At 38.6% G+C, this 71,474-nt stretch overlaps 4 protein-coding genes across 4 annotated transcripts; 1 reads left to right on the top strand and 3 right to left on the bottom strand.

Moving 5' to 3' along the window:
- Positions 1-8,388: 8,388 nt before the first annotated feature.
- Positions 8,389-21,787, bottom strand: OTOP1 (otopetrin 1). The gene is made up of 6 exons (XM_038136385.1): positions 21,502-21,787; positions 15,997-16,133; positions 13,032-13,090; positions 10,970-11,100; positions 9,054-10,000; positions 8,389-8,678 (listed from the first exon to the last, which is right to left on the bottom strand). The coding sequence occupies exons 1-6, from the start codon at positions 21,785-21,787 to the stop codon at positions 8,508-8,510; spliced, it is 1,731 nt and encodes a 576-aa protein (XP_037992313.1). The 3' UTR covers positions 8,389-8,507.
- A 2,197-nt stretch (positions 21,788-23,984) lies between these two features.
- On the bottom strand, positions 23,985-31,668 carry TMEM128 (transmembrane protein 128). Its single transcript, XM_038136474.1, has 5 exons — positions 31,514-31,668; positions 30,292-30,433; positions 28,211-28,372; positions 27,058-27,166; positions 23,985-25,721 (listed from the first exon to the last, which is right to left on the bottom strand). Exons 1-4 carry the CDS (start codon positions 31,629-31,631, stop codon positions 27,067-27,069), a joined length of 522 nt encoding a protein of 173 aa, XP_037992402.1. The 5' UTR covers positions 31,632-31,668; the 3' UTR covers positions 23,985-25,721; positions 27,058-27,066.
- A 9,010-nt stretch (positions 31,669-40,678) lies between these two features.
- On the bottom strand, positions 40,679-50,630 carry LYAR (Ly1 antibody reactive). The gene is made up of 9 exons (XM_038136090.1): positions 50,525-50,630; positions 49,574-49,747; positions 49,151-49,265; positions 47,105-47,212; positions 45,637-45,720; positions 43,204-43,540; positions 42,831-42,935; positions 41,873-41,958; positions 40,679-41,556 (listed from the first exon to the last, which is right to left on the bottom strand). Exons 2-9 carry the CDS (start codon positions 49,693-49,695, stop codon positions 41,422-41,424), a joined length of 1,092 nt encoding a protein of 363 aa, XP_037992018.1. The 5' UTR covers positions 49,696-49,747; positions 50,525-50,630; the 3' UTR covers positions 40,679-41,421.
- An 8-nt stretch (positions 50,631-50,638) lies between these two features.
- On the top strand, positions 50,639-69,303 carry ZBTB49 (zinc finger and BTB domain containing 49). Its single transcript, XM_038136089.1, has 8 exons — positions 50,639-50,723; positions 52,105-52,278; positions 54,309-55,405; positions 60,869-60,915; positions 64,692-64,765; positions 65,384-65,466; positions 65,556-65,717; positions 67,593-69,303. Exons 2-8 carry the CDS (start codon positions 52,127-52,129, stop codon positions 68,267-68,269), a joined length of 2,292 nt encoding a protein of 763 aa, XP_037992017.1. The 5' UTR covers positions 50,639-50,723; positions 52,105-52,126; the 3' UTR covers positions 68,270-69,303.
- Positions 69,304-71,474: the final 2,171 nt, after the last annotated feature.

Raw genomic sequence — 71,474 nt, 5'->3', positions numbered from 1 at the left:
GGCAGATTGGAAGTAATGGAATTTAACTGCTATTGCGATGGCTCTGACCAAAAAAAAAATCTTTTCAGTTCCTGGTTTTAGAAATATATGTTTTACTAGCTCTTTCCCTTCATTACCACATTTTCTATTTCCACTTCAAAATACAAATGACTATTGTTCTGCCTAATAATATTTATTTAAAAATCATCAACATGCATAAGTTCACACATTCCCTCATCTGAGACATACTTGGTGTAAAGAGATAGGAAAATAATTAATGCTGAAAGGAAATTAAAATACAAAGAGACAGGTGTACCACTGAGGTTTAGACTGTAAAAGCATCCCATCAAAAACCTCCCATTACTGTTAGGCTCTAAAACAGAGAAGAAGAGGTAGTGGTAGAGGCTTAAGTGTAACAAGGATGCTCACTTTTATTCACTGACACTGATGCTTTTTATGCTCAGGTGCAGGTGTATACATAGCCATGTGAGAGTACTAAGGAAGGAGGAAGATAACTGGTATCACCACTTTATGGAGTACAGAAAAATCCATGCAGACTGCATTGGGTTCTGCTGTTCATGTTTCAAACAAAAATAAATATGAGCAATTGGAAAATGATCGGAAATGCATTACAGGAATTATGTCTGGGAAACTTCCTCAGCTGAGCAGAGGGCAACAGGAGGGTTAGAACCAGCTGGTGATATCTGACAAGGGAAAAGTTTTCTACAACAGATGACTTTCAATATTTTAGGTAAAGTTAGAAAAATTTCAGATGTTAAAAACTGAATCCATGAGAAATGAGGGTAGAGGTGGAGTACTCATTTTTAGCAGTAAGGACAATAAATGGCTGAAACAATTGGTTTTGGATTGTAATAGATTTGCCATCATTCGCAATCTGAAAGCCAAGGCTGAATGCATTTCTCAGAGGCTGTGCCTCAGCTCATCCCTCAGCTCTGTTTTGATTCCAAGGGTACCACACAGTACTCTGTAGTCCATGTTGTGGGAAAAGTAATTTTGGATGACTACAGTTACCCCCACTGGCCTTAAATCCTGTTTAGGTTTTTGTTGTTGTGATTAGCAGTATGTAACAGGATCTGTAATGAGTGTGGCATGGTTCCTACATCAGCTATGGATCACTCAGGGAAATAATGAAATAACTGTTTTTAGCAGAAGACATTTCCACATAATTTTATTTTTTTTAATTCCTACCAAGCTAGACTTCATTTACACCTGTGATAACAGATAAAATATGGATGCTAGCCAAGGCCAAGATCAAAGGGAACAGCATTTTTGTAAATATAATTCCTAATGTATTGACTTTGTTCATTTTGAGGCTTTTGTCTTATATTATCTTTTATTTTTAGATATTTATAATCATGTATTAAAAATAGTATCATTTTTTTCCTAATAAAGCAAGAGTTCACATGATTAAAACCACTAAAGATCAGTCACATTTAAAACAAGATAAATAAAAAGAGGTAACCCCCTATTTTTTACAATTCAGGAATTTTATTTGTATTCTCTGTGTGTGCATGGCCATATCCCAGGGGAAGAACTGTCCTGAGAAAATAATCAAGATGAAAAAGATGATTTTAATTTTCTGATGATGAACACTTCAAGATTTTTATTTTGTCTTTTCTTTTGTCAACTATACTATCAAACTGCAAATAAAAAGCAGGTGGTCTTAGTTCACCAAGGAGCTGCTGTAATTCTGTATTTAGCTTCAATAGTGTAACAATTTGCCCTGTGGAGTAATTTGAAAACAAATTTCTTTTCAGCATTCTGATTTCTCTGTTTCTCTAACCTACCATACATTAGGAGGATCTATGAATTTTATATTGAACATATAAACTACAGGCTTTTTTAGTTAAATAATTTTTATTGGAACTTTTACCAACAGCATCGTTTATCTTAGGATTTTACCCTGTCCGTTAACATAGTATGAGATTATCTTCCACAAAATGAGTAGGAAAACCAAATCACTCATGGAACCAAACAGTAATTTCAGCAATGAAATCAGACACTATTGTGAAGACTGTTAAGTCTGATAGAAAAGATGGGGCTCAGAAAACAGAAGTCAGCAGCTGGGTGTCTGCCTCCCAAGGAACACAGATGATGTCTCACAGGGTCAGACAGTGACTCATCCTTGGACTCCCCTCCTCCCAGAAGGCGGCTGCTGCATGGAAGGGAGTGGGGTTGGGAAGCAGGACACGCAAACCTCATCTGTTTCACTGGCACTGTGGGACAGCTGTATCCCTGCAGAAGAGCCTGTTGCAAATGCTACGCAGAAAACTGCAGAGACAGGTAATTTTACAAGTGTGCCAACAGTTAGAGCTGATAAGGTTTTTAATCTGTACTTTCTAGAGTTGTGTAAGAAGAGCATTAGGTTTTGTAGTTCAGAATTTATTTGGTGAAAGAATTCCAGCTTCAAATTTTTAAACATTAGTGGTAAGATGAGCAACTATGTTACTTTGAGATAAACAGCAATAAACTGCAACTTTTACTTATTTCTGCCTTTTCCCCCCCTTAAGCAGTACTTGAAATAACATGCTCATTTAGAATCCTTCTGGTTTCTTCTCCAACACGTGTAATGAGGGTAAAAGGAATTTCAAGTGCCGAGAGTGTCAAGCATCCCTGTAATGCCTTTAGGACCTCCTTGTTCTTCTGGCTGATGCACTGCAAATCAAAATACATTTTGAAAAGCATATGCTCAAATAAGTCAAGGCAAATACCCTAAATTCAGCACAAGGTCAATGTGTTGCTGCAGTGGAACAAAGTTTGCAAGTGCGGGCACAGCCAGCTCTTCTTGATATGGTGAAGTTTGGGTTCTTGACTCTTACTGGATTGGAAAGGTTTTCCAAAATGGAAAACAAAGAAAATAAAATTAAAGGTTTAGAGAGAAGAAAGACATTCTGATGCTTGGAAAGGACTCATGGACACCTTCAAAACTCTGTTTGGGTAGTGATACATCTTTTAAATTTATTTCTTGGTAATTAAACTATTAGATTCAAGCAGGCAGTGGTGGAAAACCCCACCTGGGGAGCACTGCAGGCATGCTTCTCGTACCTGGGAGAGGAGCAGCAGGAGGGACAAGGAAGGGAGTTCATGGAATCAGCTACCATTAAGATGTTACAAAGCTATTGCTTACTGCATTGTTGCTGTTGGTTGCTACCTTCCTACAAAAGTCATTGCCTGCTAGAAGTGAAATTACTAAATTCAGAAAATTATGGACTCAAGCTGGAACCAGACACAAAGTGTGGACTTAGCCTAAGGTATATTAATTGTATCCGTTCATTCTTAAAAGCATTCTAATCTTCAGTTAAGCCTGGTAAATATTTGATAGCACAATAAATTAGAATAAAGAAGTTACGGTATAATTTAAAATTCTGGCCAACCACTCACTCCCTCCCCCAGAGTGGGATGGAGGAGAGAATCAGAACAGTAAAGGTATGAAAATCTGTGGGTTGAGAAAAAGACAATTTAACAGGTAATAATGCAAAAGGCATGTGAGCAAGCAAAGTGAAACCAGGAATTAATTCACCCCTTCCCGTGGGCAGGCAGGTGCTCAGCCATTCCCAGGAACGTAGGGATCCATCACGTAACAGAGATTTGGGAAGATAAATGCAATCACTCAAAATGTGTGTCCCCTCCCCCACTGCTTCCTCCTTCTTCCATCAGGTTTATGCTCAGCACGAAGCCATAGGGTGTGGCATATGGTGTGCAATGTCCTTGGGTCAGTTGGGGTCAGCTGTCCTGGCTGCATCCCTTCCCAGCTCCTTGTGCACCCCCAGCCTCCTCACTGGCGGGGTGGGATGATGGACAGGAAAGGCCTTGGCTCTGTGGAAGTGCTGCTCAGCAATAGCTAAAATATCCCTGAGCTACCAGCTCTGTTTTCAGTGCAAGTCCAAAATTTGCACTGAAATCCCAATCCCAAACACAGCCCCACACTAGCTGCTCTGAAGGAAATTAACTCCATACCAGCCAAAATCAGCACATGTGGAGCTGTTCTTCACTCAAATTAAAATGCTGATGTAGTTCACCAGAATTAATGATTCCATGTGTGGTTTTCACAATATGGCTTTTAACTCCAGGTGTATTGTAGTGACATTCAAGCAAAGATTTATTGGAAACTAAACATAAAACACCCACTGCTTTGTTACAATTGAAGTAGAGAGATAGCAGCTGGTTCTCCTGCAACCCCTGTTCTTTCAAAACTTTCCACTTACTGCATCCATATTTATTTGTACTTAGGCATAAATCGTGGTCCTTTTGCTTCTGGCAAGAAAATGAAAAATGTGTTGGTAAAGATTTTACCAAAGGTCATATTTTAAAGATGAAATTCAGTTCTCTTTTAGGTGAAGAACAGTAGTAGAGGAAGGCAGGAGGCATGCCATATAGAACTATAAGCTTTGCTTTAAACGCGAGCCAAATTAACATTATGGGACATGACACACCTCCTAATTAAAGAAACAAAACCAAAAAACAACCAACTAAAAACCAACAAATAATAATAAAAAATACTCTAACCATTGACTACTGACATTCAAGTATCATCAACTTCAAGATGAAATTGATCCTTTAGAAGCTAATAGAGCCAAACCTCTTATTTAAAGTTCTCCTTAACAATTGCAGCTGCTTCAATTCTCTTTAAATCCAGATCTCATTTTATTCATGCATGCATAGAATGAGGCCAAATGCTTGGGGACAAGGGTTCCCAGGGAATAAGTGATCCAATGAGCCATCTGCACACACATCATGTCTAATCAGAGTGAGGTGGGGAAAATAAAAATTATTAAATTGTTAAAATCTTGAAGTATGGAAATCTTTTTTATTTAATGGATTTTTGGTAAAGATTAATGAATTATTTAAGCTAGTCATAAGAAACATGTGCTTACATTACTTGGGTAATTTCCCTCTCTGCTGTTCTCTGGAGCCATCTATTTCTCTGCACTTTTATAGTCCACTCAAAGTCTATGGAACACAAATGGACAATACAACACACAAATATTTCCAAAATTATCCAAATGGATACAAATTTACATGATTAAAAGATAAAATTAAAATTATTGAGAAATACGAGTAAAAGGAATTAACTTCTTTTAGAAGGCCTTGACCATGAGTCTTCCATTTTCTTCTATCTCGGTGTCATTGACACAAAAAAACACTTGAAAAAATCTGTGGTGATGCAAGTTTGACTCTTCAGGTAAATTGAGAATTGTAGTGCTCTTTCTGCACCTTAGCAGCCTTTCGTTCTGTACACATATGAGTCTAAATGTAGCCCAAGCATGAATTATTGAATAGATAAAATTATTCAATGAAGAAAGGGAAGGAGTGCAAGAGCCTAACAGAAGGATGAACATCAGAAAATAACTTTCTGGTTAAGATTATGCAGCAAAAATTCAGAATCCTTTGCATATCAAGTGCATTTCACTAAAGAAATTCCCTTTTTAAAAAGTCTCTTTTAAAGCAATATTAAATTGGAGCACCTCAGGAGAATATCAATGAGCAGCTGTTAGACCTCTCTCCTGGGTAAGCAGGCTCTAGTGCCTCCTGTCACATGCTCAAGCAGATAGGTAGGCAGAAATAGGGTCATTTTGTGCTATTTATTACCTTTTCAAATTGGTGATATATCAGTATTGTTGATATATACTAGAGAAAAAACATTAGAAAACAGTTTTTTGAGAAAGCCCAGGTTTAACATTAAGCAGAGAGCTAGAGGTCACACTATATTAACAATATTAATTAATCTAAGTATTTTTCCTTGTCCAAAAATCTATGCTTCTTAAAAATGCATGCTTCTATTTTTCCTGGTTCAAAAATCAATATTTTTTTTAAAAATGTATGTTCTCAAATATTCAGAACTTCATGGCTCACTGTCGCTTCAAGAGTAGTTAAGCTAAGAGCTGCTTCCATAAAATAGTCTGTATTTGGATGAAACAATATTTTTTTGAGAGAAGTCCTGTTGTGAAAACCTCTTAAGCATGTCAGGTCAAAATCAAGTCTCCAGCCCTGAAACAGAACCATTTCAGTCAGCAGGACTTCATCAGTGCAGCTTGGAATAGAATTTGCCCATTAGCATGTTTAAATCATTTGCTCACTGCCAGCGTGCTACTTTAATTCACTTTTCTGAATAAACTTCAATTTCAGCACTCAAAAGCAATTTCATGTTGTGGGCAAATGAAATTATTTCAGTCATAATGTGAAGAAGCAGAAAGGGCTAAGTAATTGCAAATGAAATATAACAAAATAAGGATGTTATTTATTTTTGAAACTTCCAAATGTGTGCTACGTGTTTGTAATAGAGCATATGGCCCCTTCTTGGCCTTAGGGATTTAGAGCTAGCTCTGCTTTGGCTGAACACAACTCCTGGAAATCAGTTAAAGAACACCAGTTCTAGCTAAAGAATGACATGGGACCCATCCCACAAGAGTAGAGGAAGAAGAAACAGGTTTCCTCTAGCCATTTTTATAAGCACTTGAAGGTTGAAATGGAATTTTTGCCCCTACCTAGTGAAACGAATTTTTTTATGATACTGGAATTAGCTGTAGAGTTTGTCCAGGATGAAAGATTAAAAATTGCTTTGAAAGGAAGATTAAAGCTTCATTTCATTATCTGGATGGCCCTATTTACTCAAATTGTAGAGAGACAACTGAGTGGTAAGAGCTGGTATTTACATGGAACTAGGTGAGATCAAGCTACTGAGTTCAAGCAGAAAGGTAAAAAAATGTTATCTAAGAATGAATATAAGAGCCAATAAAGATGTTATAAAAGAGCATGAAAAGCAGCCATAGGGACAAGGCAGAGATTACAGCGATGTATGATAGTGTCTCTTCTAAAAACCACTTAAAATCAAACTACTGAAATTGCTTTGCAGAAGACTGCTTTGCTCAGTCTCCTGATGCTTCATCTAATTCAGACTTCACCTGAGATGTCAGATGGATCCTTCTTTACCTGATCTGGGCTCTGCAGCAGGTAAAGAAGGTAGTAAAAATTCCTAAGCGGGTTATGGCTATGCGTACCACTAAACAGAACTGAAGATTAATTATGATGTGAAGCAAGCAATTCCTGAAGCAACCTAAAGCAATCAGGTAATTTATCGAATGGTCTGTGTTTGCCATCTAGTGGTACAAAGCCAATTTTTTTTTTCCTGCTGCATGAGGGCAGACACAGCTGCTGAAATCTTCTCCTACCTCAGAAGCAAACCTCTCCCACAAAGAATTGTTCCTGCTCTCGGGACGATGGTGGTGATAAGTGTACAGCTGTCCTTTCAGGAACCAGGAGCAGAAATTTTTCAGCCCTTGATCCCCCAGACATAGGACTAGGTCATCAACAAATTAGCAGTAGTTATTATTATCCAGTAGTTAATTGATCTGTAGCTCCAGTATCCTGGTTACTGCTCCAGTCTTTTTTTCTTGCCGGTGAAGACTCTAAGAATATTCAGGCACCCAATCTTTCACTGCTTTCTGTGAGAATTCAAGCAACTAAATACCACAGGTTTTGAGAATATATTCTAACATCTTTTAAATCACACTTATAAAACTCTCAGCCAAAGGCCCTCCAGATTTCTAGGAGCTTCAGCTTTGCTTTACAGCACCTCTGTATGAAAACCTATGATTATTTTCCAACCAGGAGACTGATCTACAATGAAATTAGCTCATTGAAAAATTGTGCAGGGAATACATACCATTCTGGCACTGGAACACGTATACCTAAATATGAGCTATAGGACTAGTTTTTGCTCTTAAAACATTTCAAGAATATTTGAATAAAGAATTAAGTAAAAGGATTAATTTTATTTCTCGGTTATGTCATACAGTAAATACAAGAAAATTATTAGAAATATATTTTATCAGAAAAAATTATATACAGCATTGTATCTAATCATACATTTTACTCACCTGGATTGCTATCTATCTACAAAATAATAATTATATATTGATTGTCATATGTAATAAGGAACATTAAACTAATTCCCATACCCCAGTTTTCTAGCAAATATTTTAGTATATTATTATTAATTATTAATATTTGAAAATTATTTTAATTTTACTACACAAAAAACCAAAGCTAATAATTAAGACTTAGAGTTTTCCTAATATCTCTGTGATTCAGGAGAAGCTCTTCCTGGGATTTTCTGTTCTAAGCCATACAGAATTTTTTGTAAACCCCTTTCACAAGTCACAATGAATAAAAACAAAGCCATACAAATTGTATTTAGAACAAATCCCAGTTGACTAAAACAAAGATTAATGAGATTGAATTAACTTTACTGTGTAGAGTTAATCATATTAACACTAATATGATTTTGAAAAGTGTATTTATACAATAACACCACATATATAACAAAACACATGGAAAGAAAAAAAAAATACATGCTATTAGCTATTGTCCCTTCTTTAAAAAAAAATTATTGAATCTTCTATTTATTGAGCAGCTGCTGCATTCACTCATCCATTCACCCATTCCTTTAACTGTTATTTATGTAATTAATTATTCAATCAATTGTTCACTGAGGCACCGTATATGAGCTATGTTTTACAATTGACCTCAAAGAGTGAGGCAGCTGAATGCATCCGATAGAAAATAGAAAAAGGCATCGCAAGGTTCACAACAATTATCCAGGGTTCAAAGCCAAAAACTATTTCTTCCAGTCCATTGTCGTACTCCGGGCGGCACCCGAACGCCGGTGGTATCCACAGCTGCAGGGAAAGAACGCCAGGCCAATATTAATCACCAGCCATACAAGTCAATAGCCCTTAATGACTGTGACCACCGTGCTGCAAACTGGTTTCAGGAGTCCCTAAGAAATCCCTCCCTGTTGCTACGGGGATACACTGGTGGAAGAGGATTTCAGCTTCTGCTCTTGCTACAGTTTTTGGATCATTACTGAAAGGAGCCACCCATATTCCTCACTTAAAAATAACTTTGTTCCCCAAAAGCATATTCACTTCTTCCAGAAGTATAAGTTTCTGCCTACAAACTATAGAACCATGCAATTTTAATATACTTATCAGACTTGAAAGGATGGGAAGCTTTTGGGTATTAACTTGTGAACTACATTCAAAATGTCTTACCGAAAGGTTGCAGAGGAATAAAAATGCAGCGATGTTCTTCAAAATTCTTCTCTTGTTGTTAGTAACTGAGTTTCTGCTATAAAATGAGAAATCTGAGGCTGAGTGCATGACCAAACTATTGTCCTGACTCGTTTCTTCTCTGGCAACACCAGCACCAACGTTTTCTCTCCCACAGATGCTGCCTTTAAACAGACAGGGTATGTCACCATTGTCACGAGCAGCTCTGCCATTGTAGATCTCTTTGTACAAGGGAGTGAGGGACAAAGTGCTCCCCCGAGATATGGTCACTATTCGAAGAGTTTTAATGTCATCGTTCACCTTTTCCTGCTCCCGGTGGATGGATTCAATGATAAAGAGGTTCTGAATATATTTCTCAATAATAACCAGAACAGAATAGGGCAGGTTATACCATGTGTATTTGGGATGACCTTGGGCACAGATAATGGCAAGGATTGAGCCCCAGGAGAGCAGCCAGGACCCTGCAGCTGTGCCCACCAGCAGTTCTGCATCCAGTTTTCGAGCGGGGTTCTTGGAATTATCCAGTGATCTATCCTCCAGTCTGTAGATGAGAAGGGCAACAACTCCAGCTGTGCACATGAGAGTCAACACGAAGATAGCGTGCAAGTAAAACATAGTGAGTGCCAACTCACTTTTGATTTTTGAACCTCCAATCTGAATTAAATACACAACAACTATGGCTATTGTGCTAGTTAACACGATTAGTCCAAAAATCATCCCAACAGTTATGCCGTGGAATTTGAATGGAGTTTTGTTTTGCTGGTGGTGCTCAACTTTACGACCAATGTTCTTCCACAGGACATAGAGCATCGTGGATGCTAGGATGTGGTACTCTATATTAAAGGGATATAGGTAATATATTCCCTGAGAAAATATCGAGCAGAGAGTTGTTGTTGTGCAATTGCATTGAGGTGCATGGTCATCTAGAACTAGAGGAGAAGGAGAGATCAGTTATGTGCATTATCAAGGTTCCTTGTTTCAAGTGAATAAATAAAACATAAATAAAGTAATGAAACAGAAAAGGTAAGATTTCAGTCAAACAACACCCAGGTGCCCACCTAAGAAAAGGCTTCCCCATGCTTCACTGGTGTTTGAAAGCAGAAGGCATCCTCAGCAGTTGTCATGGAATGGCCTGGGTTGGAAGGGACCTTAAAGATTGTCTGTTTCAAAACCTCCCTCCTGCTGTGGACAGGGAACCTTCCACTAGACCAGGTTGCTCAAAGCCCCATCTAACCTGGCCTTGAACATGTCCAGGGATGGAGCATCCACAGCTTCTCTGAGCAACCTGTTCCAATGTCTTAACACTCTCAGTGAAGAACTTTTTTCTTTATTTCCTCCTTACTCTAAAAGTTTGCTGACTACAACTTGCACCATCTTGCCAATGGAGAAAATGATTCATTAGTGAAAAAAACATCCACAACAAAGTCCTTGTCTTGTAAAACAGCACTAATGGACAGCTTCTATTCCTTTGAGCCACCCCACTGAATCCTGTAGGAGCACAGGCTACATGCAATCGCTCTCCTGGGAAAGACTTGCAAGATTATCTATACTTGTTTTTTTACTAATAACTTAGTAAGTAGTAAACTCTTTTTAACACTGCTATGTTAATTTATTACTGTGATTTAGTAATAAAGTGGTTCCTTAGTGATGTTCCTCAGTGATGTAATTCCTGAAATATTCTAAAAAAATCTGTTTGTTTGGAACTTAGAAGAAAATTACTGTCTTGTTAACATATATGATAATGATCATACAACATCTCAGTATCAGCTAATTACCATGTGCCCCAGAATAACTATGCTGACATAATCATGAAGGACTCAGCTAAATCCTACAGTGATAGTGTTTTGTATGAGTGTGCTAGAGCAGGAATTTCCCAATGCAACAAGTCTTTTTCTTACCTATAGTTATGTTCCCAAAACCAAGAGTGATTAGTCTTTCCTTATGTTCATTCAATTGATGTTTTGACTCCGTTAACACACCATTTGTCCACAGGAGCAAATTTGTGAAAACTGAATGGATAACACCAAACCTACAAAACAAAGTAATTATTCCAGGAATCCTCACAGACTGTACCTCATGAAATATGTGAAATGAAATTAAATAGATTAACTTTCTGTGTATAAGCTATATGGCACTATTTATTTGTCAGTGCAGGGGGAGAGTTGAAAAATCATCACCAATCTCTAAAGATGTTCTGCAGTCACTGAAATCAGTCTTCCAAAATCTTACAGAAATGCAATATATTAAATGGGCTAACGCTTTAAACTATTAATAGAATGCTTTTATTGTTTCTTATGCTCTCTTATGTGATGGGTTTTATTCTTTGGGCTGGACAAGCTTCATATTAGTGATTGAGCAATCTGAACAGGAGTATTTGTTTGCAAACCATATTTCACAGCCTTCTGCAGTGCTTTAACTTGTTCATATTCTCTGTCTGATCTTTCTTCACAGATACCACCACCTTCTCCAACTTCTAGCCCATGCATTTTGTCTTCTGGAGAGAGCTGAAGCTAACAGAGGCCTCTATTCCATTCAAAGTACTAGTACAAATGAAGGTAGGTCTCCATGCATTTTTGAGGCTCCTGGTCTCTGACAAGCTGTTTCAGCTTGGTGAAACAGAATGCATTGGAGAAAGAAGTGTATTAATGGTTCTGAACTTCCTAATAAATCCAGAAAAAATTGTCCTCCGTTGCCAAGCAGTCCTTTTTTGTAGGAGGTCATGTATCTCTTTCCTAGGCACAATGCTTTCACCTACCAATACCAGGTGATTTCCTGCACCTGAGCTGTTCATGTTTCTTCACCAAGAAACAGTTCTTTATCACAACACTGTTCTCAGTAATAAATTTGCAGTTAGAATTTTTTTAATCTCCTTATAAACAGAGCTGATAGCACCAGCTGACATTGCACAGCCTTTTGTAATCACTCTCTTCCTGAGCACTGGGTTTCAACACTTACCCAGGAGAGCAGAACAAATGGAGAACCTTCACCACAGATGATGTTTCTGAGCAAATTTATTTTACCTCCAATAGAAACTGGTCAGATCATTGATAACTTTAAATAAGTATTTTGAAAATTACCATGTTTGCTTACTTATGTTCTATGCACAGACAGATTAATATACATTAATCCACCTTGTCACAAAAGTAGAAAACACATTGGATCTGATTTGGTACCAGGACAGCACCAGGGAGGTTGTGTTTCCAAGTGCACGTGCACAGCTGCATCTAGCACAGCTGTGAGGTGTGGTTGACATGCCTGAGGGATGGGATGCCAGAAGGACCTGGATGAGCTCAAGAAGTGGCCCTTTGGGAACCTTGTGAGGCTCAAAAAGGTCAAGTGCAAGGTCCTGCAGCTGGGTCAGGGCAAGCCCCAGCATCAACACAGGCTGCAAACATTCAAGGTCAGATTGGATGGATCTCTGAGCAACCAGATCTAGTTAAAGGTGTCCCTGCTTATTGCTGAGGGGTTGGACTAAATGACTTTTAAAGGTTTCTTCTAACCCAAACTATTCTACGTGTCTAAGACCTAGTTCTAAAAAGGTACTTTCCATAAAATCAATATAAAGTACCTCAGTTACATTGCATTGATTGCAGGTTGGTGATACAGGTTCCCTTTCAGTAAATAAATTAAGCATAATATAGTGCATAGTCTTAAAACACATATATGATGCTTCCTTCTTAAGTGACTCTGTGGTATCATATATTGCCATTTTCCTCTCTCATGAGAAAAATATATGTATTCTGTCACTATTTTTTATTACAAAATATCAGTGCAGGTTAAATAAAGGTAAATTGAGTTACTTTCTCTTTAACTGTTCTACTTCTTTCTACTTAATGCAATCAAGAGGAGAATCAATCTCTGTATGTTTTCACTGTCTTTGATACAATAAAACTTTGGTGTTAAAGCACTGTACAGACCTACACCTATTAACATGCCAGATGAGGATCAGATCCACTTTACCTTTCAAGTGTTTTGAAAGACTGGATAACATCCTTTGCATGACACCACAGAAAGTACACCTAAATGGATGAAATACAGAGAAATATCATTACACTAATGCACATGTGTAGCATTCCTCAGAAAGGAAAGTGCATCTGTAGATAGACATTCCAATGGTTGAAACTTCTGACAATTTAAACTGAGGCAGCTTTATCTCCACACATGTGAAAGAGCTCACGATTTCATGTGATATTTACACAGAACTTGAGATTTCTTACATGAAAAATAAGTGCTTTAACAGTAGAAAGTCTAAAATAAGTGGTTTAACAGTAGAAAGTCTAAGTATCACTCACCAAAATATATTTTCCTTCTGTATCTGAAGAGACTTTTATATAAATGACAAAAAAAATAAAGCCACTGGCTGTGGATAGAGGTATGATTGCTGCAGGGCACGGTGATGCTAAGTTTGAATAATTTATGAAATATATTAAATTCTATGGAGGGAAAGAGATTGATGAAAGGATGCCATACTTGACTAATAAAACAACAAATTCCCAGGAAACATGAGAAAAGTTTGTACTAACTGCATGAGAGACAACCCCATTAAGAAAACAGCAGTTGCACTCAAAGATAGTGCAGAAAACTCAAACAAGGAACACAAGAGAGAGATAACAATGAATTAGCAAGTCAAGGCAAAGAGGAATAAAATTAGAACTCTCTGTGACAGCATAATGGAGACCTCAGAAAGAGATTGCTGCTGAAACAACACCAGGTGTGGGAAGGTTCAAGAACTATACCAATGTTCCTCAGGGATGTTAGGGTGACACTAACTGTCTGTTTACTCCCAATAGTTCCTAGGATACTGAACTCATCAGTGGGTGAACTATCAGGAGAGAAAGAGTCCTAAGATTTCTCTTAGAAACCTGCCTGGTTTGGTATTCCAGAAATGGTCTGAAAAGCGATAAAAATTTTGGGTTCTTCTTCAGCAACCAGAGTAACTGGAAGCCCATCTTTCCACAGCATCCATTACTCTGGGATGCCTTCACTGCCACTGTTTCTGAGGCAATCAGTGCTAGGCCAATGCAAATCTTTATGGCTCAACTATGCTACCCAGCAGTAACAATTCCCCTAATGAAGCATTCATCAGTGAGAGGAGTGGCCACTGTAAAATCCTAGATGTAAAGACTAAAATATTTCATGTAGGCTTCAAGTGAAATCAAATTGAAATTACCTTAGTCTCTAATGCTATATTCAATTTCCCATCCGGGGATAAATGCAGTAAATCTGACAGCAGATCTGAAAACATTCTTTAAAACTTACAAAAACGTAAGTTTTAAAGATCTGTTCAGACACAAGATAGTGGGAAGAAATAGGAAAACTCAGTACAGAAACAGCACAAAATCCAGTTTTGGCTCACAGAATACTCATTGCCTCAAGGGGAAGGCTGCCTGCAGAAGAACATAATGCACAGCCTGCCCTGGGAAGGCAGGTACATGTTAGCTTATATATGAGTGCAGAATGTATATATTAATTTCATGGCATGTATCAGGATGCCTCATTTTGAGTAAATGACAACAGAATCAATACATATCTGGTAGAAAACAAATTCTTTGGTTTTTTGTTGACACATATTAGAGATGTTCTCTGCTGTGATTTCACTCATTGTTTCAAAGACACAAGAAGATTTGTCCTAGGTAAAAGGTACGTGATTCATTACTTTTTAAATTTAACTTTTTCTTTGATTTCTTAGACTAACATTCAAGTGTTCATTATTTTAAGCTCTGTAAATGATAAATCCAGTGACACTGGCTGATGTAAAATTTAAATTAGAATTCTTATTGCCTTCGTTCAGCACTTTTATTCACCATTCTTCCACACTCCAGTTCATGGTAGCTGGAAACCTTGCCAGCTCTGGGTCACTGGCTGTAATGAAGAAGGCTGCATTCAGATGAGCAGGACAGAAGAGCTTAATTTCATTGGTTTGTTTTGCAGAGATGAAGGAATGAAGATGCAGGACATGGAGAGTGGATATTATGAGAATGTAAAACTAAGTTTAATTCAACCAACTCAGAATTTCAGAGAAAAACATAGATGGGGTGAGAATTACTGTTTAAATTTCAGTGCACTTTTTTTTTTTACTGTTGAAGAAAGCAGAAAAATAAAGGCTGTTCAAAAGCTCATTCACATGCAACCACAACTGCTCCGAAAACATTTCTTTCTGAATGACATAAACCCCTTGGAAAATCCATAAAAGTGCTTGGCTATGATTATCTCAGTAGAGTGGCTTTTTCTTTCCTTCTTCCCTACAAACCTGCTGACAGGGGTTCAGAGGAGTTAATGTGAGAGACAATCAGCTATGGAGTGTCACCACACACTGCAGACCCAAAGCCTTATAACAAACAGGCAGCTGGAATACATCACAGGAGTCACTGACTATGTTTGCTACTGCACAGCCACTGATAAGAGCAACCAAATGCTTCTAGAAGGAGCATCCGTGTCCGTTGGTTCCAGGAAAGTTGTGCAAGTGTTTTAGAACCAGCTAGGAAGGGATTTGTCCCCTTTAACTTACCAGGCCTACACCTCCAACCACAAAGGAACATCAGGTTAGACAGATTGAATTGAACTTGTGTGGCAAGTCCTACATACATAAACAAGGGAATTGTCTTTAGCCAAAATACTCATTTCAGCCTGGAGATTCTGTATGTAACTTCAACTAAACAAAAAGGCCACGTAACTTCAACTACATTGAGGAGAACATTTTTTTATTATCCTTATTTTCAACCCCATGTTTGAAATTCAATAATTTTATGGCTAAGCAACTTCAGGTTGCAAAGCTTGAATTTACTATACATGCAAAAGAATTTAGTCATCAAAAGTATTCTGTGACATGCTTAGAAATCAAATTAGTGTTAAGTCCACTGACAAGATACAATATATTTTGGTAAGAAACAAAGATGAACATAAAATTGCAACAAGTGAGTTTTACCTGTAAGATGGTGTGGACAGCATGCGTTACAGGAAAAATGCCTTCAGTTGGTGATAAACAGTTTGAAAAATCAATATAATATCCAATTTTAAAGGAGTCCAGAATTAAAGTAATCACTGCAAATAATGTAATCCCACCTATGAATGAAAAAGATATTAGAAAATTTTAATGCATAGTTATAGTGTCTAGAGACTATTTGTAAACCATACATAAGCCTATTTAGGGGAATGAAAGCTGATCAATATCTGTGTTCTTATTTAGGGAAATAAGATTAGATCAATGCTTAAGAAGATAATTGATTCTATGAAATAGGTGCCTCTAATTTGTGACAGCCTCTGCCCAGTACATTAAGCAAGGTTGTCGCAATATGACACAAAAAGACGACACGGACACTGCTGCTCTCCAGGTGAACAAAAAAAAAGGAACCTTTATTTTCTGACTCCAACATTTATAGTTTTCCAAAAGTGACAGTGGATTGGAGGGTGACACCTCTCCAATGACACTGGACAGACCAAGAGTCCATCAATTCTCTCCTCCTCCATGAAAGAATGCAAAACATAAGTTGTTTACAGAATTGTGTGTGAGAAAGTTCGTTACAAGAATGCAAACATCAGAAGGCTTAGCAAAGTCTTAGAAAATCAGGGTGACACAAGGTCACCCTGGACAGCCCCTGCATGGTCAGGGAGGAGTCACAGCCCTGCACTGCCCAGGACATTCAGCCCCTGGCAGAGTGCCTAGCTCTGGGCAGGATCAGCCTCCCAAGTGACAGTGGCACTGAAGCAGCCATAGAGAGCAGGAATTACTGCCCTCAGCAGCCCCACAGCAAACTGGGCACTTCTGGGGAGCTGAACAATCACCTTACATCCCCCAGCCCAACACCTGCACAGTGGGAAGTAACACAATCACTTGGTGTGCCCTCCCCATGGCTAGGGGGGGGTCACACTGTAACTCAGAGACCACAACCACAATGAGCTGTATGGTTTGTTCTCCTAGAAAGGAACCAAAGATTTAATTTCAGTGTCTGCATTTCACACACACACACACATATCCTAACATATTACTCTAAATACCCTAAGGAACTTTGAAATACATTTCCCTTGGTTCATTTTTTTTTGTTGCTGTTATTATTGGGTTTGTACCCATACAACAAAGTACAATTGGCTACAAGATTACTGAACCAAACCTTGGTTTTGGTTTGTTTTGAGGGATTTTTTTTTTTTGATGATTGGTGGGATTTTTTTTTCCTTTTTTAAAGCTTTTTATCAAGCAAGTTTTCACTGGATTTAATTTGGACTTAATTTGAATGAAGACTAGATAAAAATTATCCATGGACCTTAACCAGACCTCATGATATAAATCAGCATCAGTAACTTAATCTTTCTTTACAATTCCTCACAGAGTAAATAACATCACTAGTGCTGACTTGGATTCATATTTATTTTTTATATGGGGCCACAACCTAACTTCCATATAAGTACCATGTGTTCCACTTGACATGTGGTAGTAAAAAAGTAATACTAAATAAAAAATTTATTTAATTAATACCTTTATTGTCAAAGTTGCACTGATAAAAATTAAGTAGAAATTATATAAACACACTGTAATTTTATTTATTATTTCACTGACCCTTTAAAATTAAACAATTAAACAAAAATAGACTTCAGAAACCTTTTCAATCATAAGGGTATGAATTCCAGTGGTATTTTATGCTTGTTTTACAATCTCTCTATAATAAAAACACTGTAAAATTACTGATTAAGTGTAATTTCTACCAGGAGCTAAAAACTTTTGCTTTTATATTACAAAATCTAAAACCTCAGCTCTGCACTTCATGCATTTGTATAATCCCATACAGTTTTGGTTTTTTAATTTATGCTTCTTAGGTCAGCTAATTTGTATTCTAACACATGTAACAGGACTGGAGCCCACGTTTCTAAATAGAGGCGCCGTTTTATTATGTATGAAACTAAATGGTATCATAAAATACAAAATTAAAGGCTACTCTTGAGATCAAATGATATGTTTCTTTCCTTATCTAAAGAATGTTAATAATTATGAAATCAACTAGAATTTCTAGTTCTGATTATATAATTATAAATATAACTGATTATAAATCACTCTGCCTGAGATAACTAGACATGCTCTGAGCAAGGTGTCAGACTAGATGAACTTCAGATGTCCCTTCCTACCTGAATTATTCTAAGATTGATTTTGTGATTGATGGTTTATTTACAAAGTAGGCAGGAAACAGCCTATTTGTCTGAAATGAGTCCGTTTCATATGTGTTATGATTGTTTCAATAAGAAGGCAAAGGCTCTCTTCTGAAGCAAAAAGATTATAGACCACTGACCTCCATGGATTAGAAGACTTTTTATGACTCTTAATTTTAAATTTTCTCATTTATTCAAATGATATTTAGATATTTCTGCAATCACCCAGGTGGCCACACTACAAGTGTATACAAAGTGTCCAACATGCTTATTTATGGGCTTCAAAAGAGAATGATTGTACCAATTTTATTAGTCAAAAATCAAAGCACAACCATAATGACCATGCATAGGGTTTGTTAATAGTTATTCTGACAACTTTTTGTGATAGAAACTTCAGTAGTATGTACTAATACTAAATGGACAGCAGTAATTTCAAGGAAGATAATTCCACCACTTAAATATTTTCATTTAAAATTGTAAGAAATGTGAAATTATTGCTATTGAGCACTGTTTCATTATTTTTTCCTTTCAAACATTCAGTGAAACCTATGTGTCTTAAGGAATCAATAATAGGATTTTCAATATTGCTAAGTGGTGGCTCATTTCTTGCTAGTAACCATCAAGAAGATCAGAAAAACATGATACAGTTGCAAAAATTCCAGTCTCACTTTAAAATATTGTTCAAATAATTGGCAATTCAATGCAGGCAGTAAAAAGATACAAGTTGAAGTCTGTCAAGAGCTTTTAAGTTGACCAGTTGTCAAGGCTTTAAACAGAAACCATGCTGCTAAAGAATGTGATAAGATAAAATTGTGAAGCCAACTGATTTTCATTTTGAATTCTCTGGCTCACTTCACTTTCCCAAAAAATGGTCAGAGAGCTTTTCCTAGCAGGAGAGCATACTTAGGAGAATAACATTTGGAATAAGTCAAGAAAAGACTTCCTAAGGTTCCCCATGGTTATTTGGGTCAGGATAACTGTGTTGTATTAAAGACACAGCTCTGCCACAAACTTTTCCCACATTCAGACTCCAGGAGTGGCTCTTGGTCAACCACACAGGTGGGAAGAGAACCAAGCTCAAGAGTTCACACAATTGACACCTTGGTGCAGAAAGGCTCAAGGAAACCTTCCTGGGAGCAGCTCTTGCAAACTGATTATCTGTCCTTCTAATGTTGCTAAACATGTACAAGGAGTCAGTTATAGGAGGTATTTGTTAAATCATTCCATTTCAACATTTGTCAGAGCAAAATGGCCTAAGCAGGCAACTGCCACCACTTTTACTAAAAGGATATTCACAGTTTGAAAGGATTCATGAAAATACACTCTTTTTATACCGTTTAATACAAGGATACTTGCTCTCACAATTACAGCAAAGAGATGTTCTTCAAAAGTAGCTGATAGAGCTAGTAAAAAAATTGCAGAAAGCTTTCAGTGGAAAAACCCAAACAAAATATGTCTGTCCCACTCCATCCTCCCCTTTCCCTTTTGGACTTTTGATCTTTCAGCTAAAAGACTTCTATGACAAAAGCACTGATAAAGAGGAGGGCATAGGGGATCTTGGCAGAGGAGTTGCCACCTGAGTTTTTCCTTACCTCAAATAAGTTTTCTTTTACCAATAGAGGATAAAGGAGTTGTACAGACTTGTTGTAACTACAAGAAACTCCCAAGAATAGGAAAGTGTAGGTCATTCCCTAAGGGCAAATTTGTTGAATTGCAGCCTAAGAGAAGCCATGGAACCCGCAGCACTTGAGAAGCCAGTACAAAGAGCCATCTTGTGCTGGTAAAAGAAATGGATAAGGTAACCTAGTAGTTCAATCTAGGATCTTATTTCTAAGTTTCTGTGACTCCTTATATTCTGTAGGACAAATGAAATGCTGTGAATGCGGCGTCAAAAAAAAAGAGGGTGGGGGATCCTGCTGTACTTACCCATGCTAGGCAGTATTTATTCCATATTTAGGAGGGGGAAGCTACCCTCTGAGAAACAAAAGCTTAGCTTGGCCCAAGGTAGGATCATATTAAGCCTTGCATGAATTTCAGGAGGTTGTAAGCCACACAAGCTAATAAATGGAAAATGCTTGAGAGATCAACACTGTCTTGAAAAATAGTAAATAATCAAGAGGAACAATTCAACAGCTGGCATGTGAACTCCATACTTTTCAGGAAAGAGTCTACAGACCATGGCTGTACATAAGACATTAAAAAAATAGGTTTTCTGTCCACAATTCAAACACAAATGTTAACGTTGTGAAGAAAATAAATTATACACAAGTATTGAGATTGAGAACTACATTTCTACAGCACAACCTTACTTTTCAAAATAATCAGGCGTCAGGTGTTCTTGGAGTTTTCATTTAGATGTTTAATTAGCTGCTGTGAAAATTAGCTGTTGTCTCATTGTTAGCAGGTACAAAACATTTTAGGGGAAAGTTGTCATAACATTCCACTTAAATACTTTCTGATCTGTCATTCACAGTGCTGAGACTGGAAGAGGCTGGTAGAACTGGGATTGCCTATTATTCCACAAGCACTGATGTAGGCTGTTTCTTTTCCTTGGTACCCGAAAACACGGATTCCTGTCACTACAATTCTGTCATGTTCTGCCCAAACACCTTCTCTCAATATACTTTTGTATCCTCACTAGTACACACCTGACTGCAGACAAGGGCCAGCACACCCCACCACTACCCTCACAAACTTGTATACTTTTTCTGCAAGTGAATGCTCAGTTTAGATTCCTTGTTTAACTGCTTTATGTACAGATTACAAACTGATCTGGTCAGGGATTTTGTCCTCTTCTGTCTAACTCTAGATGTTTCAAAAGCATCACTGTACACAGATAAACAGGAATCTCTGATATACATTGGTATAGACAGAGCTTCAGGACCTTTCTGACTGGTACTACCATAAAGTAAATGGCATTACACCACCTGGAAAAGGAGATAATTCCTCCAAAATAGCTGCAAGACACCAACAAAACTGCCTCTTCCGCTAGCTATATTTCATTTTTCAAGTTTCACCAAACCAGCCTGGTAAGGAAGAAAGGCACTGGAGCTTTCAGTGCTATAAATGGTAGTTGGAAAGTGAGGATGTTTAACAAACAGCTTCCCAATATAATCTTCTAGTATGTTCAGCTTATGCATATATTTACTTTAGAGTGCACTGCATGTTCATTCAGTTTGCAAATACCAGGATGCCTCCCGGTAGGGATGGAGAGGTAACAAAGAGGCAGCAGACACAGGTGATGGCACAGATGTCCCTTGTGCGGTACCACTCTGTGCCATCCGCCCGTACTTACACTTCAGCCAGCGGGCTCCAGCGTGGGTGTCCTTGTCGCGGATCAGCCTCCTCTGCGTGCAGCTCCTGCAGAGGTACCACAGCATCCACAGCAGCTGGATGAGCATCAGCGTGATGAGGTAGGAGAGCAGGTGGCTCTTGCTGATGCCCACCGCATGCACAGCCCAGGCGAAGGTGAGCAGCAGCCCGGCCAGGAAGAGGTTGATGCCGTACTGGCTGCTGAGGATCTCGGCGTTTTTCTGCGGGTAGCTGCCGCCCAGCGCGGGGCATCCGGCGGCTTGCTCCATCTCCCACGCCGCCGGCCAGGTGCTCCAAGCAGGCGGCCCCGATTCCCCGGAGGGGCGCCCCGAGGCCGCGGCTGGCCCGTCCCCCATCGCGGCGGGGGCGGAGCGGGACCGCCGGCCCCGGCCGTGCCCTGCCCGCGGGCGGGGGTCCCCGGCTGCCGGGGCGGCCCCGCGCTCTCCGCTGCGGGAAAGGCTGCTGAGGTTATTGAGGGACATTCTTGAGACTGACAGCAGCTGAGGTCCAGACCAGGGTAAGGAGAAGTGACTCGGACGAAGGTTAGTTCGGAGCCAGATCTGCCCGGCTGCCTTTGCGAGGGACACGGGGTTATACCCGTGTTGGGAGACCTGTGCGGTGTGACACGTTCCCTGGACAGGAAGATGCAAAAGACCATTGAACAAACCCCCGGCCCGACGGCTGGAAAGCCGAGGAACGGCCAGAGCCTGGGAGATGGTGAGGCTGGAGCCTGCCCGGCAGCCCTGGAGCCACCAGCTGCTGATGGAGCTCCTTCGCAGGGTGAGACAGAGGATCGCACACGTGCTTCACACTCTGGGCTCCACAGGCCATCTTCTTTTGAGCAATCGGTACTTTCACTGGTAGGACAGAACCTCGTTTTTCAGGAATTCTCTACACCTTTCAAAAGTGGTAATTTACCTTGGTTTTTTTTAGAAAGTCCCATTCTGACAACATTTCCAGCTAGTAGGAATTGCTAGCTGGAAAAGCAACTACTGAGCTCAAAGAGGCAAAACTTTCTGCAGAATTTAATCCTCTTCTTATATATTCATTTTCCCAATATTTATATACCCTTTTAGTATTCAGTCTTTTCTACTTAAACGGAATTCTCTTAATTTAGCATAGCTTGGAGGGCAAACACCAAGATAGACTGGTCCTTGTTCAGGCCAAGTGGGTCTTCTTACCTCTTTGCATTTTTGCTCTGTACCTGTTGGTTGCATGTTGATTACCCAAAACACTGGCTTTTACTGTGAGTGACCCACATCTTGCATGAAATTAAGCCATTAGTTCAGCTACAATAAATGAAAAAAAAAAGGTATCTTGAAAATACAGCACCTATTTTACTCCACTTCTTATGGCAAAGGAGTCATTTTAAGCTTTTTCTCTTCTGAAGCCAGAAATTAATAGAGGGGTTTTTCTCATATAACAAAGAACACTTTTGAACTTACATATAAGTGGCTGGGGTTCACAAGCCTCTTAGAGAACAGGGAAGGAAAATAAAACAACAGAAAAGTTGTTTTGAGTGAGTTCTGTACCATCACCTATTTAGGTGAACATAAAGAAGTAGTTCCTGTCCTTTATTCATTTTGTCCTGTTCTCAAGAAACAGGTATTTTAGACCTCTAAGCCATTGTTATCAGAAATGGCATTGTGAAATTGCCAAATCCTATTTCTGTCTCATATGATGTAACCTTTAAAGAATAACAAAGGAAGATGTTTCCATTTTAGAGAGCTTCTATGGGTAACTGTGATAAATAATCTTCATTGCATGGACTACTTTACTTCAAATTATCCAAGAGCATCCCTTGTCACCTGTAAAGGAAAGCTCTTTGGTGCTGGCACACATTCTTATCCTGAAATGAAATCATGTAAATGGATACAGAAGATACCTATGGTGGTCTGTACCAAGAGAATACATTCAAGCTTTAGTAGAGGTGGGGATTTCAATTGCCTCATCTTTGTTTTTCAAGGAATTATTATGCTACCTCTTTCTACTCTCTTGCCCTGAATTCTTTATTTGGTGCTAAGGAAAATAACAAAAGCAAGGAGTTCACAGAAGCGCCAGCAGCATTGTGTCAGGTTACAACAATTAAAACAAGCATTGTTTTACATTCTTACCAGATTTGCCACTACTTCCTTTTGAGCACAGTGAATGAGTATTGTGTTGGATACTCAGATCTGTTACTGAAAGACTTTGCTGAACTTTGCACAATGAGCATTTCTACCTGGGATTCTCAGGAAGACATCAAAGTAGTCAGAAGGCAAACAGCTCTCCAGAGGTGAACTGCTATTACACCTTCAATAAGCCCAGCTGAAGGGGCACGAAAGACGAAGATACTCCCAGTCAAGTACAGTATTTAAAATCTACATGTACATCTATCTTATAGAAAAAGTATGAGATGGGGTGGAAGTCTCCAAGAAAGTGTAATTAGATGGTTAAACAACGACATATTGAACAACTATTGATCACTTTTGTACAAAGTTTATTAAGACATTCAGAAGAATGAATTTTAAAAATCATGTAGCAAATAGTAATTTTAATTCAGATCACAAGGCAACTTAAACCACCTAGAGCATTTATTTAGTTGACAAATAAAAATACGGCTATAATAACCATCCCTGAGCAATACTGCATTTTAAATATTTTAATAAAGAAAGTTACTCAAATGTACCTGTGTATGCAGACATAAAATTGGTAAAACCTTTTAAAAATTGAAGACCTGAAGATAAGCAACTTGCACTTTAGAGATGTGAAGCATAACTGGTTTTGGCAAACTTAAATATTACATTTAACCAACCAAGCTGTTAACTTACCCTACAAACTACTTCAAGTAGTGCTGAATGCACTTTATTTTGGTTTGTCTGATCCGTTGTATGACATACTATTAGGTCACAACTTTTTTCATTAATGGAACAGTAACAACCAAAGACAATGGTACCTCTGTCATTACTAAACATTCCATGCGTTCAGCAGTGGTGTGAATTTGGAAGTCAGAGTGAAGAACACAGTATCCTTTGGCAGACTTTAGGCAACACTCACAAGGAGTAGATTTTAACAGGTTTCAATACCCAATTTCTACATTCTCCTATTTTCCAAAAGGCGTGCGTGGAAAAGTATTTACACAAGGATCTACACAAAGTGGTCTAGCAACTACATGGTGCCCAGGTCTTCACATAGTTAAGTATCTCAGTCAACATGAACAGACACTTAATAAAAATAAAATGCTATTTTATTTTCCTAACTGAGTATAACTAGTAGCTTTTAAGTTAATATCAGCCTCTTCATTGCTGAGTAAGGAAAATGGCAACTTCATTAACAGGCACTGCTAAGAATGAAAATTTGATTTACAGAAGAAAAAACAACCTGAATACTGAAAAACAGTGTATACATCAAAAGAATTTAATGTGTGCTCCAAATTTCTTGGGTAGTGTTAATATTGTTCATTTTACTGCTGGTTATTCACAGCTTGATCATCCACCTTTGGCTGTGGACAAACTGTACAAGCACAAGTATAATTTATTTATTTAATTGATGGCACTGCCAAATGTCAAGCATCTTTCCCTTACCCCTATCCATACTTTTTTTTTAAACACTAGCAGATCTGAATTCAAGACATCAGATAATAAAGTATTTCCTACATGGTAACACATATAACAGCAGAAATTTAAGAGATCAAGAAATGTTTCCTGTAAGTAAGTTTACAAGTACAAACACAGGTTCCAGATAACAGTATTTTACCTGTCAATTCAAATGGAAAGAATATAGTATTAAAACCTCACAACACTTGATTTAAGTATCACTTACTTCCAAATCAAACAACATGATTTGAGCAGGAAGTTTGAGCAGGTGACCTCTGAGGCCCCAGAGATAATATTTAAAGGTCCCTTTCAACACTAACTATTCTATGGTGCTATTACTTACTACCCATGTGCTTAATACTCAAATTTAAATAGAAGCTTTACAAAGCTTTACAAAATGAAAGGCTTCATGTTACTAAGAGATGTAAAACATATTTATCTTCCAATTATTGATTAATCAGTTGCTTTTTCCTATGGTTATGTCCATTCATTTATAATTCAAGTAGATTAAGAATTACTGTATTAGTTAGAGCAAACAGGCAGAACTAGAAACAACAGAAGTACTGGAATGTAACAAAAGTGACATACACTTTGCAGGATTACAGTTACTTGAGTCCTTCACATGAAGCTGAAAGAAAAGAACAACAACAAATTTAACAAAAATCTTTGAAGGTTCTATATATACTGCAGAAGCTGTGTCATGTACTAAATAAATTAATGATTTTGGAACACCAAGTAATAGCTTGTCCCTAATTATTAGGCACATAATTATTTGACCTAATACAGAATTTCCCCACACTCTTCAAGTGCAGAGGCAGAGCACCACTAATGATAGATTCAACAAACATGAATACATTTGGATCAACAAATGTGACTCAAGCTGCCACAGTAATGAGGTTCTGAATTAAGTGTTGTATTTTTCAGAAGTCTGAGTTTTGTCAGAGTAGAAATTAATTATCTCCTTAAAAATCAGGTTTCTTGATATCTCAAAAATAGAGGGGAAAATACAACAGTGGTTCAGCTTGTTATTAAAAAAAAATAAATCTGAGTTTCACCATCCCAAACATTAAACACTTCTTGCCCACAGCTTTGTCAGTACAAGAGGTTACACTCCAAATCCAGCAATCCAGCATGGTCTTCTTTTTGCTGCACTCCTAAAAATGCTGAGGGATCTCCTCACTAGAAAGTGGCAAGCAAAGCCTAACAGGCTTCCTCCTCATTCCCTTGAGAAATACAACAAACAAGACCTGCTGAAGGAGGAGCTTCCCAGGATGCTTTAAGACACATGTGATAACAGAGGTCATCCTTTACCCTATTTACTGAGCTGTATTTCGTGTCTCCCTTAGCTTTTTACATTTCACTGGATTCATTTGATAAGTACACCCTAACAAAAGATGTTGTAGATATTGAGAATGCATTTTTCAAGTCAACAAAACAGATAGGTTGGCCTTTGTAAAGTTCTTTTTAGAAAGAACAAAAAACTTCTTGTATCTGGCAATTTTCCACACAGCAGGTTGTTCTGGGCTGTGCATCACAGAAAATGATAACAGCACTCTTGAAGACAAAGACATGACAAAGGTTTTTAATTTTAAAAAATGGAGAAGGCCTTTGTCCACGGATGTTGATATCTTCTCCCCTTTACTATCAGGTCAAACAGCTTTACTGAGAAGTTCTCCCAGTCTAGCGAAAAGCTTCAAGTTTTTGGCCTATACATCCCCAAACCATCCATTCTCACTAATGTTTCTTTTCAATGTCTAGAATGGAATTTTAGAGAAGTAGAAAGGATATTCTTCCCCTCTGGATGTTCTCTGGTTACTCTATATGCCACAAAATGTGACAATTTGAATGTCCACAAAACATAGAGAAGGAACCCCTAAATGGCCTCCCAACCCATAAATGTCTAACAAAGCAGTTCCCACCACAACATAAATACTTTCATGTGCTTAAAAATTTCAATTATTTACCGGAAGAGCTTATCCCAGGAGTGACACAAGCATCACAACACCCATGAACTGAATGAAGAGCAACACAGGTGTCAAAAATGACCACACAGGCCACAAGGCAACATTGAAACTGGGAATAAAACCAGAAAGTATTTGGTAAGTTCAGTTGTCACGTTGCAGAAACACCAGGCATACAAAGGAGGAATGTCAAAAGAACAAATAAGATTTAAATTACTTAACCTGGAAATATACTTCTTTGTTTCTGAAAACAAAACAGAACAAGGATACAGGGTAAAGATACCTTTTACTTTCAGAAAAATCTGTATCTGAAGCTCCTGAAAATGACCTACTCTTTTATTTTTCCATGGGCATACATGGCAGCTGAGAGAAGCCTTAATCTGAACTTTGATCCTGACAGATTTCAGTTAACTGAAGAGACTGGGGGAAAACCAACTTATTTTACAACTGACTTACAAGAATTACAGATTTGACTAATTATAAACCATAGGGAACGTTTATTTTCTTCAATCTCCCTTCTTTTCACCATTGCCACAAATACTGATTGATACTCTGATACAACAGCTAAACAAGAGAAAATCAATTTTCATGCAGAAAGCAAATAAATTAACTGGCACAATGTGTGTAATTTTCTTCATTCACATTTGCTCAGTTCTGACTCATATAATCTCATAAGTAAAGCAACTCTTACTTAAAGTACCATTCTCAGACAAAATATAAACCCTTAAAGCTTATATGGCAATAGTCAGAAGTCCAACATTTCGTGTATGTTTGCTACTTATAGATTGTTTGATAATGAAGAACTCTGACAGAAACTGATTGAACAGAATTTTTTTCTCAGATAGAGACTGCACCTTTGTCTTAATTTGTAAACTGCACAAGTAGTTGCCAGAGGTGACAAATTTACAATAACAAAGATAACTTCAGTTTTCCCCTAAATGTTCAAGAGAGAAAAGATCCAGTACATCTCCAAGTACACAAAGTTTCAACTGTTGCAACTCTTGCTTTGTGGATGAAAGTTGAAAGTGCATGAAATTCTACTACATAGAACTGCCACTGTCATCAATACACATTACAGAAATTATAGTTCTTATAAAGTGAGCCCATTAGCACACAGACATGCACAGGTTTAGAAATTTGCACACAGTGAACTCACCAAATTGCTGCTGCTATAAAGGTAGCTGTTGTGATAGGAATCAGTGAAGGGTACTGTTCATCATAGTCCTGAATTCCACAGTACCACTCAAGATACAGTATGCAGTAAAAGGCAAAACATAAACATGCAGCCAATAAAAAAGTGCCACAGGAAAGCCACCAGCTGCAGGAAGAAAAGCACATTAAACCATGTTTAGCACAGTCAGACTGCAGTTTGCACAGTAATCTTCACTCCAGTCGACAAACAGAACAGGCAATATCTGTTAAAAACACAGATTGTGGCCTAGAGTTCCTGCAGGTTTTACCTTAAATTATTCTTACAAAACACTTTTTGCCCTTAAAAGCTGCCTAACATAAACAACTAAGTTTAATTTTGCAATGAAACATTCCTTTCATATATTGTCCCCACAAATATTTTGGAAATTCATTGACAGATCTTGTCAGGAATCTATTATACTACCACACCAAAACTACTTTGTCACTAATAAAATAAAATAGGCTCCACTCCAACTGTGCTTTTCACTATAAATTAGACTGGTGATCTTTGTGCAACAGAAATGCTGCAGAAAGCTTTAATATGGTTTCAGTTTGGGAACTCTCAAATTTAACAAGAAGCATGAAGAATATTCTCTATAACTGCTGAAGAAAACCATGGAGAAATCCAGAATTTTAAACTCAGAATCATGAAAACACAGGGTACGCAATTATTTAGGGAGACACACTTTTGAGCCTCTTTGAGGATACACTTCAAGACTAGTTCAGATAAGGCAACTTGGGAGGAAGATGCACTTTAATAAAATCTTATCTGAAGGTGTATTAACAAATAAAAATTTTGAAAAATGAATTCTTACCATAACTTGATTACTAAATTACAAAGGGTAATCAAAGAATCTTCCTACTCAGGTAACGTGTGCTCTGGAATGGTACAGCAAACTTAATATGCTACTCTGAAATGCTGTTACTGAAATTCTGCACTGGGAACTGTAGCCATGGCCTGCCTAGCCAAGCAGTGCAGGAAGACAGGGTCCTGACCCCAAATTTTGCTCACACCGTGGAGTCACTGGTTTTGCTTTTGCAGTCAGGTGTAGGAAGGGTATAACTAGCCTGGGAGAGCAGCTCCAGAGAACCTCCCAGCACAGAGCCCAGTGCAGCCTCCACGTACTGATATAACAATGACAACAGCAATGTGATTTAAAAGCATTTCCAGCTGAAGCTATCTAAAAGAATTTAACATATATCAATCCCATTGAAAATTATTTAACAGAAAAGAAATAGACTAAAAGTAAAAATTACTTCACAGAAACTATTTCACTAATCTTTTGCTGACTTACTCAAAATAATCTACAGATCTTCTAGAGAAATGAACTTCTCTTTGACCTCTAAGGATTAATTTCAGGGGGTTTATTATAAAAAAATAAAATCAAAACCTAAGTACTTCCAACAAAACAGGCAGCTATTTCTTGGGCTTAAATGAAATCTTGAAGGTACAGTATTAAAATGTCTGGTATCAGGGCAAACTTTGCTCGTACAAAGACGGCTCAGTAGAGTTTATAGAGAAAAAACGAAATGTAGCAAATTTTAAGCATTGTATTTACTTTAAAATTAGCTCAATAATATCAGCTTAGGTGGTCACCTGGTCCAACCTCCCTGCTCAAGCAAGCTCAGCTACTGCCAGTTGCCCAGAATCATGTCCAGATGGCTTCTGAGTATCTCCGAAGATGGAGACTCCACAACCTACCTGGGCAACCTGTTCAGAACTCCGTCACCCTCACAGTAAAAAAGTGATCCCTGATCCTCAGAGGGAAACCCTCCAATTCAGTTTGTGCCCACTGCCTCTGGTCCTGTCCTAGACACCACTGGAAAGAGCCTGGCTGTGTCTCCTTTGCACCCTCCCTTCAGGTATTTACATGAACTGACAAAACGCCTCTGAGCCTTCTCTTCTCCAGGCTGAACAGCCCCAGGTTTCTCTATTCCTACTGCAGATCTTGTTCATCCATGATTTAAAATACAGTGACCAGATGTAACAAACTGAGTATGATTATAGGACTCAAACACACCTTTTTGTAAGAAAAGATGCCTTACCTATCTGCTTGCATAGTTTCTTTAATATTTTTTAAAAAATCAAAGTAGTATGTCACAGCTATTGATGCCAAAATCCAGAATGCAGAATGAATATTCAGTCTGTTAAGAGGCCTCATCGTCTTCTCTACAGCTGTAGACTCTTCTGTAAATAAGAACATAATTATAGCACTAAAGCCAGTCATTAAATGAAGTATGATTATAGTTACATAAAACATGATACTTTATCTTTTTAATTCATTTATCTTGGGAGATTATTCTACTCATCATAATACACTTGGTGCTACAAATATTCTAAAGAGCTCTGAACATTTACTGAAATGAAACAGACTAAGCAAGGTATCCTTTGATAAAAGGATAAAGCAGCAACAATCAGCACAATACCGTATCTGTGTATCTTTTCAGGAAACAGCTGACTAGATTTTGTAGGGGTTGTTTAACTAACTAAAACCCCCTGGTGTTATTAAACAATTTTTATTAATCTAGTATATAGAATTTCAGGTTGTTACTTCCAATTACTAATTTATTTCTACCCTTCTTTATGAATTTTACTATTTGCAAAATGATTGCAGGCATAATTTTCTTTCTCAACCGCAGATAATTCACACATTTTCAGCCGCAGTTTCAGGAGCTAGCTTGACTTACACTGCACACTTTCAGCAGGTAAACTACAACTATCATTGTGCAGGAAACTACCTTCTCTTTTTCCCCTCATCACCATGCACTGTTTTAGAGAGAGCGAGACATCAGAGCCAGCAGATGAGAAAGCCATTTTTGTGCACGACAGTAATCATGTAAGACAGTATTTATACACACTGTCAAAAAAAAGGTGTCAGAGGTGGTTTTGATGTCTCACACTCTTAAGTTTATCACCAGGAGTTCCTGGTGGCCCGCGTGCCTTGAGCAGTGTCACATGTGCCGACTCCTCCACAGGCACCGCCACCAGCCGAGCGTACCCACAGCTCTGCTGGAGCTTACAGGCAGCTTTATTTTTCATTTCCTAGATTCCTCCTCATCCTACTGGAGCTTGGCCCCGGAGCATTCGAGCACTTCATCCGCGGCTACAAGCCCCCGGCATCTCCCACGCCCAGCTCGCAGCCAGGAGCGGACACCTGAGGGCAGGCGGGGCCTCGCTCCGCGCCGCTCCACCGAGGCCGCCCCGCTGCCGTCCCAGCGCCCGCCCGGCGGGGCCCGGCACCGCTCCCCGCGCCCCGGCACCACCCACCGGCCGTCCCGCCGCCCCGGGCAGGCGGCTGCGGCTGCTGCGGGTCCCGGGGCTCCGGCCCGCGCCGCCCCGGGCGCCGCAGCCTCGGGAGCGCGTCCCCGCCGCCGCCGGGCTCCATGTTGGGCCGCTCCGGCAGTGACGCGGCGGGGCGGGAGCGCGGCGGCCGCGACCGCCCCGGCGTGAGGGGCAGCGGCGGCGGCGGCCGGCCCCTGCGAGCGGCGGGGCCCGGGACCCGCCGGTACGCGATCCAGAAACAGCTGGGGAACCGCGCCGATCTCCCCTGGAGGGTGGGAGCACTGCCGCGTACAGCTGAGAGCCGCAGTGAAGGCTGTGGTGCCGAAATGATTCAGAAAAAAAACCAAAAAACTCTGTGCGTTTAAATGTTTTCCTCATCTGCCAACCAGATGTTCTCGAGTAATGCCGCTGGCTGGGCTACAGGGTGTACCCAGGAGCTGCATCAAAGCCGGATAGCTCAACTCTGAGGGGGGCTAGTCAGCCCAAGCTCTAGCAGCGCCTCCAGCCTGCGCCTTAGCAAGCCTTTAGTGATATTCAGCTTTAGTGATTTCAGCTCTTGGGCTTGCTAGGCTCGGCTGGGGCATGCAGCAGGCATTCGGAAGACGGGAAAGAGAGGAGAGCACTGTATGAGGTTCCGAGAAGATGTCTTTATTGGTCTTCTTTGTAGCTCTTCCACAAAGGGTCTCGAAGGGTTTCAGGGACAGCGGCTCTGGTGAGCCGGGCAGAAACAGGGGTTTATATAGGGCAAAGGAGGATTGAGAATTGTCCAATGGTAAGGGTTAAAGGAAAGTGACCTATAGCTTTACAGAGAGATAAGCAAGGGTCCGAGAGCGGGAGAGAGGGGCTCCTAATATCTAGTCATCATGACTCAGCATTTTGCCTGTCTTAGGCCTCCAAACGCCAAGGCAGGTTTGCAGGGCCTGCGCCTGCTACACTCGAGGACAGGTATCAGGGAAATCTCAATTTCTGTGACACAGACCAGTGGTGTAGGTTAAAAATGATCGGAGCATGGTGCCAGTAACACCAAGCTCGGAGGTTGATCTCCGTAGGGGCCGCTCATTCAAGGGTTGGGTTCCATGATCCTTCTGGGTCCCTCCCAACCTGAAATATTCTGTGACACTGAAATGCAAAGCTCTGGGAGGTTTCCAGAGCCACGGGAATCCTGTAGCGCTCGAGACTGCTGCTCGTAACTGGAAATAATAAACGTATTTGCAAGACAAACTAGGTAAAAGTTAAATAAACTAATAAAATGGTAAAACAGATTGTTTCAGTTCTGTAGTTGATGTCTGCATAACTAGATACCAAATTTCACATCAGCATGTTTCTGCAAACAAAACCTTGAAACCAATTGGGCTTTCTTGTTTGTTCACATGCATGAATTTAAAAATAGTCAATTTTGCTGGGAGATTACCCTTAGGTCTGGTCCTCATAGGAATACTATGAAGAGTGAATATGTGTGCTGTATCTTCTGGGGTGTGTTCAGTGATTAGGCCATTAACATGGCTTTTGAAATTGAAAATTGTTTCTAATAGTAATGATTGATTGGGTTAATTATATGATCCATGTGATTGTTACAAAGCCTGTGCTTTCTCAGAGAAAATTGTGTGGCGTAACATTCCAATTAAGGCAAAAATCCTGCTGACTTCAGTGTGGAAGTACCTGTCCAGTACAGCAACTGTTATGTATAGCTTTTCTTTACAGTGGGATTAAATGTAGAAATATTCAATAAAAGCTCAGATAAGGGAGATTGAAGAAACAGGAAATTAATTTCAGTACATGTGTTTTACTTACCAAAATCAAATCTACTAGCTGTATATAAAGTTCAAAATTCCAAGTGTTTCATAACCTGACTGTACTTTTCCTCTCAGAAGGCGAAATATTTTGCATTAAAACAATGATTATGAGAAATGTGTTAAATTTTCACTTACCACATGCATTCTTTGCATATTGTGCAGCATTTATCAACAGAAATGCCTTGCAGATACTTCCTCTGTAGTTTTATGTTGAGAAAACAGGAAAGTAAAAAAGAATGGAATGTAGGCTGTGGATAAATAATTATGTACTTTTTCAGGAAATCCTAAAAACCCCTAAAAAGACCCCTAATTTTCGGGCATTCTAAGGGAAGAAACTAACTAGTAGAAACTAATTAGGGTAAAAGCTAAACTTTCTGTGACTTGCACTGTTTTTACGCAGTTCTAAAGCTGCTGGCTAACTATAGTTTCCTAAATATACTGTTTGTTTTATTACTGAGGGAAATTCTAGGGACAAGGGAAAACAGGGTTCTCATCATTCTTTATTACTGCACATTGAATTTAAGTAAATCCAGCCTAAAAGATACAAGAACAAAAAATTCTTTCTCTGCAGAAAGACAGTTCATTTACATATGAATTTCATGTGAGAGGTGTCATAGTAAGTGGAAATTGTTTTCCAGCCTTAGAACATGTATCACATAAAGGCTAACCACACTGCAGTCCTCAGTGACTACAGGGATTATTCTTTATGTAGTTCAGTTGAATATTTTGAAGTTAGCAGCTCATGGGAGATCAGAGCTCTGCTTTCTTATCAATGAAATAGAGGTTTCTTTGTGTTATTTCCTTTGAGTGAAATTACTACCTCAGCCTTCACTTTCATCTTAGTGATTCAAATAAGAAACAAAGGAAATCTTCATGCACTTTCTTTGCAAAAGCTATTCATAGGATATATCTTTGATTTAAACGTAGCAATTAAATAAATATGTATGCTTGGAAAGGTTAAGATCTGTCAGTATTGTTGAACTGAACACTTCTGTTTACCTACAGAGCAGGTATTGTGCAAAGAGCTGAAATAAGAGCTTCCTTCCTGGGTTCACTATTGACCTTAACTGAGACCGCTCATGTTCTGTGTTTGTAGAGCTGGGATGTTTTCTGTGATCTTTTCACAGTGCTTCTCTGATTCAGAAATTATTAATCTGCTGAAGAATACATAGTGATCAGGAGCTGAACCGAGACTGTCACAAAACGAACAACCCAATTAACAAAGCATCTAATCAATGGGCCTGTTATGGATAATTAATTCTTTCAAGTTAATGTTTAAGAATCCCTGCACAAATGTTAGGAAGTAGTTTAAAATGTGATGCTTGATGTGATGACTTTAGCTAAAAGTCTGTGAAATAAATTTGTGAATTTGAAGTTTCAATGAAAGAAATGTACAAAGGGCAGAGTGTGCAGCAATTTTTTTGCGAACTGTAGTCCTGGACTCTCACATCATGTGATTCAGTTTCCACATCTTGGGAACTGCATTCAACACCTTCGCATTCTTTTATTTTAAGTAGAAGATAATGCTTTGTATGTTAGTTGAATGTCTTTAAATATTCAGATTTTTTTTTGGTTATAAGCTGAATTTCACAATCTATTTGGATATTTTGAATTTTATTTTCTTGCTGCTCACTGAATATTTGCTGCTTTGTGATCACTTGGTTATATATACAAGTAATTCTTAATGGCACACAAATGTGGTAGCTTTTTGTGTCTCTTGACTGGGTAGATATAAAATTTAGGATTGGAATTCCCAGTTAAATTCTCAGTTTTAGGAAGTCAAATTAGTTTTGTAGTATTCTAGCCAATATTTATAACTTTTTCCCTATTACAGAAATCAATAGCTAAATTAGCCCAAATGTTATCTGTTCACAAAACACCTGTTGGAATTTTCTTCATTCCGTATCTAAGTAGAGTTGGATCCTTCCTATGTTAATTTTTAGCTGAAGTCGGTTGGATACAATATAGACGTATTTTGAGGAATGATTGTGCTATAATAGTCTGTGCTTTCTGTTCACAAAGTCATAATAAAGTCAGTAGTAATCTGCTGCTTATCTTCGACTATCAGGAGTAAAAGATTGGATGGGTAGAGATTCTCAATCCTTTCTGAACCTTGTCCTTGGACTAAAGTATTGTGCATCTTCTCTTACAATGGGTGAAAAAGACAATACATTGTCTGACTCATCTAGGTAACAGAAAAGCCTCCAAAGAGTACAAACAGCTCCCCTGCTTTCATCTTGCATTCTTTTAACTATTTTAAATTCAGTACAATGGAAAAGGACTTAAAAGCATTTGGTGTGAATAACTTAATGCAGATCTGAAAAACAACTGCCGGTAAAACTCAATTGACTCTGAATGTGGTCCATATACAAACTCCTGAACTCAAGCTGAATTCTCATGCGAGTATTAAATTGCAGTGCAGCCTTGGATTGACCCTTTAGGAAGGAAACAATACATAGAGCAGTGTGTTTGATACCAAGAAGGCTCTATATTTAAGCATGCAAGCATTTGAACTTCATGAAGAAAAAGGAAGCAGAAGAGATAGAGGCAGTTTAAAAGGTGAAGAGGGCATCTAGGAGAACAGAAGAAAATGCACCACATAAAGACATCTAATTTATGTAGGTATGTTATTCCTCACCTTGAAAGTTGTCAGCAAATTACCAAAAAAAATAGCTGAAGTATTTACTTGATGGAAGACCATCTTCACTCTCAATTATCCTGATTAAACCTGTTAGATATCTTTAGTGTTCGACACTTGCCTTTTTATAAGCAGCAGTACAAATATAAGAGGACTGTTCTGTTCTTTCCATCTTTAACTGTGCAAACAAACCCAAAATATTTATCCAAATTTATCCAAATCTCATCCTATTTTTCCAAAATAAATCTGGATAAACCATTCTCCTAGAAGTAGCTAAGTAAATTTTCTTTCTCTCTCTCTTGTAAACTATTTGTTGAGTTTAGTTTCACTTAACTATGCTTACTTTTTTGAGGGGGTACAATGGCTCTCAAAATGTTTTCCCAAGACTACAGTTTAATGATACAAAGCACTTGGCAGCAATACTCCAGCTATAATTGTTCTTGACTACTCAATCCCCAGTAGTGGTATATAATACCTCTCAGTTTGAGGATTTGATCTGGTTTTAAAAGCCTGCAAAAATGCAGGGGGTGGTGGAGAGGCAAAAACAAATGGCCAGATGTGGGAGAGTGGGAAAGAGAACACTTGGAACTTACTGAAACTGATTTCTTTACTTAGGAAAAAGTCTGTGCAACCATGCATCTGTAACAATATGAAAAGAATTTCATTCTTAGGGCATTTAGGAACATCCTAAAGTATGGTTTTTGAATACTGAATGTCAGATCTAATTCATACAGGAAAAACTATCAGTTGTGGGAATGGACATTCTAGTGTATCATTCAACATTTACTGCACTGGAGTATTGGTGTGACACGCTATTTCTCTATTGGTGGAGGTTAGCACTATTTTAGGCTGTGATAAAATTTTAACTATTGTTTTGGAGATGTCTAGTGTCACCACTGCTTGTGACTGATGTACTAAAGCAGTGGCTCTCACTGTTAACAAGACTGGAAAGTACAGTTCAGCACAGCAACATCTCATTTCTGTGTATTGTGGGATTCAGCTCATGCTGTTTCTGTGGAGTCTTGAAAAAAAATAAACACAAAACAAAGATCTTACATGCTTCATTCAAAGTGAAGGCTCTCTTTACCATTGTCCTTCACAGTCCATTACCACTTACATATTCTGTAGGGTCAATTTTTCATGTATTTTGAACAGGTATTGTAATTAAGTGCACAACAGAATTAGAAGGAACACTGACTGAGTACTAAACTGTCCAAGACAGACAGGAAGAGAAAGATGTTTCCTTTATGAAGACTGAATTCAGCAATTTGAATTTTTGGCTAGAGGATGATTGTACAATTCTCCTTACTGTTATGGCTAATCTGCATAAAATAAACAGGTCTTTAAGAACATCAGCTGAGCTCACATTTTTTCTTCTCATGGAAAACTTACCCAGTGCTAACCTCTGGAACCACTTCTGGTAATGAAAGTTCACCCTTAAAAGCTGAAACTTTCAAAGGCATAATACCTGAAACAGAACTGTAGGAGCAAGAAGCAGGGGGAAACATATTTTCATGCTGTAAGACACAGTAAGAAAGAACAGTCTAGGAGAAAATCCAGGTCCTGTCTCATTCACAGTAAACATGAGCCTTTGTCATGTATGGATACTGTAGAGTGTCCATCAAGAGAAAAGGCCAGTAGAAGGGCAAAAAATTAGTCTAAAAGTGTGCTTTGTGCTTTGTTTATACATTAATGGCTGGATGGTGGAAGTTCATTGTGTGGCTACTGCAAGGAATAGAAAGGAGAAAACAGTGTGGTCTGAGCCATCTGCAATGCAGGCAGAATTCTGGTTCTTTTTCTTTGTCACCTAAGTGAGATGCAGTGATCTGAATATTCAAGTGGATTTCATGCTGCCTGAGCGGAAGATCCCATTATGTTTAAAAGCACCTTTTTTTCTGGTAAACCAAGTATATGTGAGTTGAGCTTGACTGTAATTGGGCCTTAATTAGGCTTTTTATACTAATTTTGTACTAATGCATTCCACACAGAAGCTTGAGAAGAGGGGTTTAGTGGGTGGGCAGGCATAAAGACATCATTTCTGGTTTTCTGTTACTTTCAAGTAATTTCAGGACCTTTAAAACTACTTCTGTTGGAAGTCAGTATTTTACTTCTGTAGCTCAGGCATGAAGTTGTGTAGCAAGAGCAGTTTCTAGTAAAAGATTCTAATGAGAAGAGCAAAACACACAAAAGACTGGACAATTCTAAATCTTCTAGAATAAATTTTAAAAGGAAAGATAAAAAAAGATGTATTTGGAAACGACGAAGATCTATGATCTGCAGTCTTGAAGAAAAAAGTCCAATCTAAGCAATAAGCTTGAAGGTTTTTCAGCATTTGCTATCTGAGAGCATAAAAGCATGAGGATTCAGGTGCAAAAGGAATTGTATCTTAAAAGCGCAAGGGAAAGTTACTAGTAAAACTTCCTCTAGTCCAAGTGAAATTTAGAATTCAATATAAAGTAACACTTCCTGTAAAAGTACTAATGGGAAACATAATATGCAGCTTTTCTTGGCTGACAGAGCAGAAAAGAAACTTAGAGGACTTACTTCTGGTTTTTTCTTAAAGAGTAATCCAGGAGAAGAAAGGGGTAAATGTTGAATATATTGACTGAGATATCTTGTAACCTGTGAATACAGCTCAATGTACAGAACAATATGCCTTTTTTCACTTATCTTGCACAAAAAGTTTAATATTTGCTCTCTTATTTCCTTAATAAGGGTGAGTGTTACAGCCTTAAAAGTTTCTGAATTCAATAATGTATTGGGTCTCTGTATCCTGTGGTCATCAGCTATGAGCCACTACTCATGTTGGGCTCTGACTACATTGTCCTGATGCAATTGGATTATAGCACCAGGTGGGAGGATCAGTTTTCACTGCAGAAAGAATGAACTACTCTAATGCACCAGGACAGTGGAGGGCTGAGCACAACAAATAAGTAGCTGTCCTTTGAAGCTTTTTTTCTTCCAGTGATTAAAGTCCCTGCTTAAGTGCTTATGCTATAGTTATAATGAAAGCCACCAGCTTTAAACAATTTTCTAATTTCTCCCTTCCTCATCTTGCCACAAAGACACTCAATTTTCAATACACTATTTTAGAAAGGAAAATTTTAACAATAAGGTATAATTATGGAGCTATGTTATGCTGTTTAGAAAATCACTAAAACATTCTGGATTAAAACACCACTGGTAAATATGCTGCCTAATTATTGAATAGAAATTAGAGAGGTCCTGCTGTTTTTCTGTCTTCTTGAAGGATTCTCAATGATCTGTGATGCCTCCCTCTGAAACAATTACCACCAAATTTGTAGTAAATTCAATCTGATCAAGACATCATTAGTTGCAAGGAGTAAAATTTAAGTCCAGATCTGTTGTAAGGGGAAAAGCCAAATTCAATCCTCTTGAGTACTTTATTAATTGTCTAATGAAAAAACATCAAAGTCTGGGATTTTTTTCACTGGAGAGCTGCATGTCAATAATGCAACTATGCATGGACTAGAATAGCACTTGAAGCCTTTTACAATTAAAGACATAGACTCATCCACCATACTACATATTACTGACCATACTTACCATATTACATATTCAATTACCTATTATATATATATATGTAGTATATATATATATCTATATATATCTATCTATATATATATATATATGTATATACACTACAGTATTCCCAGGAACACTGGGAATTCCCAGAAAGAAAAATATGCCTACAAAGCATATTGCTCCCCCTCTTTCTGCCAACAGAGCAGGAAAAGGTAATACTACTGCAGCAACATACACTGACTTTATACTATTATAACAGGGCTTACTTGCAACAGACTACCACTAATGACTATCAAATAGAGGCAAGCATTAGATTCATGTCTGCCAAATCATAAGGGAAAAAAACTGAACATCAGCTGGTGCTGCTTTACCCTTTACACAGAGGGGAAGAATAATTTACAGTATGTTTACTGCTCCACACAGGCACCACTAACCCAACCATGGCAATGCACAGGGGAGTACACTGTTTGAACCTTAAAGAATGATAACAGTTAAAGCAGGAAAGAAAATTACAAGGTCACATCCTACTCTGATACCTCATCTGCATGCAGTTGATTTGATATTCCTTATTCCCAACTTTCAACTGATCCATGGTGTTTGAACACTTAGCCTGCTGCTTTGCTTCATTCAGTGATCACTGCAGTAAACCCTGAGCATCAGACACCAGAACTCTGCAATGATAGGAGCCACGGTTCTGGTTATCTGTTAGACTGAATAAAAAGAACTGTTGCATAGCTTCAACAAAGAACTAACACTTGCTGAACAGATCTTAAATTCATTGTGTCCTTTCTTGCAACCTTTACAGTGAGACAAAGATGTACTCAGAAAAACTGAACCCAGTGTATCACAGTTAATTTTTAGTATTTATACCTTTAATATAGTCAATATGTCTATAAATTCAGATATTTTTACTATGGAGTTTTATATAAGTGTATCTGCTTGAATTCACTAAGCAATTTTTAAAGACACCATACGACTGAGTGCTTTATAATGCTGTTTTTAACATATTATATCATAATAGGAAACTTCCTACGTGGAAGTAATGTTGCAATTAAGTAAAAACCTACAAAACTTCAAGTAACTTTCCCCAGGCAGCTCTCTTTCTTATATATCTCTAACATTTCTAGCCTAGCTAAATTGTTTTGATGACAGCAATACAACAGCCTCCTCAAATGATGTATAATTTGTGGATTTATTATGCAATTATAAAGTGACAGGATTCATTATATTTAAGCTTATATTTTAAAGTAATCTATTTCATCAGTCAACTTTTAGTCCATGTAACCACTTCTATTGAAGTCAGTTGCATTACTAATCAAGACTTTCAGTAGCAATACATATGCAGGTAATTCAGTCTTTAGATTTTCACTGAATGTGCAATATTGCATACACAAATTTGACACTTTATGCATTTTATAACACAGAATCAACAGTTTATTAAAGGCTGCTTACACTATCCACAGTGCATAAAGTGGGTATCAGCCATACCATTTTGAATTTTAGCACAACAAAACATTTATTCCATAGTGGATTTTTGAATATGAAAATCCTATTTGCTCTGAAAATAGTTCCTGCAAAAAGCCACACAACCCAGGTCCTGAAAAACATTCATGCCTATAAATTATATTCATTACTGGAAGAATTTTAATACAGTAGGACAGCAATTACTTTAAATGCCCCTTAAAACTTGTACCAAAAAATATACATTTTCCATAAAATCAAAAAAATAAAATATCTGAAAATGTTCTGTGATAAATCTAGAAAAAGGGGAGGGATCCAGTATTAAAAGTTAAATTCTGCTTTCACATACACAATTTAAATTTATACCAATGCATAGTATTTGTACAGCTGACAGAAGAGTTTGAACTCCATCTGCAAGATTAAAATGCAACAGCTATGAAAAGTATGCAAACTGTTTATTTCACAAGTTTCACTTTGTCCTTTAGAACTCTAAATTTAGGATTGTTATTCACTTTCTTATTGAATATGGCTAGGATCTCCTCTTCTGTTTTGTGACGTTCACCAGCTACTGCATAATATTGAGCTATCACCTGCATAAAGACAGAGAAATGGTTTTTAGTTCTTGAAGATGATTCCATTGTAAGCAATAACACACTTGCATTACAGCATTAAAAGTGGCATGGAAGCTATTGTGCTATTATTCCTTTTCAGAACTAGCACTGAATTTCTTGTGTAATTCAGTAAGCAATAAAAAACCTGTCCTTCAGCTGACATTCTGTTAATTGATATTCCATTAAAAAATGTTGAACTTTTTTTGTTTATGCCATCCAGAATTTTCTGAGCTTCAGCATTACACAAATAAATTCAGAAGACCATAGGAGATTTAGAAAACATATTGTACAGTACCTTTTTTCTTAGTTTCTTAACTGAAATTTCATTGTCTGGAGCCTGTTTCAGAACTGCTTTGATGGTTCCCTTCCAGTTGAATTTACCTAGAAAATAATTAGGTGTACAACTTTGTTAGTAAAAGGAGGTAATCTGGGTCTTCTTCTCTACTAGTAACAGCCATCAATCTCCTAATTTTGGAATCAGTTTGGCTACCACAACAGTTGTTACCTTACTGACCCTACAACAGGAGGGTGTCTTAAGCATAAAAGTCATCCATTGTTCCTGAATATGAAATGGAATAGAGAAGAAGAATCAAAACAGTACTTGAACAATAGGGGTCAGAATTGTTTTTACTTTACTTCTGCACTTCAGCTATTAAGCAGGATCTCTTAAATAATGCAGGGATAGTTAAGATCCTGTCTCTTCACACTTAAATCCCAGGCAGTCAAATTAGACCATACCACCTTCAGAAGTCATTAATTGGTAGTTTCCAAATAAATGATCTGTATGTTCAAACACAGTCAGAGTATGACAGGTGATAAGCAGAAGTAGGTTTATCTAAGCATAAACTAAGGTCCAACGTATCTGAAGTCCAATTTATGATTCACTGAGCAAAAATGGGGATATGAGAGATACCAAGAGGTCTAAGAGTTGTTACCCTTTTTGTTGTGCTGTCTAACGTGCATGGCAGCAGGGAAGAGACCCACTGTGGTGAAACCTCAGTGTCCACTGGAATCAAGCATAGTCAAAGGCTGCCAGCACAGCACAAACAACAATTAGTGAAGTAATTCATTATCAGGTGTTAAGAGTAGCACAGGCTACTTTGGAACAGATGTGTATACTGAATGTGCACACATTCATGTATACTGAGGCACAATTTATTTCATGGCTTGCTACAGAAGCTGTGTTTGTATCATGCATTAGGGTCTTTTCCAGAGTAGTTTTGTAATAATCTAAACCATTCCTTTAAGAATACCTTTATCTGTTCCCACATTTTCTTCATTGTCATTGACGTTTTCTGTTTCCATGTCTTCTGAAATGCTTTCAGTTTTCATTCTCTTTGTTTTGGTATGAGGTTCCTCTAGAGATGGAAGTGGACAAAACATACACAAGAAAGATTTAAAACGAGAAGTTCTGACATGTCTGAAGTTTTTGTTCTTGTAACCTGAGTTTAGATTTGAAAGTGGTGTTCAGATTTTATAAAAGAAATGTGCAATCGTTGTGAAAAATAATCTAATTTGTATATCTAATGCACAACTTTAAAATTCTACTTAGATAGTTTTTTGAGCTTTGGAATTGAGAAAAAGCATCTTCAAAATAAACATGATTGTAAGTTGTATGATGAATACCTTCTACATGTTTATGTTTGCGTTTCTTTACATTTGTTTCCTCTTCTGTTTCACTGTGATTGCCGTTTCCATTTATTTCAAATTCATCCTCCACACTCTCTTTTCCTTTTTTAGACTTTTTACTCTTTTTTACTTCTTCCTGGTTTTCCAATTTCAGATCTTTTTTCTCCTTCTTTTTGTTCTTTTGTCTCTCTTCTTTTCGTTCCCTCTTACTCTTTTTTCTCTCAGTTTTTGCGTCTGTAATTCCATTTTCTTCTGCCTTTGTATTTTCCCCAGTTTCTGCAGGCTGCTGCTTTTCCTTCTGTTGTGGTTTGTCTTGTTCTTTTTCATTTGAAATCTTTTGTTGAAAGAAAGATAATTACAGTTTTCACATGTGCTTTTTGACATTGTAACTTCCCTCTACTAGATCACTGGTAACTGTTCAGAACACTGATACCCTGAAATCAATTAAATTGCTCACATAAGATGTCACCAGTTACCTGAGAAGCAGCACCAGTGCAATAATGTGCCTGATTCTTTTAACTTAACAGACTAAATGCTAATGAACATCACAGAAGAAATATTATATTACAATATATGTAATTCCTAGTTGAAGCAAGTATTGTGTTTTAAATTATTTGTTAAATGTAATTAAGGAAGTGACAGCTCTTTAATTTACACAAACAGAACACTACAGCAAGATGCAGAACTTATTCCCAAATACACAGCCCTTGAGTAGTAATCTCTTTTGCCATCCACTTCCCTGCCTTGGATGTGTCTAGGACAACAAACCATTATAATTGTTCTTTTTTCAACATATTTGATTTTCTTTTAATATTCCTGGGCTTAGAATTATTTTCTTGTAGAATAATTAATATATTAATGAAAATATTAATGTTCAGTTTAAACTTTAATAACTACAAGTGAATGACTGAAATGTTAGGGTAGCTATTTAGAAAGAGAATAGATCTTTATACAAGCCAATTTAATGTCACTGTAAGACACGAAATAACACGACGTGGACACGCTGCTGTTCTCAAGGTAAAAAGGGAAGTTTATTTTCTGACTCTATAACATTTATAGATTTTCAAAAGTGACAGTGGATTGGAGGGTGAAAGTGCTACCTCTCCAATGGACAAACTAATGGTTCAGCAAATTTCTTCTATAAAAGAATGCAAAAGAATAAGTTATTTACAGAAAGTGTGTGACAAAGTTCGTTACAAGAATGTAAACATCAGAAGGCTTAGAAAATCTTAAAAAATCAGGGCGACAATTTAACACCAACATATTTTTATAAAGAGTTATTTTAATTAAATTTGAATTCTACTTAAGAATTTCAGTTGAGTATATACACTTCAAGGTATCTCTTACCAATCATATCTATAAGGTCTTTTTAAGAATTTTTAAAAGTGAATTGAAATTCTGTGTTATATACTTTATTTAAATGCTAAGCTCTACGGACAGTGTAATTGTTTACATTTGTTTTATTTGTTTAAATACAAGGTTTTCAGATTGAAGGCCTTTTATAAATTAGTGTAAGTCAAGTCACTGCTTATGACTTTAGTGAAGTTGTATAAACGCAGTATTAATGCTCCAGCAAAACAGTACTTCAGTGCCCAGAATTTATGTTATGTTCCTATCCTTTAGTAAACGTGTTTCTTTCTTTCCTGGCTCTTATATTTAGATTCCTCAGAAAAACTGCAAATAAACTTAATTGGAATCAGATCAGAAATACAAAGCATCATCAACAGGGGATTAATGCCAAAGCTTTGCCTACACTCTTCCTTAAAAGAATTTGGGTGAAAGGGGGGAGAGCATCCTTACATCAGCTGAGAAATGAGCTTCTCCAACAGCTTTCAAGTAGAAGCAATAGATGCAAACAAACAACACCCTACCAAAACACACTAAGCCAGTAATGAAATACCAAAGAATTAGGCACTGGCAAAAGGTCAGAGTGAGTCCACAATTTGGACAAAGGAACGGGAGGAACTTGCGCCACAAACTGGAGGATTTCTCTCCCCACTAATGAAATAGGCAAACTATGTGCTTGTTAATTTCTCACTCCAATACAGAAAATTTTGAGACCAATATACTCTGAAAGATGTCTTATTCCATCTTATTGTGTGATAAAAGACTGGAACAAAGATAAAGGCAGTGCTTTTCCCCTTTTTTATGTACCACTAGCATAAATTAGCCTTCTGATTATCATGGCACAATCGTGCCACCATGTCCAAGTTTTCAATCACAACCTACTCAGTACGAACAACTACTTGAGTAACAGCTCTCTGTTCCACAAATTAACCATTTAGTCAAGAAATACTGCATCATAACATAATCTATTGGACTGTGAGAGACAATGTTTCCACTAACATCTACAGAGGGAGTCTGAAAGGTTTTCCTTCAAATATTTTGGAGCGCATTCCCATTTTATAATGTACCTCCAGGTGAACTTACGTTTCTGGTTGCTTCTGAGAAAACATCCCACACCTGATCTTGCAAATTGCTGTCATTAATTCTCAAACTGTTCTTGATCCAATTCTGTACATAGAAAAAACAATAATAACTGAAAACATGCTCTGGTTTTATTTCTTCATTACTATATAACTGGTTCTTGTTTTTTATTTTTCATTTAAGATTTGAATCACTGCTTTTGATAAGATCTGGTTAGAGGTTACTCCTATTAAATCTCTCAAGCCTCCTTGCTAAATTGTTTCACGTAATGTCTAGGAACTGTTAGGAGGCTACACCATATATCTCAATTGCTGCCCAAATGGTAAATATATACAAAAGATAATCCTGAAGCTTTTTGATACAAATGGCTATGTTAAGGTCCCACCAAATCTTCTGACTGTTCCCATGAGTTAAAACATTAATGATCTGATCTTATTTGTGTACTGGACATATGGTCACGCTCCTAAATGGATACCTTACTTTATTACAAGAAAGTATAATTTAAGCAAATAGTTCAATGCAAACATTTCAAAGTAGTTTGGGTTATTGCAGGTGTTCCTGGTGAAAATGAAAATATAGCAGTAAATTATGCTGTTCACACTATATGCAAGAGATGAACTTTTTGAAATGTGGAATTCAATATTAAATGTAATGTAAAGATTTTTGCATTGCAATAAGAACCCTAGGAAAGTTGCATTAGTAAATTGGAACAATGAACTGCAAAATTTTTTGATCTTCCACTGCAATGTATCTTACCAAAAAGAGAGGCTTCTGGAAAATACCATTTTTCCTCCTCAGAACATTAATCCTATAGGGAAATAGTCTAACCCTCAGCTTGCTACCAGCAATTTCACCACAGCTCTATTAAGTTCTATTTGAGTGCTTTGGAAGCAAGCCTGATCCTCTCTCAGCCTCACAATCTGAGGCAGAGAACAGAGGTGAGGGGAGGGAAAAAGGCCTGTTTGTGAGTAATTCTTCACTTTTAATGAAATTCTTTACACACAGTAAATTCCTCACATCTGTAATTTACTTTAGTGAAGCATGCAGAGCAGGAGATTCAATCAGAATACTGAGTAACAGGAAAACCCTCAAAACAAGACCTTGCTTTCAGGAAAAAACAAGACCAAAGAAATAAGAAATTTCTGAAAGTATGTATAAGAATTTGGGCATTCAATAGAAATATCAAATAGTAAAAAAGAAAATTGAAAACAGAGCAAACTTACATATGGAGATTAAGCTCAAAAGGTAAGTCTCTGGCTTACTAACTAATTCAACTGGTAGACCAAGAGTCCTTTCTAGCAAATAAACGTATTTTACAACCACTGTCTCTTTGAAATTCAGTTATTACACAATCTGTACAAATGCCCACATAAACAATTTGTCCCACCTTTGTTAAAAGAGTGGCATTCCCTAAAAAAGTCTATTTTTATGCTCACTGCACAGATTACTGCAAATCTCTATTAAAACATACCTGAAACTTTACTTTTTTTCTTGGAATGTTATCAAAGGCACGCATTTGCTCCAGAATGTTCCGCACTTTGGGGGTTATGTTTGGCTTCTTCATTACCTCATGAATTTTCTGAATGAAGAAAAACAGAATTAATCAGCAAAGCAGCATAAGGATCAAATGGTACATGTCAGGTGTGCAAGTCTGAAATACACTAGGGAGAAATCACCCAGCCCCTGCAGCTGGTATTGTCTGCTCATAGGAAATGCTCAAAACACATGAGAAAAACACTGACCTTTGGCTCTATCACAGCTCATTTAATGTGTCAAAATTACCTATATAAACATTTATACCTATGCAGTAAGCAGACATAAGCAGGACTGCTCACCAGTGCATTCTGATGAATAAGTTACAAACTGTAATAAAAACATTTCAAACTAAAGGAACTGTATCGCAGAAGGAATTCTTGCAGCATGAAAAAGACCTGCATTAAGGAAAGCAACTTTTTGGTTTTGGAGTTAATTATGAAAAACCAGGCTTACTTTTGATGCCACAGCTAACATGCATTTCTTTTGGCAGGAGTGCCAGCTTCAACAAGCATTTATCCCTACATGACAGCTCTGGATATTCCTGTGCTACGGGTGTCAGCATGAGAGAAGAGAGATTAGACCAGGGCCTCCTGGGAGTCCCTTGAACAGCACTGCTGCCTGTGAGGGGAAAAAGGGTCCAGGCTTCCCAATACTTAGAGAGTGCAGCCACTGGACACTGCAGAGCCTTCCTGTACTTCTGAAGATCTGGTGACTGAAAGGCTTTGTGAATATGTTAAGACTGTCAGAAAAAGGTGACTGCTAATCCTTCATCCTTCTACATAAGAATCATTTACTATTGAGGCAGGCTACCAATGTTCATAAGCACCAACACTCTCATCATGCTGCCTTTACAAATGTCCTCAAACAGTGTTCAATCTCAACAAGAGCACTCATCTCTGACTTTAATGGTATTCATAACATGCTTCAAGTATGCATGCAGCTTCGCACCTTCTTAGGATGTGTTCTACATGACAGAAATAACAATTCCGTGCATAAATGTGATCTAACTTACTACTAATGGGGTTTTAAATGTGTTTGAGGTCCTTCCAAAAACCTTTGAAGGAAACTCATAAGAGATTCTTGTGTAAGACAGAAAGAGCAGGAGATATTTCTATTCATGCTGGAGCTTCTCCTGTTCAACATATTTACAAAATACCTGACAAGAGGACAGAAAATTTTCCCAATGATATGAAGCTATTCAGGACGAGGACTATGAGGATTCCAGAAAGATCTTAAGAAAATGAGTGACTAGGTAATAAAAAGGTGAAATGCCTTCAACACAAATTCACTCAAAGCAAGAAGAAAAGGAAAAGCAATTCTAATTTCACATCTAAAATGGCAGGATTTAGTTGACCATTGGAACTTAGATACAATATCTCAGGGTTAAAATAGCCAATTCCATGAAAATGCCAGCACAATGATCAGCAGCAGGGTAAAAAAACTAAACAAAAAAAACAACATCCAAAAGCATATTAACTGACAAAAAGCACTTAGAAAGGAATAAAGGACACAGAAAACATAATTATGACACGTGATAAATCTATGGTTCTCTTATATCTTGAACAGCATTTCACAAGCATACAGTAGAGTGGGAAGATTTTAGAAGACCAAAGATATAATTTACATATGAAGAACAACTGAGCAGGGTAGGATTTTTTGAGCCTTGAACAAAGAATATGAGATGGGGAGGGATGCCTGACGAGGCCTACAAAAGCACAAATGGCATGAAAAGGATGGACAACTACCAATGTCTCTTTGTATGCAGTTGGAAATATTACAGTGAATCAAACCAGTAAAAGATAGATTTTAAACAAAAGACACATTTCTTACCAGGATAAACACAGACCTATCAAGGAAATGCCAGAAGACAGCTGGGGATATTGGTAAAAAGAGATCTCTGGCTTGAGCCAGTATAGGTTCTTTTCTGTCTTTTATAATTACAGACAATAGTTACTGCAGGTGTTTACAGTAAAAACCATACCTGAATCCACTCCTGCTGTTTAGCATCTCCTTTGCTAGCTTTGGCTTCAAAGCCTTTCCCACCATATTTCTGGTCTTCACTTACGCACTTGATGTGTTCCTTATAGTCATCACCCCTGAATGTAAGAGATTTTTAACCACAGGTCACTGAAATGCTTCACTCCTCAAACTATGCAACACTTAGCCAACCAACAAGCTGAAGTAATAGATTATTTAAATGAATGGATCATTTAAACCTTATTACTGTCAATGCTTAAATTACTAAAACGTGATGTGCTTGAAGTACATGCTTGTAAGACCACAGGCATTTCTGTCATGCCACAGCTTTCAGTGAAAATTTCTGACTTGCATCTCTTGCATTTGTGACAAGAGTGAGCAAGCGAGTCTGCAGAGTGAGCAAGGTTATTTCCCATTCTTTACATACCAGAAATCCTTGCCACAATCCATGCAAGACAGGCACTGACAGTTTCTGCAGATGTTCACATGCTTTTCAACCTGTGCTTTCTTCACGGCTTCTCCACACGCATTGCATGTGAAAACCACCATTTTGGCGAGTGGTCAGGAGCCTCTTCCTTCCCATAGAAGCACAACTCTAGGACTACAAGAAGATTATCTTAATTTACAGGCTGGAAGCAGCCCTTGGAAGGCCGAAGCGAAGCACACGAGTGCACTCACTGACAGACAGGGTGAGCAGCTCGGTGCGGCACGGGCGAGAGCTCGTCACCCTCCCTGAGCGCAGGGGAGATCAGCACCCCGGGAACCAGCAAACCCTGCATCCGCCACCCCAACGGGGAACCGGTAACCCCCGAACCCATCCCCCAAACCCGGGACCGCTAACCCCCGACCCCATCCCCCAAACCCGGCACCGCTAACCCCCGAACCCATCCCCTAAACCTGGGACCAGTAACCCCCGAATCCATCCCCCAAACCCGGAACCGCTAACCCCCGAACCCATCCCCCAAACCCGGGACCGATAACCCCCGAACCCATCCCCCAAACCCGGGACCGATAACCCCCAAACCCATCAACCGAACGGAGAAACCAGTACCCCTGCACCCACCACCCCAACCCCGGCACCGGTGACCCCCGTACCGCCCCCACGCCGATACGTGGCGCAGGCTGCGTTCCCGATCCCCCTCCTTTCCCCTGCGGGACCCCGCCGCTCCATCCCGCTCCCCGCAGCTGCAGACCCGTCTCGGCCGGGCCCCGCCGAGCGGTAGCGCTGAGGGGTGGCCGGGCCACACGGCTTGGGAAGCGCGGCGTGGCCGCCACCCGCGCTCCTGGGCGGCAGTCGGCTGCTGCCGTGCCGTGCCGTGCCGCCTCGCTCCCGGCCCGCTCCCGTTCCCGTTCCCGTTCCCGTTCCCGTTCCCCGCACCTCAGCCGCGGCCGCCACCGCCTCCCGCCGCCGCCCCGCGGGGCACGTGCCGCACCGGCCCCTCCGGCCTCGCCGCCCGCGCCTGCGCTGCCCCCGCCCCGCGCACCGGAACGGGAAAGGGAAGGGGAAAGGGGAAGGGGAGGGAGCGGCGGCGGAAGCGGCCGCTGGCGGGGATGGAGCTGGGAGGCGGTCGGAGCCGGTAAGCGCTGGGCTGAGCAGGGCAGGGCGGCTCCTGCCCTTGGGCCGCTGTCGCGCCCGTGCCAGGCCGGGCCGCGTTCCCCGCTCCCGGGGCTGTGTGTCCGTGGTGTCCGTGGGCTCCTCCGACGCAGCCCCGTCCCCCAGCCCGCCGCCGGCCGCTCGCCTGCCCTGTCCCCGGGCAGAGCCTGCCCGCAGTGAGGCGAACCCTCCCTGTGTCCTCTCCTCCGTGCGGATCTCCAGCCTGGGCGAGGCTGAGGGGAACTGAGCCGTAAATAGCGGCTGTGCCGGAGGGTTCCTGTTCGGGAGCGGCTCCCCGTGCCCGCCGGCCCCGTGGGGAGACACGCACCTGATGGATGAGAGGCACTTCTCTGTCAGAGTAATTGCAGGATGCTGCGGTGGGAGATGCTGACAGGGAAAGCAAATTGACGTGGTTTCTTTATTTTAAAGCCTGGTCAAAACATGATAAGCATTCATAGAGAAAAACCACAATATAATAGCACCCCCCCCTCCCCAGCAGGAGGCAGGGAATCACACAGCAAACCAGGATAAATTAGTGTGGAACCCTTTTCCTTCATGATATTTGAGAATGGGGTGACCGCTATCTGGTCATGCTTAACAGAAGGTGGTTTTCCTGCGTCATTCCTTAGGATAGGAAGGTTTTCCTCCTTCATTCCTCCCTAAAAGACTAGAAATTTGGATTGTCCTAGTAGTTGAAATTGTCATGTTTACAAGCGCACAGGGGAAGCATTACATCCTTGTTAGGGGAAAAAAAAATGTATAGAATTCAATATAAATGTGTAGTGTTGGAATGTGACTTGTCTTTTCAACCTGTTAAGAGGGGATTTTTTCGTTTAGATATTACATTGTATTAAAAACAATACCATGCTAATGTGTCTAATTAATCAGATCCACGGTGGAAATGTACGTAGCTCGAGCAGCAACAAATGCCAGAAATAATACTAGTGCTGTGTTCTCCCTTTGAGTTTAGAGGATGAGGAAACAGGTTTTCCTCTACAAATGCTACTGATTTTGTACATGCAGTGTGTTTTTGCATTAGTATCTAATTATTGTGGAAGTTGTCTAAATTGGGGTGCATTTTTTTGTGGTTATGGAGTCCAGTTTATTGGCAGCACCATTAAATTTTTGCAGATGCTCTTTGTTGTAAGCAAATCTCTGTTAAAATCAGTATTTCAAATGTGTATCTGTTGGTGAGCAATACTGTGACTCATCTTTAATCAGAAAAATGTCATTAGCCATCAAATTGCTGTTGTAAACTGAAGTCTGCTTCCTTTGAAAGCTAAAATAAATTGTAAAAATGTTCTTAATATTTTTAAGTTAATTTTGCTATATAATATTCACCTTAGCATTTTATTCCATTATAGGTAATTCAAGTGGTTTTCTAGCATGGACACTGTTGCTAGCCATAGCTGTCATCTTCTCCAGCAGCTACATGAACAGCGCATCCAGGGGCTTCTCTGTGACTGCATGCTGGTGGTGAAGGGTGTCTGCTTCAAAGCACACAAAAATGTGTTAGCTGCTTTCAGTCAATATTTCAGGTATGTGATAGAAAATTCTTCTCTTTAAAAAGGTAACTAAATGCTGTTGGCTGTGGTTTTCTCTGAGAGGGGTATTTATTTCTGTTGGTCACAGGAACTCTTGGGAGTATAGGGAGAAAAGGGAAATTGTTTGTCCAGAGATAAAGCTGTGTCAAGTATTCACAGTATGCTCTTTGATTTTGACATTTTCCCAATTAACTTGCTTGTAGTGCCTCATGTAATAGATTCTGGCATGGACCTGCATTCAGTATTTCACCAGAAAAAGATAACTGCTTACAAGGAACATAGTAGAGTATATGAACAGAGCCAGATAAGGGATATAATAGATAAAATGTTATCCATTTCCAAATAACAGGACTTGTTTCATCAATCATGTTCTAAATAAAATGTGACTATATGGATTATTAGTGAATCTCTGCTTACTCAGATGCTCAGAGACAACAACTGTGTTTTAAAGTGTACAGGTGACCCATTACAGCACATCACTGCTTTCTTACCCTTCTGCACTGCCCTCAATTGTGCCTCCAAATTTTGGAGGATGATGGATCTCCCAGCTTAGTGTTTTGTATTAGTTATGAGTAAGCTGTTAGATCTGGCAGTTTTTAGACATTGTTTTTTGAAACATCTCTAAAGCTTGACTGCCAATTCATTTGTAAGAAACCTACTTTTATGTTATGACCAGAGAAAAAAGATAAGAGGTTCCTTTTTCTCCTCTAATGCTGTGCTGCTGATGAAGTGCAATTATGCTCAAAGACCAAATTTTTAAAGTAGTTAAAAAGATCTAGGAGTTCAACTCCTATTAAAGTTCAGTGGGATATAAGTGGCTAATTAATTTAGGCTCTCAGCCTAGGTCTGTTCATTATAGTTCTGGTTTTAATTTAGATAGGATGGTCTAGATTTATGAAAGAATTTGGATATGGGCACTGGCTTCAGAGTATCCCCTGTATTTCTAAAGTTTCAGCATAGACTCACATTTTCTTAAGATTTAGAGCTCATTGATATCATGGCTACCTTTAAACAAACCCAAATTTGACATTTAGCCCACAAAGAGGGACCATTAAGTTTGGGCCATTTTTTAGTGTATGAAAGTAACTACATATGGGTGAGCTGACCCCATTTATATGTCATTGTTTACTGTGGGAGTATCAGGATTTTAATTGGTGTAAGGTTTTTGACTGAGAGAGAGTACGAACCCACTTAATTTAGGACTGCTGACTGCTTGTGCATGTGAAGAACTACATCTCTGATGCTGAGAATACTTTACATCAAAGAGTAAGAACTTTTGTGAATTCATTCATTAGGAATGGCACCCAGTGACAATTCAGTGGGTATTGGTTGCACTGCTAAAACTGCTGGTTTAGGATGATGTACCTGTACTCTTCATTATTCTTTTACTTGGTTCTTATCCAGTACCAGTAAAAAAGCACCTTTTTTTGATATGAGAATAAATTGAAAATAATGCCATCTTCTTGTTTAATATTGCCATCCTCTTGTGTATTTGTGGAGAAATAACTAATGCTAAGAGCTTTGATAGGCTTACTGATGGAGTTCAATGGACAAGCTCAGTTGCCAGAGGAGAAGTGTTCAGCTGATTTTGAGATCTGTCTGCTCCATTTTGCTAGAAAATTTATGTCCTGTTTGATCTGCCATGATGAAAGGAGAAAAACCATTCTGAGTCAACCAGTTCTGCACATTGTCCATAAATACACCACTGCACATAATATGTGAAGAATGGTGGATAAGAAACCACAAGAACAGGGTGTTACTTGAAAACATTAAAAAATACAGAATTAAAGTTAGATAAAGCATCATTTACTTTGGTTTATACTTCAAGTACACTAATGTAAGACTAATATATAAGACAAGTAATTGAGCAGTTTTGAGAAATTCATCATCAAAAACACAGCAATCTTTAGAGTACAGACTTGTTTCATACCAAGCAGCCTATCTGAGATGTATGTATGTTTTTCTTATTGAAGTGTTTGTGAATTATTTGTGCTTGTATTTGAATATTTGCCTTATTTTGTCAGGACCCTTTTCCAGAATTCTTCAGGCCAGAAGAATGATGTGTTTCACTTGGACATCAAAAACGTAGGTGGCATAGGCCAGATCCTGGACTTCATGTACACCTCCCACCTGGATCTTAGTCAGGACAATGTGCAAGCTATGCTGGACATTGCACAGTGCCTCCAAGTGCAAAATGTGCTGAACATTTGCCACACCTTTTTAAAGTCTTCCACAGCTGTGGAGCAGGCAGCCAGCATGCCGTGTAACAGTGTATTTTCACTGCAGAACACTTTGGGTACAGATGCTAGCTGTGCTGGTGATGGCTATGGGACAAGCCTATTGCCTGAGTGCTCAGCTGACAGACAAACTAACAAAGGCTTGGCTGAGCACCACTCACAGGCTGATAATCTGCACACTCCGTCAGGTGATGGACAGAAACCACCACAAGAATCCTTAGATGGCAGCTGCACAGAGCTCCCATTTAAACAACCAAATTACTACTATAAACTACGCAACTTTTACAGCAAACAGTTCTACAAACAAAACGCTTGCTCTGATCACGAGAGAGGAGCAGAACCATCCTTTTCTTACAGCACATCCACGGAAATAAACACAGCGGAGAGTAATTCTTGCACTGTCAATCACTCTGAGTGTATTCTGGAAACCTCTGAGCATTTACCATCAAACTTCCTGGTTCAGTCTGCAAGTGAAGCTGCTCCAGACCAAAATGCAGAGAGCACAGTTATGCAGCCCACAAGACAGATGCGCCTGAAAAAGGCAGTACACCTCAAAAAGTTAAATTTTCTAAGATCTCAGAAATCAGCAGAGCAGCCCCCTGAGCCCCAAAGAGATGACAGTAGAGTAATAGAATTAATTGAACCTGTAAATGAAAGTACCACAGACACAACAGATGTTAGAGTTACTGATGAAAAAGAAGCTGAAGATTTAGTGAATTCAGAGAATTTTGAACAAACTGTTGAAGTGGAAAGATCTCAAGGTCCTTTGGAACAAGAAGGACAATCACAGACTCTTCAGTCACAGAAACAATATACTTGTGAATTATGTGGGAAGGCTTTCAAACATCCAAGCAATTTGGAGCTACATAAAAGGTCTCATACAGGTACAGTTATCAGTTACTTGGTCTGCAGACCAAATATTTCAGTTACAGAGAGTATCTTGCAGTGTCTCTTGATTTAGAGATGCTGGTTAAGGGTCTACTTTCAAAAGGCTGTGGTTTGTTTTTGTTTCGGTTTGGTTTTTTTTAATGGATTATCCTACAGAAATAAAGAACTGTAATACTGAGTTTTGCTGGGAGTTGTAGAAAAGATTTCTATGTATTTGGAGTTTTGGGTGTTTTTTCAAAGAACATCGTGTGAATTTGATGAAAATGAAATTTCAATGAAAATTTTGGTTTTGTCCTGCATTTAGATGAATCATTTCTAGTCAGTTTGTCAGGTGGCCCAGATGTTTGAGCCAGATGACAACAAAAGGTGTAAACAAATAAATGGTACTATAAGTATACTAGAATATGTCTGTTCTCTCTGGTCATATATTCATTGTAAGATGCAAGTGATTGGGACTTGGTAATCTTTTTTTTTAAACCTGTAAAAAGATGCCTTACAACAACTTTAATTGTGTTTACCTAGAGAGTAAGGCTCTTGCAGGCTGCAGAGTAAATGGGAGTTTTGAATTAAAGTACTTTCTTTTAAAAACTCACAGGTAATATTTTTAAACCTAACAGATTTATTTCTAAGTATCTTTTTATTCTAGTGAAAAACAAGCCCTAGTTTAACTTCAAATTATTTAATTTGTCTGTTCAATTTAATGAGCATGCCCTCTTATTAGATCTGCTTCTTTAGAAGAGTTTTTAAGAATTACCTTGGCTAGGCAGGTAACACCATTGATCAAACTCCTTGAGATGGTATTACTCCTGGTTAAGCTGTTGAATATTTTTTGCTTTTCTTTTTCCCTGTATTAAATACACAAATGCATCTCTCTCAATCTTGTAAAATAAACATCATTTTGGAAATGATCCTGTATTGGTACTTTGACACTAAATATGAAACTCTCTTGGCAGACATTCATTTATTTTGTCAACTGATCCTTAGAATTAAAAGATTCTTTTTCTATTTTATTAATGGAAAAATCTTCCCAGAACCTGACAATATGAACATATTGCATTAGCTTCCTGAAGTTTTCAATTGTTAGCTTTGACTGCTTCTGTATGTTCATGTTGCTAATACTATTTTTTTAAATTTGTTCTCCTGTGAAAGAGTTGCATATGTTTCTCACCTAGATCCTCTTTTTGCCTTGTATTTTTTTGAATCTTATTATCTGGTTGGATCTGGTATCATCAGATATGTTTTAATATCCTAGATTTTCAGGAAAAAGATGATCAGATAGAAGACAAGAGCACCTGGAAAAGTCCCAGCTAACTGCAGTAACATGTCAGTTTGTGCTAGAGAGACCCCAGGATTCAGGAATTCTCAGCTGCTTTTCACACACCATTTTCTTCCAGTAGTTTTCAAAAATTCCAGACTTGAATGCTAGTTAATAAAGCATTAGCATTCTTCCATGGATGTGCTAAGATGACAAAAGTGTAAGAGCCTAAGTTTAACAAATAACAAGCACATCAAAGGAGGGAAAAGCTGAAGCAAGGATATGACTAGAAATGCCTGTTTGCTTCCCTGTTTTTTTTGGGAATTATTCCCTGTTATTTCCCTGTTATTCATGTCAATTTTTTTTTAAATACCCAAATAGTACAAAAACAGTATTTGGGAAATTGCAGTGGATGGTGAGTAGGAAGTTGATATTGGAAAGACCTGTAGCAGAAGGTGCAGGGCACATCTGTATTGTTACTGTTAGGTACACTGGTAGTTAAGTAATATAAGTGTATGCTAAAAGCCATTTCTATTCACCTGCCACCTCAGAAAGCACAGCAGATTGCTAGCTAACCAATTTTGTTTAAAAACATTAGTTTTCTATAGCTAAGCAGAAGGGTTAGCAGGCATTTAAGTCTTACAGGGCTCACTGAAAGCCCTCCCAATGCAGCTTTGCTGAAGAGAGGGAGGAAGCTGAAAGGGACATGTCACAGTGGCAAACATGTTTTTAACCCAAAAATGACAATTCTTTTAACACAAGTGCTGTGGTGGTGTGATTGTCAAGGAAAAGCACATATAAAATTCTCTGTCCCTGAACACTAGCAACTACTAAAGAATTTCAGGTTAGCATGGGTGCATTAATGAGCTTTCTATGTGAAGGCAGCCAAACTGTGTTCAACAGTCATTGTGCTGGCATGTCTGACTGTTTATTTGTATTATTATCATGGACATTTAAAGGAGTCTCTAAATAGAGCTTACTGCACTGACTTTGGTTGATTTTGACTGAATGTTATAATTTGTTCTTAATTATTATATTGACTTCTCTGAAAAAAAGGAAGCCATCTCTTTTATATAGTCCATACCTGTCCAGGAACATCCAGTGGTTTTGTTTGGGTCTTTTATTTTATTTCCAGGGAACATCTCAAAAGAACAACCCAAAACAAACTAAAGCCAATGGAAAGAACTCTTGGGAGGATGGAATGCCACAGGAACAGAGTAGCACTGCCATGCAATACAATACATTGTTGATCCTCAACCTTTTCATTCTCAGTTTTGCTTGAGCAACTTCCAGCATTCCTTGCCTTAGTGAGTACAGCTCCTCACCTTTGTGATCTCATCAGGAGCACCACTTCTGCCTTTGTGCATTTCTCCTCTGGGGCTGGCACAACACTGCCTTGATCCCTGTTGTGTACTTTATCTTCACCTCTTCTTGCAGAATGTTGAACAAGAAAGGATGAAACAGAAGATAGAAAACACAAGGCAGCCCAAGGGTTAAAAGTAAAGTCCCCTGGATTAAGCACTGTCTAAATTGTATTCAGTTACTACTTCTCCCCAGTTTTTCTCTATTGCTGTTGATCCAGCCATGTATCCCGCTATTGTGTACTTTATTTTGTAGGGTGTTGAACAAGAAGTATGCAATCCTGGTGTTTTCAGATGAGGTTTTTGGTTTGGAATTTATTGACAGATGTAGAATCATAGAATAATTTAGATTGGCATGGGTCTCCTGAGGTAATCTGCTCCAGTTTCCTGCTCAAGGCACATCAAATTAGATTGGGTTGTTTTGCTCATGACCTTGTGTAGTGAAAATTTTGGACATCTCCATAGACAGAGTTTCCACAACCTCTCCAGACAATCACTCCCAGTATCTGACCACTCTTGTGGGGTAAAAGATTATTTTCACATATCTAATTGGAATTTGTCATAATCAAACTTGCATCTGTTGCCTCTTGTCCTAAGACTGTGTACCAGGAACAACTTGCTTGCATCTGCCCTCCCAAGCCTGTAGACAGCAGTGAGATTTCCTGTTTGCCTTCTTTTCTTAAGGCTCCAGATATGGTCTCACCAGTGATGGAGAGAGAAGAATAATCTTCAGTTTATTAGCTGTGCTCTTGCTAATACACCTCCAGGTCCAGTGAGGCTAATTGCTTCTGAGCAATGGGTTACTTGATAAGCCCAGTGGTTTGGAATTCTATGCAAGTGCAAAACTGTTCTCAAAAAAAGTAATTTGATGTTTCTTTTCCAAAAAAAACCCTCTTTGTTTTATCTTTATCTCGGGGGAAAAACCTCCAATTCTTTGTACATCAGTACAGTTAGAATGAGGCAGCATGCAGCCTGCAATAATTGTTTGGAGAAATTTGAGCCTCCAGTTCCTTCCCTCTCCCTCTAGTCGTCTCAGAGTGGATTCCTGTTCAGATACTATTCTTTAGGTCTCCAGTAACTTTTTTTTCTGTATAGGTAATTTCTGCAAAAATTGCTTACTATTGTTTTTTTATCCTCCATTTCATATTATCTTGATGCTTTTATGGCTTTCAGAATCCTCCCCAGTTGCTACAAATCTGACTCCCAATTGGTTTCATTTACATTTGTGTTGTCAGTATCAGAATTTTTAATGTTTTGCAAGTTTAAAGCCATAATGAAATCAAGCCTCAGTGCTCTTTAGAGTTGAGTGACTTTGTAGTTGCTTTACTGGTTTCATAATTTTTATCTTTAATTGAGAGAAAGCTTTGTTAAAATGGCCAGATTTCCATTCTTCATTGAGCAGATAGAGCAGGTAAAGCCTCAAGCTGTCACACTAACTGCAGGGTTGCAATCTGTGAAGCAACATAACTGTATGTTTACTCTGTGTTTTAAAATCTAACGAGAATTGCATTTAGTCCTTGATATCCTAAAATATGTTGGAAGAACTTCATCTGTATTTGGCAGGAAAAAAGGAAAATGGAATTCCCACACCTGGATATATGTAGATATTGCTTGTAACCTTTCCAAGGATGGAGGAAAAACATTGATGTAGAGAATACTTAATGGAAGAGAAGCCAAGAGGTCTTCTGTAAAGTTAGGAAAATTTAAATTAAGGAAGTAAATAAAAATCTTTATACAGATTTTTTAATCATGATCAAGATGAAACACAGTTTAAGATCTCTTTTTTTCCCTTTGGAAATATTCTATTTTCAAAATCATATGGATTTACACTAGTTTTGTTGCCCTGCACATGTGGAACAGATCATAAATGTCCTTTAAATGTGCAGTTAGACTCATGAATAATGATAAGTGGGACTGCCATCAAATCAATGGTATTTGAACATCATTTTTGTTTTCAAAACTCTAAAAGATGCACATAAAATTTTATATACAGTGTAAAAACTAGGAAACAGGAACTAAGCAGGGAGAATTATAACACACTTAAATGAAATACTATAGAGGAGAAAAAGTTATTACAAAAACACATTTGTCTTAAATTAACGAGAGAATTGAAGTGTTGTACAGTTGTGTTCTAGATTGAGAGTCAAGTTATTTGGAAAAACTAAAGTGGGCTGCATCAGTTTTTACTAAAGCTGCTAATCTGTTTTTAGAGATTCAAGGATAACAGTTTTACAAGTATAAATTCAGAATTTTGGAGCAAAATACTTGGGTAATCTTCAGGTACTTCTATATAGGATGAGAATTTGAAGGCAGATATGTATTTTCTGGAATTGAATGGCTATGTGCTGAGCAGAGATATATGGTAGACATTAAAATCAGAAAACACAGTTCTTCCAAATTAGCTTCCCTTCATTCCTCCTTCTTTTTAAGAATGTGTCTCTGTGCAAGTGAAAGAACAGGTGCCTTTCCCATCACTGTTGTTGTTGGGCCTTGTCTTCTATTCTGTTTTTCCTGGTGTTATGATACTCCTTTCATTTAGAATCAAAAGTACTGAAACCTGCACCCATTCATATCAAAACTCTTCTGCTTGTTTTGAAAGATAAATTTTGAGCAAGTCTGCCTTACAAACTCACTGGTAAAAGCTGTAATTCCCTCTTGAATTTCCCCTTAAATGCATGGGTAAGTATCCTTTTGGGGATATTTGTTACTCTTACATTACATGTTTTAAAACGAAGTGTACCAATTTTAAACATTTCTGTTCTACTACAACTATTAGAATTAGAATTTTGAACATTTCTGTTCTACTGCAACTATTAGAATTATTACTATGTTTCTTCTTTTAGGTGAGAAACCTTTTGAATGTAACATTTGTGGGAAACACTTCTCACAGGTGGGAATATTTTATATATTATGGTACTTACTCTTGAAATGCATCTCTGTGTTGATTCTAAAAATCTTGGGTTTATGATTAGATTTTTTTTTTTGTTCAAAGACACAATTCACTTTAGGGATAAATTATTAAAATGTCTTATATGAAAACAACATGTTGAATGTTTTAGATGTCTTTGATTCTGTCTGCTCTCAGTAGATGTGTTATGTATTTTACATTCAAATGAATGTTTAACTATACAGAGCCACAGCTCTATTGGAAATACAAAAAACATTCATTTCCAAACTGTTCTTTTGCTTTATGCTTAAAGGTATGTTGTGAATAGCATTCTTACAGTGTCTGAAAAAAGTGCAGATTCAAGTTCTATATAATGTTGTATTTACAATACAGTTTCATTTTCCTAAATGGCATCAATTATTAAGTAGATTTGAGTCAGGTAAAATGAATTTGTATCCATATAAGTGGGCTCAGTTTCTTTCAGTGAGAACACCTGTTGGAAGTGACAAAGCTCAGCTATGATTCAAAAAAAACTTCTTGTGAAATTCCATACTTACATACAGGGCCTGAGCTTTAGCTGCTCTATTTGCTCTCCAGTGCTTACTTCCTGTTCTGGGTACAACAATTAATTTGTATTTCTACAAATGTGGTGCCTAGTTGTCTCACATTTCCAAAGTGTCTATTTCCTTTCTGATTTCGTGATTGAGAGGCTCACATGTAAGAACAGCAGACAATAAACAGGTGCATATTTTTATACTAAGATTACATAATTATTGTTGAATAGCTTTGGCATTTCTTACGGGTCCTGGTTTAAGAATTAGAGCTATGTGCTTTTTGCTACCCACCCACTACTGGTTGTGCTGCTCTTGCTTCAGTTTCACAGCCCACCATGGGCCTTGTTTGACCCATGAATCTGATGCCTTTCTGTCCTCCACCTTGTTGCTAAATATGAATATTAGACTGCATCCAGTGAGCAGTACTGTTTCATCATGCTTATTGGGCAATTTTTAGCAAAACTGGGCACCTTTTTTTATGCCAAGAGCAGCACATTCATTCATTTTGATGGCTGAACTTCTAGTTATTAAAAAAAAAAAAGGCTATTTCAAATACATTTAGAAGTACTTTTGGCAAATAGAGTGGTGCTCTCTACTACTACAGTGGGGGAAGAGGGGGGAAGTGTCACACGGTGTTTGACAGGCATGACAGACTCCTCTTGCAATATGCTTTGCTCCTCTTTAATTACAGAAACAAACAAAAACCCTGACAAAACTGGAAATTTCTGCCTTTTAATTAAACCCTCCCAAACAGCTTCCCTTCCCTCCCTGTGGCCTGACTTGCCTGAAGGGGCAGGCAGATACATATCGATCCCTTCACATCCAGCATAGAGCCAGAGCATTCAGCCTCTGGGCTGCACTTCTTTCTCTGCTCATAGAGGTCTTGCACATTGCTGAGGTACTTGCTTTTGAGTCCTGCAAATAAGATTCCACTCACCAGAAAGAAAGATGCAAGGATAATTACTATCTACTTTTTGCTTAAAAAAGAGATCTCCGATCTTGTCCTTTATCTTCTCCGTCTGCAGGCACAGAAATAGAAACACTTTTCTTATTTAAGCCTTCGTGTTCTGTGCTTTTGAGACAGTGCAGCTGGTGGGATGTCTGCTCCTGCTGAATGTAGCTGATGGGCTGTGTTGGAATGTGGAGCAGAAAATGCAAGAAGTAGGGGAATTTATGTGGGAACTCATAGTTGGGAACAAGTAGCCAATAAAGTCTGGGGTTTTTTTTTTGTGGAAAGCTTTCCTTTTTTACTTCCAAGCCTTCATCTTCCCTATTGCTTGTACACAGCTTGTTGTGGTGTGAACCCTCTCTGGCTGGTGGTCCAGGATATTGTGTTTCAGCTCCTCCTGCAGAGATTCTTTTGGGGGCCCACATGCATAAGGTGCTCCACTTTGAAAGCTTACCATTTACAAAAGGACTGAGTCTGGTGTATCTCTCTGGTCTCCAAATTTGAGAGGAGGTCTATGCAACCATTTAGAGGATTCTTCTGAGCATTTTTTTTTCTTGCACTAAAATGCAAGCAGAAGTCGCCTTGGGTTCTTTTCCATTGGGATGGCATGTGATGCTTTAACCAAGGTTGTGTGCCAGCTTTAAAGCTTAAGAAAGAATACAAGCTATTGATGTTTTTACAGTTTTTTGTCTTAGCACAGATAGTAACAAGCTTTGCCCTCATTAGGAGGAAAGGACATAGGGCTTGTAATAAAGAAATGAATTTATTTGCTGCTTTTTGTAAAATGTTTTTAGTCTTACTTAATATGCCTTTGTGGGAACTATTTCAAAATAGTTGTTGCACTTCAAATTCACCCATTGCCTTTATCTGGAATAATGTTCAAATGCCCATGATAGGGTTTGTTTGTGACATGGATAGAAGTAAAGGTTCTTTTTTTCTATATGCTTTTCTAAAATACATTGTGACATAAAATCCCTTGTCTTTGTAAGGCAAAAATTATTCCATGGTTCATCTTCTCTTCCCCAGAAATAAGTACCTAATGCCTTTCTTTGAGTAGATTTCAGTATTAGAAAGTTTGATCTTAGAAAACAGTTGTTCAGTCATACTGTTGTCTGAAAAATTGTACAGGGATTAAAGAAAGCTCTTTCAGGGTTCCCACACTGATCCATTCAAACTGTCCTCTGTGTGTGTGTCTGCAGAACTTGAGTTCTGGTATATTACAAGGTCTGATTACAGTGCTAGATCATAACAGGTAATTTATTATCTAAATGAATCAGAAGGAATTAGTCTGGGTCTTAGTTTTGTTATCTTACTGTGACTGATGAGGACATGATAATCTTTGCATCCCAAATTTTCTTTCCCAATGTAAAGGACTTTCCTTAATCTTTCCTTAAAGAAAAACCAGGCAATTATCAATCAAAAAGGTTTAAAAACTGACTGTGGAAGTGTGCACCATGTATGGAACATCTGCAGCACCATGTATGGAACATCTTGAGCTCATCTCCCAGCTCTTGTGGTTTGAGAACTGGACTCGGTGGAGAGGCCATTCACAAGGACTAGTGGCTTTAAAACATTTTTTTTAAAAGTTGGACTCAGTAAGAAGATTTTATCTAGTCATTGTTTGGTTTTCTGGCTAGGCTAGAATGATTTTTAGAGGATTGAGAGGGGCAAGACATGTAATAAAATTATTAGCAGTAGTGCCATTTGTTTTTTTCTGTACTTCCTATTCTGTTTTATTTTGGTATGAGTCAATAATTTCAGGTTTGGAGCATCTGAGTACTTTATGGATAGAAAAATGCTCACCCTATTCTTTTCTTTTTTAACCAACTGTTGAATTCAGACATCCTTGTGTAACAATATTTTATGTGTAGGACAGGGAAAGTGAGACTGACATGAACCATAGTGCTAGTAAGTTAGTAAGTTTTCTTTTTCGCTGCATTCTAGACAGTGTAATTGTCATTTATAATTGGATCTGCTTTCAATTATAGGTTTTTCTTTTCTCTTAGCATTTGATTTCAGGCTTCCTGTTTTTATTTTTTTCCCTATTTCTCTTCTTGTCAATGGATAATTGCATAGGTAAACAATTTGATGTTGAAGTACATGGTAGTCTGTCTTTACTAGATAAGAGTGCTCGAGTTCATACATGCTTTGTAGTCTTCACTGCCTTAGAAGTAAGAATAAAAAGCCAGTCTCATAGTTGCCATCATTGGGGTTTTTTTATCTGTATACAGCAACAGGCAAGCTGAACTTAAATGCTTAAATTGCTCTCCCTTCAGGCAGGTAATCTCCAGACACATTTACGTCGACATTCTGGTGAGAAGCCATACATTTGTGAAATCTGTGGGAAAAGGTGAGTAGAATCGTTCATCTTAGTAAAGTTAACATGAAAAAATTTGTTCTCTGATAATCTTCATTATAAACTACAAGCCAAGAGCTAAGGCAGCACGCTGCTCAATTTTGTTTAGAAGATGCTGGGTTTAAATGTGTGCTGATGGGATTAAAAGACATAAATGTTTGCAATTGACTTGTTGTAAGATAATCAGTGTCACCAGAGCTTGTGATCTAAATTTTTGTGTATTGGTATGTGGATAAGAATAGCATTGAGTGTATGTTGTGTTATGTGTATTGTGTTGTATATTGTTGTGTGTATTTGTGTATTTTGAATGGTGTGAGTCACAATAAATCATCTAACAGGTAACAGAAAATACACTAATGCAAGAATAGCACAAAATGCAGAATGAATTAGTAACATTAATGATAAAAATGTTTTTTGGAGGTTTTTTCCTAGCATAAATTTAATTGGTCATTGTCAGTTTAAATTATGTTTAATTGCATGCAGTAATCTGTGTTTTAGGTCTTAATCTTTGTTCAGAACATCAGGCATTCATTCAAGCCAATTTCCATATGATAGTTTAGGGAAGTAAGGGGTTTATAAAAACACTGATTGGGTTTCTGTGTTGTGTTACAGATTTGCTGCTTCTGGTGATGTTCAGCGTCATATAATTATTCATTCTGGAGAAAAACCTCACCTGTGTGATATCTGTGGCAGAGGTGTGTAAGAACCAAAGTTTCTGCCTCAGGCTTTTTTGACTGAAAAGTGAGGAGTCATTTTAATCTCAGAGCCTGTCATATTTTTCTAGGTTTCAGTAACTTTAGTAATTTAAAGGAGCACAAAAAGACCCATACAGCAGATAAAGTATTCACCTGTGATGAATGTGGGAAGTCATTTAATATGCAACGGAAATTGGTCAAGCACAGGATAAGGCACACTGGAGAGAGACCATACAGCTGTTCAGCTTGTGGTAAGGTTCACTGTGCATTGCTTGGTTGTGTCTGCTTTTCAAATGATGAGTAAAAGTTCCTTTGTCAGCAGAGTAACAATTAATCAAAACTGTTTTAAATTGAAATACCATGTTGTGAAAGCCAGTCACAAAATTTTCTGTCTTGCATGCTTCATAGTCTTTCATTTGGTGTCATAAACTCCTTTATTTCTTGTAAGTTTAAAAGAGAATTTCAGTTGAAAATTAGAGAAAGGAAGTAAGAGGAATCAACATTGTGTGTGTTTGCTAACACATTTGCTACAGAGATGCTCAGAGTAGCTGCTTCAGAAATAGATTTATTTTCAGAGTAGTCCTTTCTGATGGGAAGTTAGGTTTGACATCACTTAACTGATGATGGGGCCTTTTCTTTTTTTTCAGTTACATGCCATTTGATTTTAACTCCATTCACCCACAGAGTTTGATAATGACAAGCTTACTTTACTTCAGCCTCTGGAATAAAATCAAAGCATGGTCAATATTTCAGAACACCCATTTTCAAAATCTGTTAGATAGGCCATACTGCCAGGAGGTCTGAAAATGGCTTTTGATCAGGTACATCTTGATCTCATAGGTTACTTAGCATCCTGCATAGTATTTTTTTTGCCATTATGTGTTATTTTGACAGAATTTCATTCATGTTCTGAGGAATCAGCTTTGAAGGAGGGTAGCTTCATGTGTTGAAATCCACCTGCAGTATGTTTTATTTGCACTGTCTTAAAGCACAAGAAAAAGCCAATATTATCAGTAGGCCTTGCATCAGAATGAGGAAATAGATACACAGGATACCAGAGTAAAAACAGTCAGTTGTGTTGCTGCCATTAAACAGGCTTGATTTCATTTTGTCTTGTAGTGGTCCTTTGAATATTTTTGATTTGTGCAAAGAGGATCTGATGAAGCATTAAGAAATCATTCACACTATGCAAAACATCCAGATGTATATTACTCCAGTAATTTTTAATCTTATCATTACTGTTTAATGGCTGTTCTGAAGAGAAATCTGTGCAGCAAATAAAAAGTATGCTGCTAAAAATTGAGACTGCAGTTTTATTGAGCAGTCATTTAATATGGTTTATTTTAGTTGGTCCTTGTGAAATAAGTGAGATAAAAACCACAAGCTTACTTCTACTATTTTAAAGAATGTGAGGTGTCTCAATTTTGTGGCAATTCTGGAAATTAATTATGTCTTTTTCTGCTTGTTCTCCTACACTTTGCCTTGGTTCAGCCTCAGACTCTTTTCTCAGCAATATGGTGATTGAGCCTTTTTGAGTCTGTAGCTTTGAAGATAGACAGTTGTATATTTTTTGTGGTCTGTGTTTTAATATTTACAGAAAAAAAAATTACAGTTCTCACACATTCTCTGGCCAGAATATAAAAAAGGACTGCTGCGTTTTATTAGCCTAAAGTTAACAAAAAAGCTAACTTTGTCAGCAGTTTGAGAGTAGTTCCTTGGTAGTGAACAAACCATTTCTTCCTATGATGCAGCTCTCACTGGAAGAATATATTTAGAAGCTTCTCAGCATACAGTTTTCCCAGGCAGACAAATGAAATTGATAGTTTAGTTTTTCTTCTCTGTTAAGATTGAGACAAACTGAGAGCACTCACAGCTTTCAAGTACTAATGGATATTCCTCTCTGGAGACAAAAACTGAACCCATTCATTGGGAAACACAAGTTAGAAAATCAGATTGAGAAGAAGCAGCAAGTGAATGGAATTGTAAAAATACATGAAACTTGTTTGAACCTGTTCTAGATAAATGATGGGACATATGATACCTTATTGCTTGATGGTTTCTGTAATTAAAACGTGTTTACTCGTTGTGTTGGGAGCAGTATGTGACTTTGTCCTGGTCTCTGGCAGGGAAGTGTTTTGCGGGCTCTGGTGACCTGCGCAGGCACGTGAGGACTCACACGGGGGAGAAGCCCTACACCTGCGAGACGTGCAGCAAGTGCTTCACGCGCTCGGCCGTGCTGCGGCGCCACAAGAAGATGCACTGCAGAGCCTCCGAGGAGGGGCACGGCGCCCTCGAGGAATTTACCCAAGGGATCGAAACGCCCGACCTTGACAAGTCCCAGAGTTCCGACTCCTTTGGCCCAGAGATGTCTGTTACGTTATTACCAGTGGCTGTTAAATTTCCCATTCATCCGGCTGGAAACTCCCCCGAATTCGAGAGTTCCGCGGACTCTTACTGCAAGCTGCGATCCATGATCCAGCAGCACGACTCGGCAAACCCCGAGAAACTCGGCGTGGATCCTGCTAAGCTGCTGAAAGGCCAGGCACAGCAGGCTCCAGCAGCACCCCCAGCGTATGCTTTCCCAGCCGTGGACGTGGCCGCAGCAGAGGAGCCCCTGCAGGCCGATGGCATTGCCATGATCCGCTCCTCCGGGCCCGGCCTGGACGGGCACTGCGCCGAGCCGCTGGGCAGCCGGGCCTCCTCTGCCACTTACAAGAGTAGCGAGGGCCCCTTCTTCTCCAGCATGACCCTCTGGGGCTTGGCCATGAAGACCCTGCAAAACGAAAGCGAATTGGAACAATGAGGGCTCAGCTGACTCTACCAAAACTTCTTAGAGGCATTTCATGCAAACCTGGTTGCAATTGCACTGCAGCACAGAGAGATCACAGAGTTTTAGGCCGGGTAGCTTGGACACTGACAGGAATCAGAGTGCTCATTCCCAGAACCACATGTAGGCTGCCTTTATTTACACTGCTTCTCAGCAAAGTTTAAATGCACTGTTGGGGATCTTTGTTGTTCCGTGACTGCACTGTGTAGCTCCTGTGTTATTGCCAAGATTTACTAAAATTTGCTGCCGACTAAATTTACCATTTAACTTGGAATTTTTTTACCTGATAATGGAGGAAAGGATGGCCAGTGTCTAAGTTCCTGGTATGGCTACAGCTCCAAGCATGGGTCATCAGAGCTGTGTAACGGTGTAGATATGACAGGAGGAAAATGCTTTACCAATCCCTAGTGAACCTGAGTTTAAGTAGTGGCTTTCTTACCAGTAGGGTCATCGGGTTACAGGACCTGAGTTTTGTGACATTGAATTTAAATGTTAAATACTGGGCAATATTTGTGATAGTGCGAAGTAACTGTATATCTAGAAACTTTATTTTTTTACAATAAAAGCTTTTTTTTTAGTATTTTATAAACTATTTTGCACAGCAGATTATTTGTAAAATGAAGGCCAAGATCAAGTTGTGAATAAAGAGAAATTGTTTTACAGTCCTTAATGTATTTAGTCTTTCTATGAAGGATTTTCAGTAACACTTCCATCTATTCCAGGTACCTTTACAATGCTAAAGGGGATGCCATCACAAGAAGAGTTACACTAAAATAAATGCAATCAGTACACCAGTAAGTTCTCTTGTACTTGAATGACTATAAGACATTGGCTGATTAATGGAATAAATAGACTGTTACAGGATAGAAACCTTTTTTAGAGAGGCCTTTTTCTCCTTTGGTGCTTTGAATGGTTGCTGCATTTCAAACTGCTTGCTACAGATACGTGACATTCTGTGGAAATTTAAAGTTTGGAAAATACAGTATTCTTCCATCTTTTTAAGATGTTTTTCTCCCCAAGAATTCAAAACTAGTTGTTTCATCTCTTGTTGTGTTAACCACCATACACTACAATTTGGGGCTTCACTTCCTGACTTCTTTTACTTGGTCCCTGCACCCTCTGCTTTCAGCCTGAGTTCAACTGAGAGTGTTTCTGGCCAGAGTACAGCACGCCTTCAAACAAAAGGGGCAGCCCATTACAGCGTCTGTGTGAGTCTCAAAAGATATGTATTTCTCTCAATAGTCATTTAATGTTAAGAAAAACTTTTACTACCTTAACAGACCAGTGTAAAAAAAAAAATTAGCTGCACTGGAGAGCAAGTTGAGATTTTTTTTCACCTTTCTTTTCTTGTAGTGCACATATACTAGAAAACTTAAAACCACTATTTTTCCAGCCAGTGAAGTCAAAACAACAAAGTTTTTGCAGGGTGTGTGTGTGTGTGTTAAAAACAGCACATAGTCTAGCTGAACACAGTCCCACACGGATTAAGCAGGGAACACTTTCTATAGGTGAACCCTGAGCTCTCCCTTCATTCTTTGCCTTTTTGCACTGTTTGCTTGGAACACTGCAGTTCCCTGTGGGAATTGCCCATGTGCCATTCTACAGTCCAGGTATTACAGTTGTGTCCCTGACCACATGTGCCCATGCTCACTCTCACTCTGCTCTCCTTGCACTGGTGCCTGAGGCAAAATGTGGGTATCTGCCAGTCACTAGCTCTGTAGGTTTCCTCTTGTCAGAAATTATTTTTAAATTTACTTATCCCAAGAGAAAATAGAAATTTGACTCCGCTCCCACAAGGATTTTGTTGCTTGGAAAGGATAAATCTGCAATTTAAACCTAACTTTTCAGCTGTCTCTGATTCCACAGTGATTCTGCTTTCTCTGTTGTATTTTTGAGGAGTCACTATAGGATAAGTTTAAATCAAACCGTGTTGCAACATTTGTGCTCTTCTAACAGTGTGTTGGGAGGTCTGGAGGAATGTGTAAGATTATCATAAAGGGAAAGTGGCAACTTGAGATACTTTTAAACACATTTAATCAGATCATGGATTAGTATCAAGTGCTTTATGCCAAGAGGACAGCTCTGTTGCATTAAGGATTATTCCCCTTGCTTGGCAGTATTTCTTTGAGAGTTGTTTCACACCAGAAACATGACAGTTCTCAAAACTGCTACCAGACTGGGAGCGCTGTTTGCAGTTTGGAGGGTTTGTTAAAACACCACGTTGCAATGTGGCATCAAACACTGGTAGGAGGAAACTGTTCCATCTGAGTTTGTGCAGCTGGAACCAGAAAAAAGGAGGAGTTATAGCACTGAGAAGGAGCACTAAGAACTGTTGTTTCTAGCTGGCTTGAAGGAAAAGCTGAGCAAGAGAGAAAATTCAAAAGATTAGTAGGTGGATGGAGTCAGATGGAAGAGAATGAATTTTTATGTATGGAGTAAAAATTTTGGATTAAGAAGCCCCACCCCTGCAGCCACTCTGCCATGAAAATATCACTGCCTGACTGCAGGAAAATGTATTTTGCTGTTGTGTTTCCAAAATCAAATACAGTCTGTCATGTCAATTTAGTATTGCCTGAGCTTATGTCAGGGAGACATCAGCAGAAAATGACCTTGAAAGAGGATCTTTGCTGTATCCTAATAATTACCTGTGCCAGCCTGGAGGTCTCTAATAAAGAGGATGTTTGAGTGGGAACAGCAAATAAGCTTTGACAGTCCTAATGCTGCCATAAACCTGGCACAGCTGGAGAGGAGCAGCAACCCCTGTGGCTTTGAAGAGCAGGTGGAAACTGTGACACCAGTGCTGAGCCAAGGACAAGCAGCAGACACCCACCCATAGCTACTGCTCACAAATACCCACAGCCGGGGTGCTGAGGGGTGGATAGCATCAGTCCTTTGGCCAGTACCAGACAGTGCAGTGGTGCCATTATAGTTGATGTAAATATCATGCTATTTAAATAAATAAATAAATAAATAAATAAATAAATATTTTTGGGAAGAGGATGTTAACCAACCTGGCCTAGTAAAATTGGAAGACTACTAATTGTTATTTCTTGCAATAATTATCCTGCAGCTCAGAGCTGCTCTTGGTCTTGCAAACCTGAATCCCTTCTTTTCACAGAAGGTGAAGGTGACCACTCAGGGCTTTGTTTGGATTTGTTCAGGGCAGATACATCTGTCATTT

This window comes from Motacilla alba, chromosome 4 (genome assembly GCF_015832195.1).
Source record: "Motacilla alba alba isolate MOTALB_02 chromosome 4, Motacilla_alba_V1.0_pri, whole genome shotgun sequence".
In the NCBI taxonomy this organism is placed as follows: Eukaryota; Metazoa; Chordata; class Aves; order Passeriformes; family Motacillidae; genus Motacilla; species Motacilla alba.
The sequence above is the reverse complement of the archived record's forward strand: the minus strand, read 5'-3'. Positions and strand labels throughout refer to the sequence as shown.

Coding starts and splice junctions, on each gene's coding strand:
- LYAR (XM_038136090.1), bottom strand. CDS start 49,695: ATGGTGGTTTTCACATGCAATGCGTGTGGAGAAGCCGTGAAGAAAGCA. Junction 42,936..43,203: donor CAAACATAAACATGTAGAAG/GTATTCATCATA, acceptor TTCCATCTCTAG/AGGAACCTCATACCAAAACA. Junction 41,557..41,872: donor TTAAGAAACTAAGAAAAAAG/GTACTGTACAAT, acceptor GTCTTTATGCAG/GTGATAGCTCAATATTATGC.
- OTOP1 (XM_038136385.1), bottom strand. CDS start 21,787: ATGGAGCAAGCCGCCGGATGCCCCGCGCTGGGCGGCAGCTACCCGCAG. Junction 16,134..21,501: donor TGGAGCCCGCTGGCTGAAGT/GTAAGTACGGGC, acceptor TTTCATTCATAG/GTGGGATTACATTATTTGCA. Junction 11,101..13,031: donor TCTTTCAAAACACTTGAAAG/GTAAAGTGGATC, acceptor TTTGTTTTGTAG/GTTTGGTGTTATCCATTCAG.
- ZBTB49 (XM_038136089.1), top strand. CDS start 52,127: ATGGACACTGTTGCTAGCCATAGCTGTCATCTTCTCCAGCAGCTACAT. Junction 60,916..64,691: donor GTGGGAAACACTTCTCACAG/GTGGGAATATTT, acceptor CTCTCCCTTCAG/GCAGGTAATCTCCAGACACA. Junction 65,467..65,555: donor GTGTGATATCTGTGGCAGAG/GTGTGTAAGAAC, acceptor ATATTTTTCTAG/GTTTCAGTAACTTTAGTAAT.
- TMEM128 (XM_038136474.1), bottom strand. CDS start 31,631: ATGGAGCCCGGCGGCGGCGGGGACGCGCTCCCGAGGCTGCGGCGCCCG. Junction 28,373..30,291: donor GAAACTATGCAAGCAGATAG/GTAAGGCATCTT, acceptor TTCTTCCTGCAG/CTGGTGGCTTTCCTGTGGCA. Junction 27,167..28,210: donor TTTATAGCAGCAGCAATTTG/GTGAGTTCACTG, acceptor TTTTATTCCCAG/TTTCAATGTTGCCTTGTGGC.